The following is a 72,089-nucleotide window of genomic DNA, read 5'->3' on the forward strand; positions in this document are numbered from 1 at the left end:
ATCTCAAAATTCATTTATTAACAGTGTACTACAGAGTAATACAGTAATTATGAGAAATTTGTGGCTTATTAGGGATTGTTAAATCAATCTGATTTTCTCAATTGACTGAAGATAATATCTTTTTAGTGATTGTAGAAGCTTGGGTCAAGAAAATTGGATTACATTTTGTGTTTGGATCTGAGGGTTTGACACAGAAATATAAGAAATGATATGCATTTTCCTTTAAAAGTGATACATTACCACTTTTTAAGTACGGCCGGCAATGTAAAAAAGTTCAAGGGAGTGGATTAGTCGTAAGTATGTTCATCTACCCTGATCTAAACCCACTCTTCTATTACATATCATGATTGGTTAAATTTTAATTTTAATTTTTAAAAATCACATAATATAAATCATAATTTGATAAATTATAGTTTTTTTCCAAACAACCTATTTAAGTTTTTTTTTATTTTGAAGTGTTGTATGTATTTTGTTTTGCATGGAATTTCTCATATATATTCAAAAGAAATTTTAATGATGGTAAATTCAAATTATACATTTATATTTGGGGAATGTTTTACATGATTTTAATGATGGTTCAAAGGTTTTATGGGGGTTTTGGAATTGTGATTTATATTATGATTTATAGTTGAGTGATGGAGTGCGTCCAGACGACACAGAGGATACATCATTGGAGCCGCTCTCGCCGTCATCAGCATCGCCACTGGTTCGTGTCCAGCCCGACCTGCATGCCAAAGCGTCCATGAAGACACCCGGGTTTAAATACCCCAGGTAAAGCACGCCTGCGCACGTGTCCGTGTTTTAATTCTCCATTTTTGTGCGTCAAATTTATGTTTTGTGTTCGTCATGACAAATTCATTGTACTCATTGAGATTTGTTTGTATCATCAAGCTATATCCGTCGTTTTCATTTTTGAGCCGTTTAAAATTTCCTCTTTGTTTATATTATGTGTTGTAAAAGGGGTCCCTTGTTGGGCCCCTTGTCTAGATGTTTGTAATGGGCCCATCATGGCCCTATATAAGGCCATGATGGGGCACAACCATGTTCATATCTTCAAATTGTTTTTTTTTTAGTTACCATCACTTTCAGATCTCACCCAAGACAAGAGATGAAGAAGGAGAATAGGAGGAAGAAGAAGAAGAGGAAGAAGCAAAATAAGGAAGAGAGAGATTAAGGGAAAGAGCAGAGGAAGTAGGGACTATCTTCCACCTTCCACCGTTCTGTTCCCGTTGCCAGTTTCAACCCAAATCCTCATTCGCGCGAAGACTATGGCCCCGTCTGAAGACTGTTGTCGTTTCGCTGTTCCTCCATCATTTTGCACGAAGATTCCTCACACGGTCGTGAGTGTGAATCAATCCCGTCGCGCAACGCATGCGACGGATCTGCTATGAGATCGTGAAGAATTCTCTGTGACGGACCGTAAAGACTGTTATGCTCTGCACACGACAGTCTATGATGGATCTGTTGTACTATGAGATCGTGGTCCTCGTGAAGATTCTCCATTTGCGCCGTGAGAGGTCCCATGAACCTATCACATTAGTAGACTTGTGAGTTGGCTTGCATAGCGCTTGGTCAAACCAGACAAGTCTAGTGATGACGCTCTCTGGTTCTGCTGTGGGAATTTTTGTACCGTGGATACCTAGTATAGGACTGAAATCCTGCTGGACAATTCATCGTCCCTCGCGATCGGATCGCACAATCACGAACATATGTCCGATTATCCTATGGTACAGTAGTCAGACCTCCTCTGTGGGCTGTACCTTGCATATCCCATACATAGGTGGCTCCGCCAATTGCGCACGAGGCCATCTGTTGACGCACACACACAACATTGTGTGCACGTGCCCAGAGGCGCCCCTTGTTCATGTTTGCTACTAAACTCTGCTCGTGCTCTTCTCGCTAATTGTTCGTGCTTGCTGAGCCAGTGAAAGCTTGAACTGCATCGCCACCGTGCCCTCTCTTCCTGATCCTTGACTCTGACTCCGTCTATCATTCCTGCGCTATGACCCTGCTGCTAGTTGAGCCAAAATGCGCCCACCAACGGTACCCCCTCCAATCTCCAGCACAACGATCCATGCCAGTTGTTGCACCGACAAAGATATTGACGGCGAGCACCACCATCACCGAGGTACATCGTTTCTCCTCTCTCGCTCGTTATATTATTTTCTTCAATATATTTTTTGACTTCACTCCACCGTGCTCGAGTTAGAAATAGGTGAGAGATTACTTCAAGAAAACTACGACCGACTATTTCCCTAGGCATGAGATGAGCCCTTCCGTTACGTGCGAGGCCCTACATAATTATTCCGTTGGGCGCCGTAATCACTGTCGTCGCTCCAACGAGGGTCAGAAGGTCACTGTTATCATCTTCGGTTGCCCGTTCCGGAGTTCAGAATTTGGCAAATTCCCACAAGTCAGATCTGCACGCATACTCATCTAGGGCTTCATCGCATTCACATAGTTACATCTCCCTCTTGAATTACCCGTCGGACGATGCCATCGACGACGTTCGACATCATCTTGGTATCTGAGCATTGTCTCAATAACCCATCGGACGATGTCCTTGATGACATCCGACATCAATGAGACTTGTCATGTAAATGTTGCTTTTGGTGGTTCAAAAGGTGTGATGATTTGCTTCCTATGATTTGAGTGATGTGATATGATTGTAGTTGTGATCACAAAAATATCCATGGGCTTCATCAAATATATATATTTGAAGATTATCTAATTTTAGCTTCATTTTAAATCAATAAAAAAGTATACAGGTCATTATGTATTAATAATTACTGATTTGAGACTCTTTTAGCTTATACAATCTGATTTCCAAAATTAAATCTCAGGGAGTCTCAATGACTTTATGACTGTGATATAGCATTTTTCCATAAACGTTTCATTATAGGTAAGACAAATTCATTTGGGTCCATTGGAAACTTGATAACATATTAAGAGATCTACTAATCTTACTGATCAGGTGGAAAATTTATGTAAACTAATACTGGACCACTTTATGACTTTGATAATCATATTGTTTGAGTGATGAAGGGTACACAATATGGTCAAGGGATTTCTAAATGATAATGCAAGAAACAATAAATGACTCAATCTAATAAAAGATCGATCAATTAGGAAACCTAACCTCATAATAATCTCCCCCTAGAAACCCACAGCCCACCCCACCCTTATCCTTCCACTACTGCCCCACCTATGCTGGCCCTCATTAGTAAACTAGAAATTTTGGTTAATTGTGTCATTCAAAGGTTCTATTTTATATAACAATATTGAAAATTTTCTTCGCAAACATAAAATGGGAAAGGGTTAAATACATTAAGACATTGAATAAGAGAATTTCAATTATATTTTTTTCTAGGATTTATATTTATTTTAGTAATTAAATCAAATTCAATGAAATATAACTAGTAAATAAGTATTCAACGTAAATCTAAGAGGAGGGAAAATATTTATCCTTACTTATCCTAATTTATAGCTAAAATTTGATGGTGTGCATGATGGTCAAAACCTAAACCATTGACAATGATGAACGAGGAAAAAGGATGCAGAAGGTGAAATATATGTGGCCAGCAAGTCAATCACACATTGCATATCTTGTTCCATGTTGAATAATAAAACATAATCATTATAGTGGACGTGTGATGCTTATAATGAAGTCCATGAATACATGATCAAAATTATTGAATTATGATGAGATTGCAATACGTAGATCACTAGTCTTTAAACATGTGTTCTAAATATTCCTATTCAAAGGGTACTCGAGAAGGACATCAAAGTATCCGGATAGAATAGCACTATCTAGTCTCACTCATATGATGAGTATGGCCGGTCCCGTAGCCATTAGTATAGAGACTCTAAGGATAGGTAATGGGTGTTCTTTAGTAGAAATAGTTCACTAAATTGATCCGTACGGATTCCTTAACGATATTGTACTAAACTGCCAATCAGGATGATTCACGTCATTATTGTGTAAATGGTCCTTAGACCTGAGATACCAAAGATGTCTTGTGGACAGACATGTGTACTTTGACTATGACCTATGTGACCATAATCATGGGATTATAATTAGTCTTACTTCGGGTGCATCAAGGAGTTCACGAAGAGGATTGAGTGGTCAAGATGGGATCGTCCACCCTATGTTTAAGAGGTGACAACTCAAGGAAGACGATGCGATGAAGCCCTTGGCCAAGGTAGTAAAATATCGGGAGAAGAGTTATCTGATAATTTTTGAATGCATCAATACTAACTCAGATGACCGATTAGGGTTTGACAGTTTACCATACCCTAAGTCATCCAAGGAGTGTCAAGTGGATGGAGGTTTATACGTACACGATAACAAAAGATGAACATGTTCCATGAGTGAGTCGATACAAACTCCTTTGTATCTTCTAGAACACCGCGTGAGGCTTGGCACCCCACATGTTGGAGACTCAACCTATCGATTGGGTTAAATTGATCCAATATTAATTAATCTATATGATGATATAGTTAATTAATTTAGAAGACCAATAAAAGTTATTGGGCTGCTAGACTCGTTCACTAGACTAATACATGAGCCTAGAAGGTCACACGCAAATGGCCTTTTGGACGTTGGAAGATATATTTAAGCTTCGGCGGTTTTTATGAAAAATACACAATAAGTATAAATAGGGAAAGGCCTTGAAAAAAAAACTCACCCAGGCCATAATTTTTCAGGGCCTTTCTCCTTCTTCTCCCTTCTCCTCATGACTCCTCTCCACTCCCGACGTGATCAGGACGGCGTAACGATGGTGACGGAGGTCAAACCAAATCGTCAACGAGAAGGACAGGATCCAACGTGCCGAGGACCGTGTGGATATGTCTAGAGGGTGCACACTTGAGCAGCTCGACTCGACCCACTCTAGAATCAAAGATATCACAGATGTGATTCGTGCAAAGGTACTTCATTTCAATTAATTTATCGGTGTCGTTTTGATTCCATTATGTGTCTTACAATGCATATAATCATTGTATTCATGCATGTCAAGGCCTCTAGAACCCAACAACTTCTTGAGGCTAGGCACGTGAAAGGCTTCAAAATGATCTCAATGTGAGAAGTCCAAGGGTGGAACAAGTTCCCATAAGGTACATGCATTATATGATTTCGTATATCGATTTACAATAAATTAAGTGTTTTCACATTAATGGAGACCATGTATTCCATGATTGAATTAAGGAACATAACCCAACATAAGGGCCAATTACATTACCATGTATGAATTAATTTGATTTCCATTTTGGTATAACACCTTTAAGGAATTCATATGGATCAATTGAGTGAAATCTTTCCACTAAATAACATCTATTATCTATCTTAAGTGTCTACAAACTAATGGATATTGCATCAGCCATACTTATCATATGAGTGATACTAGATAGTGCTATTCTATCTATGTATTTCAATGTCTTTCTTGAGTATCCTTTTAATTAAAATATTTAGAAGACATACTTAAGGACTATTATTCTCCATATTATGATATCATTATTATACACTAAGTCAAATCCTGTATTTATGGGATTTCTAGTTTACTAATGAAGACATACTTAATCCTGCATCGTCTTCCTTGAGTTGTCACCTCTTAAACATAGGGTGGACAATCCCATCTTGACCACTCAATCATCTTCATGAACTCCTTGATGCCCCCGAAGTAAGACTAATTATAATCCCATGATTATGGTCACATAGGTCATAATCAAAGTACACATGTCTGTCCACAAGACATCTTTGGTATCTCAGGTCTAAGGACCATTTACACAATAATGACGTGAATCATCCTGATTGGCAGTTCAGTACAATATCGTTAAGGAATCCGTACGGATCAATTTAGTGAACTATTTCTACTAAAGAACACCCATTACCTATCCTTAGAGTCTCTATACTAATGGCTACGGGACCGGCCATACTCATCATATGAGTGAGACTAGATAGTGCTATTCTATCCGGATACTTTGATGTCCTTCTCGAGTACCCTTTGAATAGGAATATTTAGAACACATGTTTAAAGACTAGTGATCTACGTATTGCAATCTCATCATAATTCAATAATTTTGATCATGTATTCATGGACTTCATTATAAGCATCACACGTCCACTATAATGATTATGTTTTATTATTCAACATGGAACGAGATATGCAATGTGTGATTGACTTGCTGGCCACATATATTTCCATTATTTTCTTGGACCTCAAAAGGATATTGATGGCCCCCAAATTGATATCTTATGATGAACCTTTTGAGCAGTGGTAAGAGATCCATCCTTTGGCTTCCCTGGTCATCTAGGAGTGGTGATAGTTTCTTGGAGGCTTGGGGAGCTTAGGATGGTGCCAACAAAGCTTCAAATCATCTTGGATTCACAAAAATTGAGATGAATGTGGGCATACACACGTACCAACATTAGGGGGGACTGATTGGTGCCGTCATTCTCTACCCGCTTAGGTCAGGGCGATTGAGGTAAGCTTCTGATCGCCATGTGTTAGAGTTAAATGAGTTTATCATAGTCAACTTCATGGATTTATCAAAAATGACCTACCGTATTTGATTTGTTTGATTTATTCATATCTCCATTTGTATTTTCTTCTTTATCTTATGTGTCACTAATATAAAATTCCTTTATTCACTATATAACTAAATATATATTCTTCACTATTATATATCTCTATCTTTCTTACATATAATATTCTATTAATTCAAATAAATATATCTCTTACTACCCATAATATCCTTACTAATAGTTGGTGATCTCATTTCTCTTACGTCTTAATTAAAACGCTGAAGATAATTCTGCTTACACCTAAATTAATATCATCCTTAATTATAATAACATAAATTCATTTCAACACCCGGTTCTTGTACTATCTCTCATATCTATGAAAATATTACCCCTAAAAGTAATATAAATAATGTATTATATTACCTCCCCCTATTCTCTAGTCTCGCCAACACCATCTACTATTACTTATTATTACACATTATATTCTATCTTGTTTTAATTACTTCCACCCACTTACTAATCACTTATCTATTACCTTTTTCACTTAATTTATGATTATCACTAATCTCTCTCTTATATTATTATATAATTAATTCTTCTAGTCACTCATTTCATCCTCTTATAACCCCTAACCCTAACTCAATCATTAGATTCACCTCTAAAGGCCAATCCCTACAAAGATGATGATAACATGCAAACAATTGAAGAAATATCACGCATAATCATAAATATCTGCATCTAAGTATCCATATTTGCATGTTATCATGCTTTAAACTGATTAAAATTTCCTTCAGTGCAAATTTATGATTTTTCAAGATTTTTATGGAATTTCTACAGATTTATTTGACTTTAGATTCATGAAGGAATTAATTTTAGAATGTAAACACTACTTATTTATAATTACTAATTGTATTTCCTACTTTTCCTGGACTTTGTTCCACATTTTATCACATTTTCTAACACCAGATTCGGAGAGAGATTCCTTCCTTCACTTGGAAGGCAAGATGAGTTGGTGACAGGTGGAGGAGAGAGAAAATGAAGAATAGGGGCTAGCCATTATTCAAGAAAATTGAAACCTTGATATCTTAAGATCCGACCGTCAGATCGGAGGAAAGATAGAGATAGTTTTGTCTTTTTCTTCTCTTTCAATCTATTGGAGGGATTTCTAAAATAATATCGGGAAGGGGAAGAAAACCACTTCGAACTTGCCCCAACCCTAGTTGGCCAGGAAGAACACATCAAGATTTTGGAGTTAAATTTTTCTGTAGTTCTTGAATTGATCTGGTGAGTTTCTTCTTCCCCTTTTGTTCTTCTTCTTGTTTGTTGCCAAAACGCCAAGCATGGGCAAAATATTTATGCTCTAGGAGTAGTTATTTAGGTAAGGGCATCACCTTAGTTCAAGAGTGCAATCTAAAATCAAAACAAATTAGATCGGTCATCTACCATTTCTAATATCTCATTTAGATTGAATCTATTAGTAACTACATCTTGTTTAGCACTTACATTCAGTTTCCCTTCAATATTTTGACTCCCTCAAGGGAGAATCAATATCAAGAAGGGGTAGGATTTCTTTCCATCCATTTCTTCACTTGGGTATTTATCCTTTCAAGAGGATCAAACCCTAAACACTGAAATCATTCTCATCAGTCATTCAGCTGATCTAAATCTTCAGTAGAAGGTTCAAATTTATTGATCCCCTTCTCTTATTTTTCATCATCTCCCTATTTATTAGTGTCAAGAGTACGTGTCAGCAGTACGTGACAAAGGAGGTGGAACCTACATCCCAGACCATACCGTTGCCACCCACAGTCAAGTAGAAGCATTAGGACTCATCAACTCATGATGGACCATCATTCCACTGCAACCAGACTTCATTTAGATTTAATTAAATATATTCCATACTCAATAAACATCTATCTCTATAAAAGGCTTTATGGATCAAGGAGTTCAAATACTTTTTCGTTTTCTGAATATCAATTGCTTTCTACTTTGTCTTCAAGATTGTGCGTCGATTTCTCAACAATTAGGCATTCCATTAGTTCATATAAGTTTTGGCTCTTAGAAACATAAAATAGGTTCATATTTTGGGATAGTTGCCTCCCTTTGGATCGATCCCTTTCTCATTCTATACTTTCTACATTTTGAAAAGGGGAATTTTATAAATTCATTGCATAAGCTTAAATCCAGACTACACAATTAAAATTGCATTTAATCACACTATTTTTAGGCTCATCAAAGAACCTTACTCCTACTATGAATATATTTTATTTAGCTTACATAATTAAAAATTTTATTTAATTTAGGCAAATTAAATTTACAATGGTAGTAAAAATGCATGCTTTATTTCCGCTTATCAGCTTGTCATCTCAGATGTTGGAAAATCAATGCATTTATTGGGTAAAATTTATCTAAGATGAATTAATATGTATGTTATATAGATTTAATTACCTATAATTGCATAAATTTATTCAATGTAGTACATGGGTGTAGAGGGATGTACACATAAGTTTCATCATATATGTCAGGATCTACATAAATCATAGGGTTTTTATGGAAACCTCAATATCCATGAACAGCCAATATGTCCTACGTGAGATGAACCCCTATAAATCTCACCTTAAGATTAACCCCTATAAATCTCACCTTAAGATTACTTATGTGACACCTAATTCAAAATAGGATGATAATATATGGCTGGAGGTCAGACATCTATTTGTCTTGATACAACCAAATTCTAAGAAAAAAATACATAATCAATTTAACGTAGGGTGATATGATCATCAATTAGTTTGGTTGTGTTTTTACAAAGGTTCAATTATGTTTGATTTTCATCAACTATTCAAGTCCCATTTTATACATTTTTTGGCGAAACCCATCAATTTGTGCATGGGATTTAAGAACCTAGATAATATCATTGGATTCCAGCATCAAGTCTTCTTTTTTAGTCAAAGACATAGTATCAAGTCACATTACATTTACATCCTAAGGCATTCTTTAATTCAGGGGATATGTTGGGGATGGAAAGGATAGTAATTCTACCTCTGGCTTGTGTACATACTTTTGAGGAGAAATAAGAAAATGTGGTATACTACTTAAACATAGAGGCTTAGTATCAATCTAAGTTTAAAACAAGATATGAGATTATTTGGATAAAGTCAATAATTTGTAAACTTGGATATCAGGTTCCCAGTCCTATGTCTATTTTTTCGATACCCACACAATTATCCTTAATACTAGAAACCCAATCTTTCATGTGCCGACAAATCACATCTAGGTGGATAGTGATGCAGCCTTAGAGAACGAAAAATGTAGAAACATGACTTAAATCAACATCCATTACTCCATTTTAAGAGGCCAAGTCATGAATCCATAGAACTATCTTCTTCAACCCTTGAGTCCACAAGAGAGTTGTGCTTGATTCCACAAGGATAACACTCAACATGGACAAACATGTTTTTTTAATAAATAACATACAGGTATAATAATCCCCCAAGGTTACAATGGGCGTTTATATGGGCTTCGAAAGGTTTATGGTATCCATAATGATAGGACCCTTGAAAAGACAACTTAAAATCTTGGGAAAAATAATCCTCAAAAGAAAACAAAAGATTATAAGCCTAAAAATCCTGACAGTATATATTTTGTAGATTATGAGGCCTATAGAATTTGTTATAAGGTCTTGTGTGGCTCAAGAATATTCTGACAAAACAAAACAAATGACCTACAACTCTGAAAAAAGGTGTATCAGAGATATTCTACATATTCTGGAAAAAGAAGAATCTATTGGAAGATTCATGAAGAGTAATAAGTTTTAAAGGGATTTTTAGGGTTTCTAGGCATCACTAGCCATCTATTAGAGCATTCTATAAATCTTTTGAACTTCTAGAAGAATCTCCAGGTTGGACCACCACTTGGTAATGGGTCTTAAGAAATGGGCTTATATGCTACATCAAACAACCATCATATTCGATACATATTTTTTTAAAAAAAACTAGTCTATAAGCCTTAAAAGTAAAATTAGAGCACTTAATGAATGATTTCATTAAATACCTGTCTTTCAAGAAATATGATAACATATTTAGCAAGTCTAACATGGCTGAATTATATGATCGAACTTGAGGTGGAGGGTTAAATGACATATTTATCAATGAATTGAGGCATCCTATTTGTTTGGCCCAATTTATTGCTTTTCTATCTTATCTTACCTTATCCAAAGAGCACTTACCATCTGTCATTAGTATCTTAACACTAAAGACCACATGATCAGTCATACTTAAAGTAGGATCTGATAGTGCTATTCAATCAGGATAGTTTGATGTCCATCAGGATTATCCATTGAATGTGAATTTGGAATATGTGTCTAAAGACTAGTAATTTGCTAGATCTCATCATAATACATGGACTTCACTACAAACATAATTCAGGAATAATAATGAAGAAATATTTGATTCAACAAACTTAAATAAAAATATGGTGGTGTGATTGGCTTGATGTCTGCATAATACCATCATGAAGGATGTAATGAGCCATCTCAAGGCTCATCCAACCCATGAAATAAAGTCCATCATCCTAGGAAATGAAGAAGTGAGGCCCTAAAGAGAGGGACAAGAAGAAATCTCTATCTCTCTAATTACACCTCCCTCAATTTCTCTCTCTACCTCTCCAATTCAAGATTTCCCTCTCTTTCTCTCTCACTGGATATCTCTCTCTTTTTCCTTTTCCACCACTCTCTCTCTCTGTCTCTCTCTTTCTCAATTCTATCATTCATTCTCTTTCTATTTTACCATCTATTCTCGGTTCTATTGCTATCTGTCATTTCCTCTTCCATTCTCTCTCACATCTCTTTTCTCGTTTTCTTCTTCTCCCCCTCTCTTTACCTCTCCCACTCAATTATGTTCTCTCTCGTTCCGTTCCTTTTTTTCCAGTATTTCCATTTTTCTCTTTCTTTTCATTTTATTATCTCATCCATTCTCTCCACCTCTCTTCTGTTTTCTTCTTTGTCTCTCTCGCACACATTTTCTGATTCTGATTCTGCTTCTTCCCCCTCTCTCTCTTCCAATTATTACTATTCTTTCTCTTCCATTCTCTCTCCCTCTGTTCTGTTTTCAACCTCTCTATCTCTCTATCTCTTTCTCATGTTTTCTGATTCCAATTTTGTTTCCAGTCCATCTCTCTCTTCTGATCATTATTTTTTTAATCTTCCATTCTCTCACCTTAGTTTCCCTTCCCTCCCTCTATCTCTGTGACCCTCTCTTTCCTTTTATCTCTCTCCCTCTCTCCGTTTCTCTACATCCATGGAAATTTTATTATAGACTCCTTCAAATGTATAGTCTTATGGGTGTTTTATGGTTCTATTGAGTTTTGGGCATCTTTTATTCATTTTCTTTCTCTCTCTCTCTCCATATATTCAATTTACATAATTTTTATCTATTAAGAGACTATTTCTTTTACTTCCTCATGTTAATTGATAACCACAACCTAAAATATTTAAGGATCAACATAGAAAGCTATAAAAATTAAATTCTTCTACCAATTTATGATTTTGTAGTTTATAAATTGTTTTTTGGTTTGACCACAATAATTTCGATCCTATCAAAAGCAAGACAAAGAAGTAGTTATGTGTATAAATATTATTTTATTTGATTCTCTCCCTCCTTTTGGATGTGGTCCTAACACTGGAAAATTGTAGGGCACATCTTCCCCATGAGTCCATATTGTTACATCTATCTAGATATGGTTTCTTGAGAATATTTTCTTGATCTTGAAGTGGTTTCTTGATGTGTGAGAAATTCCTGATCTGAATGGCATTGAAAACTCAAAGGAAGATTTTCTTTGATTTGACTCTCAAATTACTAAAGAAATGACCACAATATATCAAAATTTCATCTCTTAATCCTTCAAAACCACTTTTTATGAGCCTTTGCACACCAGCCATATACCACCTTGTGCACACACACCATGTTCAATCTTATGTGAACCAATAATGTCAAAAATATATGTGGCCTGGAAGCCAATAACATGTTCCACGTCTTATTTCATATTCATTGTTACAATATATATTCATTATAAGGAAAATAGGATGCTTATGGTTGCATTCCATGAATATATGAAATGACTAAGTGATTTATAATGAGATCATAATGTGGATATCACTAGTCTGTAAAAAAAATTTCTTAAAATTCTTATTCATAGGATAGTCGAGAAGAAGTTCTAAATATCCAGATAGAAAAACATTGTCTAATTCCACTTTTATGATAAGTATGGACAATCCCCAAGCCATTAGTTTGGAGAAATTGAGGAAAGACAGAGACTGCTCTTTAGGGAAAGAATTCACATAACTGATCCTTATGAATCCCTGAGTGGTATTATATCTATCATCAATTAGGTTGATTCACACCACGATTGTGAAAACAGTCATTAGAGAGGAGACATGAACGACACCTTGTGGATCGAAGATTTTGTTTTGATTATGAGTCTATAACCAGGGGATTCCAAAACTTCCCAATTGATATGAGAAAACAGGTCCAAGAAGGTGATTGTGTGGTCAAGATGGGGTTGTCTAACCTCGATAATAGAGAAGATTGACTCAAGAAAGATAATGTAGTTAAATCCTTAGCCAATGTAGTGGAATTATTAGAGAAGTTACTCTTCGATGACTTCACCCTAACTTCTAAGTAATATGATCGATTAGGATTTGACAATTAAGAATACACTACGTTCGTTTGGGAGTCTCACAGGCATGAGGGATTACACATACACAGTAAGTGCTGACATTAATGGTTCCATGCGGAAGTTGGCATACTCCTTCATGAATTCTATGCCACGAGGCATAGCTTGGAACCCTTGGGGATGCTTACTTATTATATTGATTGGGTTAAATTTATCATTGATTACTTAATATTTATGTGATATAGTTTATTAATAAGGTTGGCCCAATATCTTAGGATTATTAACTAGACTAATACGTGGGCCAAATGGGACGCACGAAAAAGGTTTTATGACATTGTGTGTACACTCTATGTTAAAGGACTTTTGTTCATTGTTTGAGAGGACAATGAATTTTATGAAAATTTCCCAGGCCAATAAATAAAGAGGAGCACCCTCATTTGATAACAGCGCGAGTAAGTTTTGGTGCACCCTCTTCCTTCCCTTCCTCCTTTGTGAGTGTTGCTTCTATTGAAGACTGGATGGAGATGAAATCAGATTTGTGGCAGCTTAATTTGCAAAAATAACAGGAGATCCAAATCTAGAGAGATATCATAAATATGTCTAGAGGTTGTACATATGAACAGTTTTTGGTTTTTCTATATTATTGGTGATGACATACATTTTTATTAGCTTAATATGACCATATTTACATGTTTATTTACAGAAAATTAATTATATTTTCATGTTATCAAGCTTAAAATGATTAAATTCATTTTTGGAATGATATTTTGAATTTACTGTATTTTTATGTATTTTTGGAGATTTTTCTGATAGCAGATTCTGAAAGAATACAATTTTCTGAGTCACAGTACAATTTTTTGGAATTATTTGACATTAAATTTGGAAAGATACAATTTTTCTAACTTGAAATATATATTTATTTGTATTTTTGGGCCTCTATAGTTTAAATATGAATTTTGGAATATATTTTAAGCTTTTATTTCGCAAGGCCATGTGTTGCCGTTCGATTCGTCGAACTACGATGAATCATGATTAAGTCTAATGATTGGCGACAACCAATCATTAAGCTCAGTTAATGATTAGCGCCATTCAATCATTTAACTAAGTCATTATGGCATCACGATTAGCGATGCCATAATGACATTAAATACTAATAAAATCACTTTTTGACTTTTCCTAGCGCAGGTAATGTGGACCAATCAGAAAAAAGAATCTCTTTTTTTTGAAATAAAGGCACTCCCTGGCCTCTGAAAGAGATGGTTAAAATATTATTATTTCTCTTTTCTTTTCTCTCTCTTTGGAATGGTCAACAATGACGGCTAGGCAACTCGTCATGGCCATAAGGCGCCACATGTACATGTGGCGCACACACGTCATATTTCTAGTGGATTAGAGGGAAAATCACTGACGTAATGCATGCTGACCCTGGCCCACGTCAGCTGCGAACTAGATAATAAATATTACATTTAAATACTATTTTATCATACTTCTTTTTGCCTTTTTCTCAAGGGTGACAGGTGGTGCGACGAGAGGCGTTGATTTTGGATGATGAGGAGGAATCTCAGCGAATCATCGCATTTAATGACCAGATGAGGCAACCTAATTGAATGATGTGATGACACTGATGACAATAGGAGAGAGAAATATTTGAATTAAATCGACTAGGAATCATCTGACTTCCAGGCTCGAATACTGACGGTTCTAGAACTCGGATTGAGTTGAAAATTTAAGGGCAGCTTCATCTTTTTGTCCTCTATCCATATATATTTTGGATCTATAAACTGAGCCCCTGATCTTTGTAAAAAATATCTTTAAGCGTACTTCCTCCTAGAGAGACTGATTGAAATAAAGTGAAGTTTTGAAGGTCCATTAAGTGCTCCTTGGTGTCTCTAGTGCTTGGGATAGTCAAGAGGTTTATCTGCAGCAGGAAGATGCCATGATCTCGACGGAATATAATGATCTAAGGTTAGTGATAAACCAGCATTTGGGTCAAATAAGTCATTTAAGACACTGATATATGCGAAAATATTTATAAATTTTTCCTTAGAATAGGGTAAGTAAGCGTCAAATCCTCAAGGAGCAGGTAATGAGAGAGTAAATTTAGTGGGTCTAGGCTATCCTCTGGAATATTTACGTTGACAAAATGGTGAGCAAATTTAAATCAAACATTCAGGAAATCACACGAACCTTATTTTCACTTCCCTCAAGGGCCAATTGGTGCTCTTTCTCCAAGAATCTTCATCACTCTTGAACTCTCTCTCCCACACTCTTGTAGAAAAAGAATGGATCAAATAAATTTGATGCGCTAGGCCTCCAACAAGTTGGGAGCAGACATCCAATATAAGATACAAAGAGAGGGGAGAATAGAATAAATAGAAGTGGCCTAACTCTTCCAGCCATTAGATTTAATTCCAAGGGATTTTAGGGCTAGGATTTCTTGATTTCCAGCCCAGACCCCCGAGCCCTCCTGGGATTTGAAAATAGACCATTCAAATTCAAATTGTGGTTAGTTCAACAATTCTTGTCTTTAGTTGACTCGGGCATTAAGGAGGTTTGAATGGACTTCTAGAATGGGCTTCTTGTGTATTGGGCCTCCTCTCATTATCCATTTAATTTCTAATTTCTTCCCATTTGTATCTCAAATTCACCATTATATTTACCTAAGTCCTATTTATCAAAGAAGATGTGAGAAATCCACTTGACTCTAAATAGTTAAGTGGGGTTAGTCTAAAAAATCAATAGAATATATAAAAATAGAGCTTAGGAAAATAAATCATAAATTTCTCATTTTATCCTTAAATTGATAATATTGCTAATGCAAATCACAGATTATGAGGTAAAAATTAAGTATAAGACCATTGTTTTACTGATATAATTTGACGTTATTAGTTAGCATTTCACCTTACATTGAATCCTCCCCAACACATTTAGTTAGTTTAATTGTCTTCACAATGTATCACCTTCATCCATTCCCATCCTTCATCCTTTTTGTCATCATCCCTTATCATCCACTCTCACCCATTCCACGTCACCTACCTCTATCTTTCTCATTTAAGCTAACATCCCTTTCTCCTTACTCCACTCATCATCCCATCTCAATACCGCTAAATTATTCATTGTATCCACTACCTACCATGCCATCATAATGATCCTATCTCGTACCACCATTACCATCCATCATAATCCCTAATTACTACAACATTAATTAGCCATCTCTTATCATACACTCTACTCTCGTTTCATGCCATTCACTAGCCCGTGCACTATACATAGTCTTCTCATCTTCGTGATTTCACCCAATTGCGATTCTACTTTCCCTAAGAGACGCCCCTTACTCATCACTAGCTAATTAAATTATTTAGGAGTATAGGTTTATAAATTTATTGATTAAAATTGAATTCTAAATAATGTTATTTTTACCCTAATTTTGAGTTTATGAATTCATCTTTGATTTGATATCCTACACACAACTAAATTCAGATCATGTAGATCACTGCCAGAACTTCCCATTAAACCATCCACATGATTGTTGGCCTCATGAGCACCCATGTTCCAGTCGCCTTCTCAGTCACACTCCAAAACATGTACTCCTATGCACCAACAACTTAGGCAGTTTCCCTAATATATTTATGTTCTACATTTTAAAATCCTTAAGAACTTAGTAAATAAATTCAAGTACTATCAGAGATTGATATTTACTTTACCTATATTTGTTATATCATAAATATTTTTCCTTAATCTGATTAAACAAATAGTTAACCCTAAATTTGGACCTACCAACCTACCTCTTGTACCTCAATTTTAATTATGTCCCTTACCTCGTTTCTTTTAATTAAGCCAAATTAATTCAAATATATTGTTTATAGTTTTGGTACTTAGTAACTAGATGATAAAATATGATTAAATCTAATGAAAATCTAAGGTTAAATGGAAGGCATATTACAAAAAAATATTATTATATTTATTTAAACTATTCAACAGTATAAGAATCGTTATTCCAAAGCGAATGATAACATCAAATTAGATCAATAAAATTATGATTTTATACTTATTTTTTACCACATATTTTTTGATTTGCACTAGAATTATTTACCATTTAAGGATAAAATGAGGAAATTTTGAATTTATTTTCCTAATCTATATTTTATTGATTTTTGAGACTAGCCCCACTTGACTCCTTAGATTCAAGTGGATTTCTCACATCTTCTTGGAGTTTTATTTGAAGAGCAGGAGTTAGGTAAATACAATGGTGAATTTAAGATACAAATGTGATGATAGTAAAAACTTAAAGCCATCTAATACATAATAAGATGATGCCCAATACACAAGAAGGCCATTCAAACCTCCTTAAGGATTGGGTCAACTAAATAAACGAATTTTGGAAGTAACCCACAATTTGAAAGGCCTATTTTCAAATCTAGGAAGAAGAGAATGTCGGTCCAAGCTAGAAATCAAGAAATCCTAGCCCTCTAAAATCTTGAAATTAAATCCAATGGCTGGGAGAGTTAGGATATTTATTCTCTTCTCCCCTCTCTTTATACCTCATCTTGAATTTCTGCCCTCAACTTATTGTTGGAGGACAAGTGCATCAGATTTAATTTATCCATTCTTGTTCTACAAGAGTGTGGGAGATATATTTCAAGGTTTACCAAAATTCTTTGAGAAATAACACCACTTGGTCCTTGGGGGAAGTGACAACAAGGTTTGTGTGATCTCTTGAATGTTTGAATTGAATGTCATTCAATTGTATAGCATATATAACAAGCTTTCAAATGCATCATACATCAGTAAAAATTTGCTTTTTTAGCAAAAGTTATTGTGTTTTCAGTCTAGTACCCAACCGGTAGAGCGTTGCCACCAACAAATTACGGCCGAAGGTTTTCTTTACCGTTACATCTTAGTTCTTGCCTTAAAAATTCTTCCAAAATTATAAAAAAATCACATTTATTATTATAACTTATCTAAATCTAAATATATATATATTATTTATTTAAAACAGTTTTGATTAGTTATAGTTTATTTCATTGATTTTGTATTTAGAAAACACTAAAAATGCAGAAAAAAATATAAAATCACCTAATAGAATAATTTAAAAATATATTTAAATGAAATTTACTCTCCCATTACCTTCTCCTTGTGGATTTGACCATTACTTATTCAATTCTAAGTAAGAAAATTTGATACATACTGTTGCATAAATCAGAGCTTTAAAACACCTTATTTAACCCAAAATTTGGTTTGTCAGCAAGGATTGGCTTTTTTCTTTGAATGTATTTCTATTTATTCTTATATTCAGATATTAATCCAAGTTTGAGCAAAAAAATACAACGTTCCTTCAAAAAATTCATTGTAATTTATTAACAAAGCAAACTATCAAATCCATCATAAACCCATTAACATTTGATGACCATTTATGCCAAAAGGTGTCTCAAAAGGTTCATAACGATGAACTAGATACAGATCCAACAATGTGGGCTCCTTGGATTGATACTTAAGGTGACATTGCAGAACTCAGAGTTTGTCAAATATTTTTGGCATATTTCAGTATTGTTGTGTTTAAAAACAAGTTTCATTTGTACAAAATATCTGCAAAAATATGTAAATTATCAAGCTTTACTGTATGAGTATCACACTGGACATTATTTTCTTTCCACCCTAAATGTCCTGAACGAGAGTTTGATGGAGCGCGCCGAAGCGTCATCGACAACATGTCATTGGAGCCGTCTTCACCACCATCAGCATCACCGCCGGTCCGTGTCCAGCCCGACCGACACGCCAAAGCGTCTGTGAAGACGCCTGGGTTTAAATACCCCATGTAGAGCACCTGCGTGTCCGTATCACCATGTTTTAATTATCTGTTTTCAGTTGTTTGATTTCATGTTCTTGTTCATCACGATGAGTTCACCATACTTGTCATGATGCTCCCATATCGTCACATTTCATCCGTCATTTATTTTGAGTCGTTTCGAGTCATTTTATTATTTACCCATGCTTTTCATTTTCAGTGTTGTAAAGGGGTCACTTATTGGGGTCCATCATGGCCCTATATAAGGCCATGATGGACCACGTTCTCGTCAGATCTGGAATTTTTTGTTGTAGTTATCGTGATTTCAGATCTCACTCAAGAGAAGAGAGGAAAAAGAAGGAGAGGAAGAGGAAGAGAGAAGGAAAAGGAGAAGAGAAGAAAGGGCTCCCCCTTGTCGAGAGTAGGGTTTGACATTTTGGACCATGGACCGATCCGACCGGACCGAACCGGGACCAAAAAAAAACCGGACCGGAAGTGGACCGAACTTTAGGTCCATGCCAAAAAACCGGACCGGACCAGACCCTATCCCACATACTATCTATTCCCCTCCCCATCTCCCTTTCAATAACCGCCCCAAAGCTCATTGACACTGCTTCTCATGCACAACGCCTGTGTCTCTCCCCCCCCCCTCCCCTGCTCCTCCGGGTTACTGAACCAGACTGGGACCGAGCAAGACTGGACCGGAACTGGACCGAACTTCAGGTACGATTTAGGTCCATGCCATAAAACCGGACCGTACGGGGACGGTCAAACCCTAGTCGTGAGTGCGTCGCTAACCGATGACCGCGCGTCACCCCAGCACTTTCAGAACGCCGTCTGTCTTATCGTTGCTTGTCTACAGTACACTGCACCAGTTTTTCCGGCGCTCACGGACGAGCCCAACGTGCCAGGACTACTCCGTGGTCGCAACACCCAGCACCCGATCATCTTCTCTGGGATGTCTCGACGATCGCCAGTCGACGATCGGGCGTTGCCCTGCACTGTCAGAGTGCCACGGGTCACCCATAGTTGATTATCGCTGTCCGTCCCGCGGTATACTGCATCGGGATCCCGGCACTCACGAACGAGTGCTGACGTGCCTGGTCCACCCCGCGGACGCGAAGCCCGTCCTAAGCATGTCTTCTCAAGAACGTCCCAATGTTCGCCGAAGTGGCCTTCTATCGTGACACTCTATGATACCGTCCACGTGTGGATTGTGGGCCATCGCGCGAAGACCGATCTTAGCGGGGGTCAGCTCCAGGATTCCGTCTGAGCGTGTCGCAAAAGGCTCTTAATCACTCAGCATTAGCTTTGCAGCGATCAATGCCTTTCGACGCATGCTCGTAGCACGTCACAGAAGGGAAAATCTTAAAGACTCTGAACACGTCGTCTAGCGTCATCGAACCATCTGCTTGGCAGCCGATTGATCCAGTCATCGCGCATCGCTCGGACTGCTACGAACAACCGTGACGACTGTAGCCCGTCCGAACAACCGTGGGGGTGTGATCTTCCTTCACCCTGCCCGAGCAACGCTATTGCACAGCCGATCGTTCGAATAGGTCCTACCGCCGCGTCAGCTGCCGCAGCATAGACTGCTCTGCTGAGCCGTCAATCGCATAGCCGAGTCACACAGCCGTGCTGCCGAACGCCCAGCCGCGCAGCCAGAAAGGGCCGTCGCGCTAACCGAAAGCCACGCCCATAGTGCTACCGAGCTCTGACACCATCCTCCTCGTCTGACGCCACACTCCAGCACACGTATCAGCCATGTGTCGAGCTGCGCCGTGCCCATCTCCGGCAATCCTCCACCACACCTACTTACAACAGCCGTGCATCGACGAAGACATTGATGACGAACGCTGCCCCGACGAGGTACGCCGTTCCCCTTTCTCGTCTTTTATATTACTTCTTTCAATATATTTTTCGACTGCACTCCACCGCGCTCAGGTTAGTTTAGGTGAGAGAAAATTATCAGAAAACTAGTGTTGAGCGTTACGTGCGAGCCCTACGGTACGGGCCGAGCCCGTTCATTAAGTGCGAGCCCTACGGAATTATTCTGTTCGGCGCCATAGTTGCCATCGTCGCTCCGACGAAGTTCAAAAGGTCACCGTCACCATCACCGGATGACCGCTTCGGAGCTTGGAGTTCGGCGAATCACCACGCGTTGGGGCCTACACGTATATTCTCCTAGGTTACATCACATCACGTAGTTACATTCACTTAGTGAATTTTCCCGTCGGACGATGACATCGACGACGTCCAACATCAGAGTTACTTTACGTGACAAGAACAAGAAGTGTCCCTCAAATTATTCATGCTAAAATGGAATCTGGTCAATATTTATTCAGCTTTTTTTACCATATGTACTATTATGTTCATGTAGCACTTTGCAGAATGATTATGACTCCCTGATGGTGGCATTAAATAAATTTCATAATTCATTTTTCAGGTCACGAATCATTGTCTCTATGTTAATTCTATCCCATAAACATAGTAGCATCTTCTCGTTGTGTCTCTACTATCTACTCCCTTTAGTTTTTGCAATCTTTCTCTGTGATTTCCATTTAAATATATCATATTTAAGCATACTTTTAGTTCTCTTTAAGGATATATCTGAAACCAATATACAAATAAACTTGAATTGAGACGATATTTTATTGTATTCTCAAATAGAACTTTACAGATTGAATACGAATAAATATCTCAGTTGAATGGAGTACTGCTATTTTACTATGCCAGGATTGAAATCTTTGTGTGGGAAGACGTTCACCACTATCCGTGAAAGGATTCGAGACACTCTCATTGTATATTCTAATGGTCAGTCACCTGGTCTCTCTAATTTTCAAAGGGTCGTATCACATCATAAATAAGAACGATATAGTACAGAAGAATCACTTCCATCTAAACTCAAGACACGTGGGGAGAGTGAAATTTTCCTCTATCTCTTCTCACAAGATTAATTTATTGTAGCGGGGGCTTCAATAGCGAACGAGAGGGGAATACAGTTGTACTTTTTACTCCAACATGAAGTTCAATAATGGAGAAGCACTTTTATTCAGATAGTGCTGCGTGCCGCTGTCATCTTATGTTAGTGAGAGAGTATCCCTCATGGGCTAATGGGCCCTATTCTATAAGCCCATTAGCCCAACTATCCTTCTCTCCCTCTTAGGGTATACATACCCTTCTATGTACTCTGGTTGAGTTATGTCATTACGTTCTTCCTTCCCTCCTCAACATGGTATCAGAGCACCAGAGCTCGCCTAGGGTTTGACATCACCCGCCCACATCCGCCGCCGCCCACGCAGCAGCAGCACGTCGCCGCGCCGCAGCAAGTCGCCGCACACGCAGCAGCAGCTCGCCGCCGCCGCAGCAGCAGCCCGCCGCGCGCCGCAGCGACCCACCAACGCGCATGCAAGCAGCTGCTGCCGCACCGCAGCGCAGCCGCCGCCGCGCGCCGCAGCAACCAGCTGCCGCGCAGCAGCAGCCGCCGCCGCGACGCAGCAACCCCGCCGCGCGCAGCAGCAAATCAGCACCGCGCGCCGCAGCAAGCCATCGCAGCACGCGGCAGCGCCGCCGCGACACGCAGCAGCAACCCGCCGCCGCGGCACGCAGCAGCAACCGCCGCGCGCATAGCAGCAGCCACCGCCGCCGCGCGGCAGCCCGCCACCGCACGCGCGCGCAACCCACCGCCGCGACGCAGCAGCAGCCACACACGCGCCGCAGCAACCGCCGCCGTGCACGCCGCGGCAACCCGCCGCCTGCGCAGCAGCAGCGCCGCCGCAAGACGCAGCAGCAGCCGCCGCCCGCACCGCAGCAAATCGCTGCCGCAGCACGCCGCAGCAAGCCATCGCAGCACGCGCAGCAGCGCCGCCGCGCATGCGCAGCAGCAGCCGCCGCCGCCGCGCCGCAGAACCCGCCGCCGCCGCGCGGCCGCGCCGCCGCACGCGCCGCAGTAAATCGCTGCCGCGCGCTGCAGCAAGCCGCCGCCGCATAGGCAGCCGCAGCCCGCCGCGACGCCGCAGCAGCGCCCGCCAAGACGCGCAGCAGAGCCCGCCGCGACGCGCCGCAGAGCCTGCCACCGCAGCGCAGCAGCCGCCGCCCGCACGCCGCAGCAAACTCGCCACGCGCGCCACAGCAGCCGCCGCCACACGCGCAGCAGCAGCCGCCGCTGCACGCGCAGCAGCAACCACAGCCGCCCGCGCCGCAGCAAGCCGCCGCTGCACGTGCAGCCACAAGCCGCAGCCGCGCGCGCCGCCGCTAGTCGCAGCCGCAAACGCCGCAAGCGCCGCAGCAGCCACCATGCCGTTCACTGAGCATGATTTCATGGAGAAGCCCCTGTCCTACAAGGTGGCTCATCCACTTCCGTCGGTCCCGGAGGTGACACTCCTACGGGGACCGAATCTTCTCCAGTGGATGCGCATCGTCGAGACCAACTTGAAGGTGCGCCAGCTCTTCAAGCACTGCACTGAAGAACCACTTACAGTCGACCACCCACATCATGCAGCGTGGGACGTTGAGGAACAGTTCATCCTCGGCTGGCTGTATACGTACACCCTATCTCCAGAATTTCGCGACCATTTTCCGCATCAGAAGACGGTGAAAGGCTTCTGGGATCAGGCCCGGTCCTTCTGCGGCAGGGAAAATGACTGGTGCGACTTTACTCTCTTGCGTGTCAGGCCAGTAATCTCCGTCAGGGTTCGATGACGATCTCTGACTATGCACTTGCCCACAAGAATGTGGGATGAAGTGGATTACTACCTACCGCCCGACGACCCGACGTCCAAGACGTATCAGAATGTGCTTCTTCTACGGATCATGGGCTTCCTCAGCGACCTTAATCGCAAGTATGATGACGTACGTCGTCGTGCCTTGCACTGCAAGGAAGGTCCTCCTGCACTCGAGGAGTTGGTGAAGGAGCTCCAAGAGGAGGAAAGCCACTTCCTCCTCCATGGGACTCCCTCCTCCGGCCCTCCGGGTGAGTCGACCGCACTGCTGTCTGCCCCTGCATCTTCTGCACTCTCTTCAGGTGGCAAGCCACCGCCAATCCTCCCTACGCCCACCTCCGCCGCTCCACCAGCTGGGACGACGATTTGCTCGTATTGCGGCAAACCGGGCCACGGGAAGAACAAGTGCAAGAAGCGACTGAATGATTGGAGAAAGAAGAAAGAGGCCGTAGAAAGCAAGGCCATGGTGGCCCAGTTTGATTCGTCCTCCGCCAGCACCTCCTCAGTGACCATGGACCAGCTTCAGGCAGATTTGGCCCGCCTTCGTGATCAGATGGCTACCCTGCAGAACCCATCCACGGCCTACTTCGGCGGTTTTGGTGCGTCTCACACTCCTTCCTCTTCAGATGCACGGTATTGTGGTCATACGGCCTTCCACTCACCTGTCGTCTCCGATACTACTTGGGTACTTGACTCGGGGGCCACCGAACATATGACCCCGAGCAATGCCCGGTTTGTATCCTATGAGCGACATCGTGGTGGCCGTACTGTCCTCACGGCCGGGGATGGACGTCTCTGTGTGGCCGTAATCGGGGCAGTCTATGTGGACGGCCTTGGTGTGGTCCACAACGTTCTGCATGTCCCCGACCTGCGGACGGTTCTTATGTCTCCGCAGCGTTTAGTAGATGCCGTCTCCTGTTCCTTCCACCTCCAGCCTGACGGCATGTTTCTGTCTGACAAGGTGGGCCGGACTACACCGATTAGGCGGGAGAATGGACTGCTGCTGCTGGACGATGAAGGCTGCTCCCAGTGCTTCATGGTGCACCGGACTCTTCTCTCGGTGGCTGAACAGCGTCGGGGACGCCTTCTGATGGAGCATCAGCGACTTGGACACCCACCTTTCTCGACTTTACTGCGTCTTTTTCCGTCATTGTGTTCGGGCGTGGACCTTAAGACTGTGATTTGTGAAGCTTGTCAGTTAGCCAAGCACCGCAGATCCTCTTTTGCTTCATCCCGGTCTCACACCTCGACTCCGCTGTTCCGCGTCCACAGTGATGTTTGGGGGCTGGCACCGCAGACCAGTTTGAAGGGGCACCGCTATTTTCTCCTCTTTGTGGACGAAGCTACCCGCTATACGTGGGTCTACCTCCTGACTGCGAAGTCGGAGGTTGCGCAGAATGTTCGCCATTTTGCGCCATGGTGCAGACGCAGTTTGGTCGAGGCATCCAGCGTTTTTGTTCCGACAATGCTCGGGACTTCTTCAACGCTGACCTCGACTCCTTCTTTGCCGACCGGGGCATCCTACATGAGTCCTCCTGCGTGGCCACGCCAGAGCAGAATGGCATGGCTGAACGTCGGATCGGCTATGTTACCTCGATGGCGCGGACATTGCTGTTGGACTCCAAGGCGCCGTGGCGGTATTGGGGAGATGCGGTTTTGACGAGCACTCATCTCATTAACCGTATTCTCACCCCGCTCCTGGAGTCTCCAGCCCCCTGGACCGGATGACGGTGGCCTTTCCGAATGCTTCCTTGCGGACGGGACTCCTGCCTCGTATCTTTGGCTGCACCACCTACGTCCATGACACCTCTTCAGCACGCACGAAGCTCGATGCCCGAGCCCTTCGGTGTGTGTTCGTGGGGTACCCTTCCCTCCAAAAAGGGTATCGGTGCTATCATCCGCCCTCTCGGCGTTTCTTCATCTCGGCAAACGTCACCTTTGCCGAGCATGAACCCTACTTTGCGGATTACTCTACCTCATCCCGCCTTCCGTTTGGATGAGGCCCCTTCGGCTCCCCCCTTGGGGCCATGCCGGATCATGGAACCCGTTACCTCCACTCCACCCTCCTCCGGTGCTGACAGAATCTTAAGTTTATGCACAAGCATGACGCTGACAGAATCATTGCCTGGATAGCGACATATAACCAGCAGATAAACAGACTATAAATGGCCAATAAATTATGTCCATAACAAGTCGCGCAAGAATCGAAGTGTAGGATTAAAAATTAAGAGTAGGAAGCAAAGAACGAGCACGCGAAGGCGGACCAACATCCCTTTGTCTTGTTGCATCAAACATCCACACTTGCCTAGCTGTGAAACAAAGCGAACACGCAGGAGAGGGAGGGATTACAGGGGGAATGGGGAAGAGAGAGGGGAGGGGAGGCTAGCAGATGTGGATGGGGTGGCCGTCCCAGTGCTTCAAGCAGTCGAAGAGTGGGTCGATGAGCCTGCCCTGGGAGATGGCGGTGAAGACCTTGTCGAACTCCTCCCCGGGGGAGCGGGTCTTCTCGCCGGAGAGCAAGTCGGTGTCGAGCTCTTGGCGGACGAACCTGTAGAGAGGGTAGGAGCGGCAGTCGACGATCCTGTTGGGCAGGGCGGGGCGGCCCTTGTCGAGGGCGTCGCGCGCGGCCTCGAGCTCCTTGGGCAGGAGCGCGCGGAGCTCGTCCTCGAAGGCGGCGATCTTGTGGAAGACGGCGGTGGCGGGGTCGAGCTCGGCGTCGCCGTTGGCCATGGCGTGGTCGACGAGGACCTGGCGCAGGCGCTGCATGAGCGGGTAGGAGGGGCTGCAGGGGTCGTCGGCGTAGGCGAAGACGTGCTCGCGGTCGGCGACCTTGAGCAGGTCCTTCTCGCAGAAGCGCGAGGTGGAGCTCGCCGTTGGCGGCCATGGTGAGCGCGCGCTTGGCGGCCTGGCCGACGGCGTTCTTGGCGGCGGCGCGGAGGTTCTCCTCGAGGTGGCGCAGGTCGACGGCCTGGCAGAGCGCGACGAGGTAGGTGGCGCTCATGAGCTTGAGGATGTGGACGGCCTCGGCGGTCTTGCGCGCGGAGATGAGGCCGAGGGAGTTGACGTCCTGGTTGTGCTGCTCGGCGCTCTGGACGTGGCTGGTGACGGGGTTGGCGAGGAACTGGAGCTCGGAGCAGTAGGAGGCCATGGCGATCTCGGCGCCCTTGAGCCCGTAGTCCAGGCTGGGGTTCCGCCCGCCGGAGAGGTTGGAGGGCAGCCCGTTGTTGTAGAAGTCGTTGACGAGCTCGGACATCTGCGCGAAGACGAGCTTGCCGATGGCCGCCAGCGCGAGGCGGGCGTTGTCCATGGAGACGCCGATGGGGGTTCCCTGGAAGTTGCCGCCGTGGAGGGCCTTGCCGCGCGCCACGTCGATGAGCGGGTTGTCGTTGACGGAGTTGATCTCGCGCTCGATGGACTTGGTGGCGGCGCGGAGCACCTCCACCTGCGGGCCGAGCCACTGCGGGGCGGTGCGCAGCGCGTAGCGGTCCTGCTTGGGCTTCTGCAGCGGGTCCTGCTCGTGCAGGCGGCGCGCCATCTTCACGTAGGAGCTGCCGTCGAGGACGTGGGCCATGATGGCGGCCGCCTCGATCTGGCCCGGGTGGTGCTTCAGGTCGTGGGTCAGCCGGTCCGCGAACTCGGGCTTGCCCTGCATCACCTCGCAGAACACGGCGGAGAGCACCTCCGCCAGCAGCGCCAGCAGGTTGGCCTCGAAGAGCACCACCGAGGCCAGCCCCGAGCCCACGGCCGTGCCGTTCACCAGCGCCAGCCCCTCCTTGGGCTGCAGCTCGAAGAACCCGCCCGGGATGCCGGCCAGCTTGAAGGCCTCCGCGGCCGAGACCCGCGCGCCGCCCGCCGTGGCCGCCCGGGCGTTGGGCCGCCCCGTGAGCAGCCCGGCGATATACGAGAGCGGCACGAGGTCGCCCGAGGCGGTGATGGTGCCGCGCAGGGGCAGGCAGGGGGTCACCCCGTGGTTTAGCAGCGCCGCGATCGCCTCCATCACCTCGAACCGGATCCCCGAGTACCCCTGCAGCAGCGTGTTGATCCGCACCAGCATCGCCGCCCGCGTCGCCGCCGCCGGCAGCGTCGTCGCCGCCGACTCCTCCTCTTCCGTCCCGAATATCCCCGCGTTCAGGAACCTGCATTACCCGTTTTTACCAGTTTGTCAGTTACCCAGTTACCACCCCCTTCTTTTCTCCTCACTTTCCAAGCCCGCAATAATTTACAAGTATTCCAATTTACAAGGAGAGAGTTTTAAGCCAGCAACAACAAGGGCGATAGAGAGAGTAAGGGCGATAGAGAGAGCAAGGGCGATAGAGAGAGTAAGGGCGATAGAGAGAGTAAGGGCGATAGAGAGAGCAAGGGCGATAGAGAGAGCAAGGGCGATAGAGAGAGTAAGGGCGATAGAGAGAGTAAGGGCGATAGAGAGAGCAAGGGCGATAGAGAGAGTAAGGGCGATAGAGAGAGCAAGGGCGATAGAGAGAGTAAGGGCGATAGAGAGAGCAAGGGCGATAGAGAGAGTAAGGGCGATAGAGAGAGCAAGGGCGATAGAGAGTAAGAGAGTAGGATAGAGAGAAGAAGAGAGACTGACCGGATGAGCTCCTTCTGCAGCGCGCCGCCCTGCTTGGTGCGGCGGTGGGAGGTGGCGCCGAAGCCGGTGGTGACGCCGTAGCTGTCGGTGCCCTTGCTCAGGCTGTCCATGATCCAGTCGCTGCTCGCCTTCACCCGCGCGCGCGCCGACTCGGCCAGCTCCACCGCCACCGGCTCGCGCGCGGCCGCCACCGCCGCCACCTGCGCGATGGTCAGGTCCGCGCCGCGCAGCCGGACCACCGGCCTGCGGAACTCCTCCACCATCCTCTTCACCTCCTCCAAGTGGCTTCCCTTCAAAGACTCCGCCGCCGCCGCCGCCGTTCGCCGCCGCCGGCTTCACGCAGAACGGCTCCAGCTTCGCGCTGCCGTTCCCGTTACCGTTACCGTTACCGTTGCAGTACACCTGGGTGGCCGCTTCCATCGCGAGGAGAATTGAAAGAGAAGAAGAGAGATAATGCGACTACCCCGGCTTCTCAAGCGCGATCTCTTCCTCTCTCTCTCTCTCTCTCTCGCCACCCGACTCCTGCACTCCTCTCCAAGGAGGAAACTCGGACTCTGCTCGAATTTTCCTGAGCCGCTTCTGCGACTTTGCTCTGCTTAAATAGACATGATAGATAATCGCTGGCTTGTCTTGGACAGAAGCGGAGAAGAGAGGGTAGGTAACACAGACGACTGAAGAAACGAGCGTTCCTTGTGGATCAATCCTGAGCGTCTGATCTTCGTGGTATCCGACCGCTGCAGCTCAGCTCGACTTAGACGAAGGTTTATTGGCTGTGCATTCAATGTCTTCCAATCGAACGGCATCTACAAGGTTGGCGTGGGCGTATCAGCTCCAATAGGCAATGCCGTTAGGTCATATAATAATCATGAAATTAATGAGTTTAAACCCGGAATTTTAGTTTCTTCAAGTGCCCGGGAGCCACATGTTTTATATCATCTTGTTCTATTATTAATGGGATTTTAATCGACTTTTATGATGATGAGAAATTAGCTAATAGCTATCAATCCTTAGTATATTTCTTGCAACCGAGAAATGTCGTTATTGCAGATGTGATTTGCCCATGTTCTTCCGCCCAACTAGAGAATGTGCTACGTGGTTCCATGCACAGCCTTGCATTCATGCATGCCAGTTCATCTCAGAATGAATGGGATTAGTCGCTGCCACGCTTGAGCATGTTATCCATCCATTTCTTCGTCGTTTATTTTTGGCATTTGTCTGAAATACGACAAAATATAAACCTAACGACAACACCCATCTCTACAATTTTGAAATTAATGAAGGGCGAATATGAGTCGTCCTCAACTATAATTACAGAAAAAACCGTTACAGAAAACCTGTAAATCCGTAGCAACATTGCCATTTTATTTAGGGCAAATACTACGAAACGGCACCAACTCCATGTTTCGTTCAAAAAGTAGCCCGAACTTTTCATTTTGTTCAAAAAATAGGCCGCGCTAATCAGAAGACGCCATTTGGCGTCTTCTTTTTTTTTGCCAGCGATGTTCGAACAGCTGACGTGGAGTCCACCTGGTAGCCAGGTAGACTCCACGATGGCATCCACGCCAGGTGGACTCCACGTCAGCTGTTTGAACATCGCTGGCCGTTGCCGTCGCTGCCCGTCGCCGGCGGCCACCGCGGGCGCCCCTCTCTGGCCGCCACCGCCCGTCGCCGCCCGCTGCCGCCGCCCCTCGCCGGCCGTCCGTCTTTTTCTCGCCCTCGCTCACCCTTCCCGTTTTCTCCTTCTCATCGTCTCTCCCTCTCTCCACTCGTTCTCTCTCTCTCGACCTCTCTCCCCCTCTCCTGCTCCTTCTCTCTCCCTCGCTCTCTCTCCTCTCCGTCTAACCCTCGCTCCCGCGAGTTCTCTCCCTCTCGTTTTCTTTTCCTCTCTGTCTCTGTCTCTCCCTGTCTCTGTCTCTCTGTCTCTCTCTCTCTCTGTTTGTCTCTCTCTTTCTCTCTCTCTCTCTCCCGCTACTGATGTAGCCCTCTCTCTCGCTTGTTATCTTCCTCTCTCTCCCTGTATCTCTCTCCCTCGTTCCGGTCTCACCCTCCCTCTCGTTCTCTCTCCCTCTCGTTCTCTCTCCCTCCTTCTCATTCTCTCTCATACTCTCTCATACTCTCTCATACTCTCTCATACTCTCTCCCTCTAGCCTGCTCCCTCGCCCTCGCGCTCTCTTTCCCTACTGAACTCTCTCCTTCTCGCCTGCTCTCTCACTCTCTATCCCTCTCACTTCTTGTCTCCAGCTCTGACTGAAGATCGATTGTCCATCTCTCCTCAACGCCGCATCGTCTTCCCCCTATTGAAGATCGATTTTCTCTTCCTCACAGTCTCGCTCTATCGAAGATCAAGAGGTGTTCTCAGCCACATTCAGCCAGGTATAGCAGCCTTTTTCTCTCTCTTTCTCTCTTTTCAACGCCGCAATCTCTATTTCCATCCACTTGCAAGCACTTCCAATGTGGATACTCCAGTATCCATATTTGGGTATCGTTATCGATATGGGGACATCCATATCAATATGGGAATATGGACATCGATATTCCCGATATCCATATTTGGATATCAATATTGGGACATCCATTTTTCGGATTTCCATATTTGGATATTGATATCGACACGTTAGATTTTCATATTTGGACTTCGATATGGATATTTTAGTGCAGGCCATAAGAATCCTCCTGTGTCGTCGTGCAACTATAAGATATTCAGCCAAAGCAAAAGAGAATGTAAGTATCATATTGATTACTAAATTGCCTATGTATAACTATTTACATTATTCTTCTGTACCCGTTTGTCAAATAGGGCCAACGACAGAAGTTTTCTTTTTGGTTCGGATTCAAGTGATGAGTGCTCAAGTGACTCCGATGGATATTCAAGTGAAGAATGGAATGAAGAATTTTGTAATGGGCGGAGAAGTAGAAGAGAAGAACGTCAAGCAGAGCTATGTGGTGATGATGACGGTGAAATTATTTTGAGCACACACAGCGGTAGAAGATATGATCCTGGGTGCCCCATCGATAATATTACAATGCAATTGGGCATGACATTTGAATCAGGTTCACAATTTAAAGCGGCCGTGAAGAACTATGCCGTATACAACGGGCTCAATGTTACGTTTAAAAGGTCTACGGAGAATAGAGTAAAAGTTGTATGCCAGGAACATTGTCCATGGAGTATATATGCCAGTTGGGTTCCTATGAGGGAGGCCTTTGTCATAAAGGCAGTAAATGATGAACATAGGTGCAGTAGGGCTCCCATGAACATACAAGCCGATTATCATTGGATCGCAGAACACTTCTTAGATGCTATTCGAAGGGATATGAACTATAAGGTAGATCATATGATGCAAGAATTGCATGGAAAGTATGGAATCATAGTTTCGCGGGGCACGTGTTATAATGCAAGGTCCTGGGCGCACAAGATGCTTCATGGTTCTTTGAATGAGCATTATCACATGCTACCCTGCTATGTCGCTGAGTTACAGAAAGTGGGTAGGAACAATACTTTCCAATTGGAGGTGGAGCATGACATTCATAATTCTTTGTCTAGGTTTAGCAGACTCTATATTTGCTTCGAATCTCTAGCAAGGGGGTTCCTTGAGGGCTGCAGACCAGTGATTGGGCTGGATGGTTGTTTTTTGAAAACCGAAGTGAAGGGGCAGTTGCTGAGCGCCGTGGGGAGGGATGGGAATAACCAGATGTTTCCTATTGCTTGGGCGTTGGTAGAAGGGGAAAATCAAGCTTCTTGGACTTGGTTTATCAGCTTGATGATGACTGATTTAAGAATTATTGATGGCTACGATTGGACTATAATAAGCGATCAGCAGAAGGTATTTAACTTTCTCATTCGTCGTATTCTACTTATTTTAAGACTTACTTGGTTAAGGTAGAACCAATGTTGTGAACTAAAACCCTGATACGCTTTGACATTTCGCAGGGTATCGTGAATGCAGTGGTAGGATTGTTACCTCATGCGGAGCATAGGAATTGCGCAAGACATATTTATTCAAATTGGAAGAAGAAGGGTCATTCCAGTGACATCTTGAGGAACCTATTTTGGAAAGCAGTGAAGTGCACAACCCGTGAAGGATTCCAGTGGGTTATTAGAGAAATGGAGACTTTGAAAGAAGCAGCTGCGCAAGATTTTCTAGAGGTAGGCGTACAAAAGTTTTGCAGGGCTTTCATTTCTGAAAAGCCGAAATGTGAGGTTATTGATAACAACATGTCTGAGTGTTTCAATAGCTTCATCTTGCCGAGTAGGTCTCAACCTATCATCGACATAACAAGAAGTTGAGATAGATGAGAGAGGGATGGAGAGAAGAGACATAACAAGATATGGTTGGAGAGAGAGATGGGGAGCCACGATATAACAAGAGATGGAGGTAGACGAGAGAAAGATGGAGAGACGAGACATAACAAGAGATGGAGATAAATGGGAGAGAGAGATGAGAAGACAAGATATATCACAAACTTGAGATAGATGAGAGGCAGATGAGGGAGAGAGATGGAGAGGAGACATAACAAGAGATGGAGATAGATGGGTAGAGAGATGGGGAGACACGATATAACACGAAATTGAGATAGATGAGAGATAAATGAGAGAGATGGAGAGGAGACATAACAAGAGATGGAGATAAATGGGAGAAAAAGATGGGGGGACACGATATAACTAGAGATGGAGGAAGACAAAAGAAATATGGAGAGACAGTACGCAACGATATATGGAAACGGATATATGTGCGAGAGACAGAGAGAGAGAGAGAGAGAGAGAGAGAGAGAGAGAGAGAGAGAGAGAGAGAGAACTAGCTGGAGCGAGGGTGAGACGGAGAGGAGAGAGAGCGAGGGAGAGAGAAGGAGCAGGAGAGGGGGGGAGAGAGAGAGAGAGAGAGAGAGAGGGGCGGAAAGCGATAGAACTAGAAAGAGAGAGGTGATGAGAGACAGAGAGAACGAGAAAGAGAGAGGGGGCGAAAAGAGAGAGCACGAGAAAGAGAGTGGGGATGAGAGACAGAGAGAACTAGAAAGAGAGAGGGGATGAGAGACAGAGAGGGCGAGAAAGAGAGTGGGGATGAGAGACAGAGAGAACGAGAAAGAGAGAGGGGATGAGAGACAGATGGAGATACGATATAGAGAGTTTTGATGTCCGAGAGCGAAAGAGAGAGAGTAGAGATACAATGGAGAAAGATATAGAGAAAGTTGATATCCGAGAAAGAGATAGAGAGTAGAGATACAAGAGAGAAAGAGACAGAGTTGATAACCGAGAGAGAAAGAGATAGAGAGAGAGTTGATATCCGATAGAAAGTAGAGAGTTTGAGAGAGAAAGAGATAAAGGGAGAGATGATATCAGAGAGAGGGAATAGAGTGTCTGAGAGTGAGAGAGAGGGTAGATATATGAGAGAGAAATTGGAGTTATAATACAGAGAGAGTAGAGATACGAGAGAGAAAGATCCACGGAGAGTTGGAGAGATTCACACCGAGTGAGAGAGAGATAGCCACAGAGAAAGAGAGAGATGTAGAGAGATAGAAAGATTGATAGATAGATAGATAGGTAGATAGGTAGATAGATAGATAGATAGATAGATTGATAGATAGATGGATAGATAGATAGATAGACAGATTAGATAGATGGATAGATGGATAGATAGATAGATTGATAGATAGATAGATTGGTAGGTAGATAGATAGATAGATAGATAGATAGATAGATAGATAGATAGATAGATGGATAGATAGATAGATAGATTAGATAGATGGATAGATGGATAGATGGATAGATAGATAGATAGATAGATAGATACAGAGTTGTAGGAGAGGTATGGGCACGTAAAATGAAATCCGTGCCCCAGCGGATCGCCTTTTGGAGGTTGCTAAGCTCGCCGGCAGCGGAAACAAGAGACCCGTACTCCACGGCCACCATGCCCAATAAGGCCACGCTATACGCCATCGGCCACACGAACTTCACATTGTCCCCCGCGTCGTAGTACCCGCCCACCAAACTCACCTGCGATTCCACAATTATCCATCTTTTTTTAACCAAAAAACCTTCCGCTTATACCATCAGATATTCTCCATCCACTCACCTCTCATCGAGATGCCGCACTCCATCGCATACCCTGTAGGACACAGATCAATGAGAGAGATGCACATCGATACCGTAGATTGATAGACTGATAGATAGAGAGAGAGAGAGATGGGGAGACAAGATATAACAAGAAGTTGAGATAGATGAGAGAGGGATGGAGAGAAGAGACATAACAAGAGATGGAGATAGATGGGAGAGAGAGATGGGGAGCCACGATATAACGAGAGATGGAGGTAGACGAGACGAGACGAGAGGGGATGAGAGACAGAGAGGACGAGAAAGAGAGAGGGGGGGGAAAAGAGAGAGAACGAGAAAGAGAGTGGGGATGAGAGACAGAGAGAACGAGAAAGAGAGAGGGGATGAGAGACAGAGAGGGCGAGAAAGAGTTTGGGGGAGAGAACGACCGCGGGAGACCAAGCGAACGAGAAAGAGAGAGGGGCGAGAGGGGGCGAGAGACAGAGAGCGCGAGAGAGGGATGAGAGAGGGAGAGAACTCGCGGGAGCGAGGGTTAGACGGAGAGGAGAGAGAGCGAGGGAGAGAGAAGGAGCAGGAGAGGGGGAGAGAGGTCGAGAGAGAGAGAGAGAGAGGGGCGGAAAGAGAGAGGACGAGAAAGAGAGAGGTGATGAGAGTCGGGGAGAACGAGAAAGAGAGAGGGCGGAGAGAACGAGAAAGAGAGAGGGCGGCGGCGGCGGGCGGCGACAGGCGGCGGCGGCCAGAGAGGGGCGCCCGCGGTGGCCGCCCGCGACGGGCAGCGACGGCAACGGCCAGCGATGTTCAAACAGCTGACGTGGAGTCCACCTGGCGTGGATGCCATCGTGGAGTCTACCTGGCTACCAGGTGGACTCCACGTCAGCTGTTCGAACATCGCTGGCAAAAAAAAAGAAGACGCCAAATGGCGTCTTCTGATTAGCGCGGCCTATTTTTTGAACAAAATGAAAAGTTCGGGCTACTTTTTGAACGAAACATGGAGTTGGTGCCGTTTCGTAGTATTTGCCCTTTTATTTATTTATTTGTTTTGCAACTGTTTAAATACTCAAGAAAAGATAAATGTTAAAGCTACGAGATTGGTCTAGCTCAATCTTTTACTTTCGTGTACGCATGACACCTACTTAAAAATTGAGTTCAAGCCTAGTTAGAATTTTGGTCAAAGTTGGGCCAAAAAGACCAAGAAAATATGAAGCCGGAAAAACACGGGAGACATTGACAAAAAACAAGGATAGACTTTAACATAAATTTACCCGTTAAATCAGGTCAAACGAATCGCCTAATAAAATTATATACATCTTAAGCTTCGAAGAGACTAAAATCACATAATCTATTGAGGATGGATAAAGATATGGCGAAAGGCTAGAGAGTAATATTGAATCATTCTTACTGAAGAAGAGTGATACTCTCTACCCGTCCCTACTCCCTACAGAAGAGTAGTTGTAAACATATATGAATGGAAACTTCTTAAGGTTTGCTTCTGGTAAACACAACCTTTGAAAAGTCTCAACAATTGTCAAGGTCTAATAAATTGGCCAAGTCTAACAAAGCCACTGGTACTCAACAAGAACTGTTGGAATTATTAGCAAAGCATGTGCTCCAGTGACTGATGAATCCCAGTTCACTTGGTAGTCAAATTCTTTACTTTGCAGTAAGTAACTGTCAAGGACTATGCAGAAGCAAACATTGAAATGGAAAACTGATGATACCTTAAGGATCTCTTCTAGAAAGTGAACTGTTGGGTTTTCGACACTCCACTCATCAATATAAATTTGTCACTCGCAGGAATATGACAATTTGAGATGGTGGTGGCATTTGAATTTTAGATGATTCTAAGATTCTCTAAAGGATTTTTAGAAAATGTTAAAACCTTTGGGATAAGAAAGATGGATCCTGGTTGCAACGGAGGAGCTCAAACATTGAAATAGGGAAAGTGATAGATGATGATAAATAGAAGAAGTGGACCACTAGGTGATGGGATTAGACAGCATAAAGTTATAAAATGCTTGTTTGTACATTAATATCATGATTTTTTATATTTATCCACATTAAATGATCAGGAATGCATGTTATCAAGCTTCAAATGATAAATTCTATTTTCAGATCGATACTCTGATTTTACTGGATTTTTTGACATTTTTATACAACTTTTCAACATCATATTCCTAAAGAAATATAAAATTTTAAGTAGTTGTGCCACGTTCTTAGAGATATGGTTTTATCCATTTAATTTAAATAATTATGAATTTTTAGAAGTTGCGCTACGTGTGCTGTAATTGGATTTTTCCAAACTGTTACCAATCATGACAAAAATAATTAATTATGGCATCTCGATTCGCGATGCCATTATGCACTACTCGTTGACTGATACTGGTCGGTTCTCAATGACAAGGACATGTGACACAAGCATAAAAGTGTCTTTAAAATTGATATTCCAGCGGTACCAAATTTAAGGATTAAAATCACAATTAATTTAGCATTAAGCCTAGAAATGTTGCGTACGTGACCATGCTTCATCGTCTGAATGAGGGAAAAATCTTTGACGTGGTGTCTACAATTTTGATGGCAGTGTTTCACATTAATTGATGGAATATTGACGCGTTATTTTGAATTCCATTTTAGGAACACATATCAAACTATGAAAAGCTGATCAAGGAAGACATGGAGATCAAGACAAATCACTAGAAAGGATTTTGGGAAACCTGCATAAGTTTTGAACACTTTGAAGAATATTCTGAGAGCATAGAGATCTTGCACAAGGATCAATTGAGGAGAAGTAGAAATAGATACCTTATAATCATCTGAATTTAAAATATGATATCCAGCATTACTAAAAGAGTTTCCGGCTATAATTTTGAGGTCAGCTTTGTCTCTTTCTCTCTCTCTCCTCTATCAATGCATACCGTTGAATCTATAATTAGAACACTATATCTAAGTAAAATTATATTAGAATTGCTCACACATAATTAGATTGTGTGAAAGAGGGAATTTCAGGATCCATTAAGATTTCTTGATGTTTTGAACGTTGATTAAAGTTTAAAGACAAAAAGAGAAGTGAAAGGCCCATCTTGTAGAAGCCAAGATTTCCACATCCTTCACAATAAAAACTAATAGACTAGAGATCCTAGCGGGCCCCAAAAGAAAAATGATTCTAAGTATTTATAATACAGAATGGCCCTCCATCAAGCGACAAGACAGTTCCTCAACACACTACAGAGTGAGAGATACTTAGAGGGGGGGAGAGAGATACCTAGAAAGGGAGAGAGATACATATAGGGGGAGAGAAAGATTCCTAGAACGGAAAAGAGATATGTAGAGAGGGAGAGAAAGATACCTAGAAAGACAAAGAGATATACAGAGAGGGAGAAAAAATACCTAGAAGGAGAAATATACGAAGAGATAAAGATGCCTAGAAAGAGAGAGATACATAGAGGGGGAGAGAGAGATACCTAGAATGGAAGAGAGATACATAGAGAGGAAGAGAAAGGTACCTAGAAAGACAGAATTACATGGAGAGGGAGAAAAAATATCTAGAAGGAGAAATATGCAAAGAAATAAAGATGCCTAGAAAGAGAGAGATTCAGGGAGAAAGAGAGAGAGAACATAGGGTAAGAGAAACATACAAAGAGAGAAAGATACCAAGAAAAAGAGACAGTGATTCATAGAATGACAGAAAGATACCTAGAAAGAAAGAGAGATACATCGAATAAGAGAAAGACATCTAGAAAGAGAGAGATACGAAGAGAGAGAGAGAGGAGAGAAAAAATAAACCTAGAAAGAGAGAGAAAAGAATCCTTTAGAGAGAGAGATGCATATAGAGAGAAAGATACCCTAGAGAGATAAATATACTTGGAAAGAGAGAGAGAGAGACACATGCAGAGGAAGACAAATAACTAGAAAAGAGAGAGAGAAAAACACCTAGAAAGAGAGAGATACAGAGGGAGAGAAAGATGCCCAGAGAGAGAGAGATGAAAAGAGAAGAGAGAGATATGAAAAGAGAAGAGAGAGAGAGATGAAAAGAGGAGAGAGAGAGAGATACTGAGGGAGAGAGAAAGATGCCCATAATGAGAGAGAGATACAGAGGGAGAGAGAAAGATGCCCAGAAAGAGAGAGAGAGAGAGAGAGAGAGAGAGAGAGAGAGAGAGAGAGAGAGAGAGAGAGAGAGAGAGAGAGAGAGAGAGAGAGAGAGAGAGAGAGAGAGAGAGAGAGAGAGAGAGAGAGAGAGAGAGAGAGAGAGAGAGAGAGAGAGAGAGAGAGAGAGAGAGAGAGAGAGAGAGAGAGAGAGAGAGAGAGAGAGAGAGAGAGAGAGAGAGAGAGAGATTTACAAGGGGAGAGAGAACGATGCCCAGAAAGAGAGAGAGATACAAAGGGAGAGAAAGACGCCCAGAAAGAGAGAGAGAGAGATACAGAGGGAGAGAGAAAGATGCCCAGAAAGAGAGAGAGAGAGAGATTTACAGAGGGAGAGAGAACGATGCCCAGAAAGAGAGAGAGTTACAGAGGAGAGAGAAAGATGCCCAGAAAAAGAGACAGATACAGAGGGAGAGCGAAAGATGCCTAGAGGGAGAAAGATACACAGAAGAGAAACAGATACCTAGAGAGAGAGAGATATCTAAAAAAGAGAAAGATACACAGAGGGAGAGAGAAAGATGCCTAGAGGGAGAAAGATACACAGAGAAGAGAAACAGATACCTAGAAAGAGAGAGAGATATCTAAAAAAGAGAAAGATACACAGAGGGAGAGAGAAAGATACCTAGCAGAAAGAGAGAGAGAGGGAAAGATATCTAGAGAGAGAGAGAGAGAGAGAGAGAGAGAGAGAGAGAGAGAGAGAGAGAGAGAGAGAGAGAGAGAGAGAGAGAGAGAGAGAGAGAGAGAGAGAGAGAGAGAGAGAGAGAGAGAGAGAGAGAGAGAGAGAGAGAGAGAGAGAGCGGGAGAGAGAGAGAGAGAGAAAGAGGGGGAGAAAGAGAGAGAGGGGAGAGAAAGAGAGAGAGAGAGAGAGAGAGAGAGAGAGAGAGAGAGAGAGAGAGAGAGAGAGGATCAGTTGGTGGGGAAGGAGGGGGGGTCATCTTGCATCAAGGAGAGGGCCTTCTCGAACTGAGCCCACCTCTGCTCCAGGGTGCCGCTGTAGCCGATGGACATGCGCACGAGCCCCGGCGACACCCCCGCGAGCGCCTTCTCCTCGACGCTGAGCTCGCTGCTGGTGCTGCTGCCCGAGCAGGACATGAGCGTCTCGTAGTAGCCGAGGCTGACGGCCATGAGCCCGAACTGCGCCGAGTTCTGGAGGTGGTGCATCATGCGGTTGGCCCGCTCCTCCGAGCCCATGTCCACGCACAGCATCCCCCCGAAGCCGTACCCGGGATTGGCCATCTCCTTGAAGAGCTCGTGCTGGGGGTGGGCCCTGAGCCCCGGGTAGACCACCTTGAGCCCCAGCCTCTCCATCCTCTCCGCGTACGCCCCCGCCCTCCTGCAGTGCTCCTTCATCCTCAGCCCCAGGTGCGGCAGCCTCTCCGCGATCTCGAACGCCACCTTCGCGTTCATCGTCGGCCCCAGCAGCATCAGCGCCCCGCTCTGCAGGTCCATCATCCCGCTCACCAAGCTCGCCGGCCCGCATATCGCCCCTGCCCATCATCATCCATCATCATCCATCATTCATCATCCATCATATATCATTTATCATCCACCATATATCATTTATCATCCATCATCGTCTATCTTCTATCATCCATCATCATCTATCATCCATCATTCATTATCCATCATCATCTATCATCTATCATCCATCATCCATCATCTCCATCATTCATCATTCGTCATTCATCATCCATCATCCATCATTCATTATCCATCATCCATCATCATCCATCATTCTTTATCCATCATCCATCATCTATCATCCATCATCCGTCATCCAACATCATCTATCATCCATCATCATCATCATCATCATCATCTCCATCATCATCTCCATTAGCATCCATCATCAGCATCCATCATCCCCATCATCATCATCCATCATCTCCATCATTCCCATCATCATACATCATCTCCACCATCATCCATCATCTCCATAATCATCCATCATCTCCATCATCATCATCGATCATCCATCATCCTCATCCATCATCATCGATCATCCATCATCATCATCATCATCATTGATGGTCGATAACGAGAGGTGGCATTACCGGCAATGACGTCGGCACCGCCGCTTATGAACTTGGAGACGCTGTGGACGACGACGTCCGCGCCGAGCCTGGCCGGAGAGATGACCATGGGGGAGAAGGTGTTGTCCACCACCACCGTCACTCCCTTATCGTGCGCCAGCGCGCTCAGCCGCGGGATATCCGCCACGGCCAGGGTAGGGTTCGCAACGCTCTCCAAGTACAAGATCTTCGTCTCCCCCTCTCTGATCGCCGCCGCTACCGCCGTCGGATCGTCGATATCGACGAACGTGGTCTCGATCCCGCATTTCGCGGGAAGGAATCGGGACATCAGAGCGTAGGTCCCGCCGTAGAGCCGGCGGGAAGCGACGACGTGGCCGCCGGTGCCGCAGATCTGGAGGACGACGGAGGCGATGGCGGACATGCCGCTGGCCGTGCAGTACGCCGCCTCCGTGCCTTCGATCGCGGCGATCTGGCGCGCGAGATTGAGCACCGTAGGGTTGAAATGTCGACTGTAGATGAAGAAATCGCGATCGGGACCGAGCTCGCCGGAGAACATTCGCCGCATCGTGTCCGGTTCCATCACCGTAAACGTCGCCGAGGCTTCGATCGACATGTTCACGCCGCCGTGTTCGCCGAATTCGTGCCTCGCGCTTGCCAACGATTGAGCCGGATCGCCGCTCCAGCGAGCTCCGGCCATGGCGGATTTCTTCGCCGAGACGAAGACTTCCTCGCCATCTCCGCTGCTGGCCCTCTTCTTCGCCACCGCAACCTCCGCCGAATCCGCCATCTTTCGAAGTTTGAATGCCGATCTCGAGGTGGATCGAAGGGTGGGGGGTTTATATAGTCGTCTCCCGCAAACTGAGGAGCTCCGCGTTGCCGGGGTCCAACATGCAGGAAATCTCAGCCGTTGATCTGTTGCCAAATCGGGAACAGCTATCCAGAAAATGAATCTGACCGCCTTTCCGTCCGCCGGCGCCGTCTGTTCCGTAACTTAACGCCGCGATTCCGTCGTAGATACCGGTTTTCTCTCTCCGTAAGTTAACAGCGACTGACGGCGTGTCCGGGTAATCCCGTGACGGAGGGGGGGGGGGGATAACGTCCGTGATTTGATTTTTACGTAATTTTTTTTATGAAATTAAAATCGTATTCTTAATCCAAGGGAAAAAAGGAAATTACCATGTTCTTTACCGAATTGATACTACCACGTGTCGTGGTTCTTTCTCTCTGAATTCTCCTCCTTTGAGGAAGAGGGGGAAAATCCTGCGCGCCGTAACAATCACTGATCCTGCGAGGTATATTCAATTTCGAATCCGCTATTTTTCGTGATTACTTCCGGATGAACTTTTATCGATCGCGAATCTACTTCGACTCCTTTGTTCCTTGGTTTTACTTGGTGACCTAGGGTTCGATTTCTTTCGTAAAGCATCGTTTATCAGGGAACTCGGCGACATCATTATTTTCTGCGATTCAACTCTGGACATGACTGATTAATTGTGGTCTTGATGTTTTTGCTGCGTATTGATCTCTGCTCCCGGGCTTCCGATGAGTCTGAAGGCTATTTTTATACACTCAGCTGAAGATCTTTGAAGATTTTTGAAAATATCTGAAGTGATCTTTATGAAAATATTTATATAATCTCTGTAACTTGTGTTTTATTTCAAGATATCTGGTTTGCCGCACTTATGACGAGTAATTTGCCGAAGACATCCACGAACAAAACGAATCCATCGTCTCCATCCGTTAGAATCACGAATTCAGCTTCGAAATTCACCAAATGGAGCAGAAAAGGGCCCTTTTTTCGATACGGCCTGCCTCTAGTCTCGCTGACTGTCCTCGGATCAGTTGGTCTAGCTCATCTCATCACTGGCAGGCAAGTGATTGCTCATCTCTACGCATTCGATTTATGAAACCATCCTTTTTTTTTTGAAAATTAGCTACATTTTGTTCTTTTTCTAGCAAGGAAGTTACCAAAGAGAAGGACAACATCGAGTGGGAAGTCCTTGAGAATATGAAGGCTCTGTCCAGAACTGGACCCATGGAGGGGTACAAGCGGAAGAAATTCTCCTTGGAAGAGGAACTCAAGGCAACGAACCTACTCTGATTTTTTATATATATATTATTACCATTTTCGCGTTTTATCTTGGTTTTTAATTGTATTATATAATTTTGCAGATGCTGCAAGAAAGAATCGACATCTACAACTACGAGTATAGAAAAATTCCGAGACCCCAAGAAGGGAAATCGAAGGAACATTGATCAGAGTGGGGCCTCTTCTCCCTGCTGCATTTTTCTATACATTTTGACTCTGCTGCTTGAGCCGGGCCGATTTTGTTCTCATGGTTCGAGCGTTTTCTGAGTTCAATTTGGACAAGGTAATGAATTGCCTACTTAATTATAGACTTAATGATGTGAACTCGCCGTGTGTATGGTGTATTTTCACTGGTTCTCTATTTTTTTGGCTTTCATATAGCCTTTTTAACCAGTCGACAAATTATCCAACAAAAGTGGAGGGAAGTAAAACCTTAGAAAATAGGCTTATTAGATTCATTTGCTGAACTCGAAGCTTAATCTTGGAGAGAGTACGGCATAATGTTGTATTTTTCTCATATTAATGTACAACTTTACAAAAGCAGAATTACCCAACACCAACAGTAATCACTGTCAGCATGGTTCCACGATACAAGAATGGGTAATTTGAAACTATACTTCAGTGTAAGCGGGAAGAAATGTATTATTTACTGTCCAGGTGCTCGTCAGCTTCATCGCCAATCACACCCTGATACAAATTAAAGATAATTCATTGAAGTCTTTAGTTTAAATTTCATACTTGTTCTAATATCCGATTACCTTGCTCTATGAGAAGTGAACTTGTTTGAGCTGCTCCAGCTTTGGATATTGGAACCCCACTGAAACAAAGATTAGGGAGGGTTTTTCAAAATCATCAATTTTCTTTTCTTTTTGAAAATCAGGATTCAAGGGATATTAAATTTCACTACCTCCGTTCATGACTGGCCACTGGTGATCATCTTTCCTTGCAAGACAAGCACAGACCGACGATCATGATCGGCGCTGAAAGCTTGACGCAGGGTGAGGAACAGCACCCGGTCCGGACGAATCCCAGCCCGCCACATCATCCTCAGGAAGCTCTTGACCTCCTTCAGGTGGCGCCGCCTCGCCAGCCGGCGAATCACCGCCGTGTAATCCTCCACCGTGGCATCAAATCCGGCGGCTATCATCTTCTGAAAGAAGGCCATGGCCTTGGCCGGGCTGCCCATCACGCAATGCGCCTTGATCACCGCCGTGAAGGCGAACTTCCTCAGCCGCACGCCGCCGCCCGCCGCCAGCTCCGCCACCAGAATCTCCGCCGCCCGGAGATTCCCCCGCACGCACAGCGCGTTGACCAGGATATTATACGTGACCGGCCCGGGCCGGGCGTGGTTGACCATCTCGTCGTAGACCCGGAACGCCTGCGCGACCTCCCCTGCCTCGCAGAGCCCTTGGATCAGGGTGTTGAACGCGATCTCGTCCGTCGGAATCCCCTTGGCGATCATATCCCGGAGCAACGCCGCAGATCTCGCCACGTGGCCGGCCCGGCATAAGCCCTTCATGATGACGCTGTAGGTGACGGCATTGGGCGCCACCCCTCTGTTGACCATCTCCTCGAAGAGCTTGACCATGGTTGACAGGTCCCAGCGTTGGCAGCAGGCGTGGAGGAGAATGGTGTAGGAGACGGTATTTGGGCCGGGGTCGCGGCCCATTAAGTATTCCTTGACGGCCCGGCCCTCTTCGAGCCGGCCGGTCCGGCACAGCCCGTGGATGACGGTGTTGAAGGTGACGACGGTGGGGGACACCCCACGCTTGAGCATCTCGGCCAGCAACCCGAGCGCGGCGTCGGCGCCGCCGGCGGCGCCGTGGCCGTGCATGGCGGCGTTGTAGAGCGCCGCCTCCGCCGGGCGCAGGCGCCGGACCAGCCCGCTCGCCTCCTCCGGCCGGCCCAGCCCGCACAGCGCCTGGACCAGCGAGAGGTGGTTGTACGAGTTGGGCTGCATCCCTCGAGCCACCAAGGCTCGGTACAGCCGGACCGCGGTCCGGGCCTGCCCCAGTTTGCAGAACCCGTGGATCAACGTCGAGAACGCCAGGTGGTCCAGCTCCGGTCCGTGGCGCCGGACCCACCGCACCACCCGCTCCAGCTCTCGCCCCCGGCCCGACTCGCTCAGCGCTCGGAAGACCACGGTCCAGGTCACGATCCCCGGCCTGTACCCCAGGCTCAGCACCGAGTCCAGCAGCTGCAGCCCCCGGTCCACGTCCCCGGCTCGGAACCGGCTCACCAGCATGACGTGGCACTCCGATACCAGCCCCGCCATGGATCTCCGATCGGACGGCCGCCCGCCGCCTCAGACCATCTCGAAAAATTCAGACGCCGCGGCATCTACCAAAACCCTAGCCCGGAGGTTGAAGACGGAGACGAGCATAAACCCTAAACGGGTTCTTGGGCCGGCCCATTATGAAACGCTTATCTGGCAGGTGCCCAGGTCAGCATGGGGTCTGCTATGATTACTCCAGGTGGCGGTCGAGGTCTGCCAGCTCAGAGGGGGCGGCTCTGCCACGTGTCGCGCTGGCGTCGCCGGATTGTACCTACCAGAGGCGTTCGAGCTGGCATGTGTGACCACTGACCACACACACGGAAGGGACTGGTTTGGAGACAAACTTCTCCATTAACTGGGCCGTCGAAGACCTGGGTAGGTGCGTCTTGTGGCCAGCTACCCGCCACCTGTCTCTCTCTCTCTCTCCTCAACCCTCTCTTTTTCTCTCTCTAGATCCGGTGGGCGCCCTCGGAGTCTTGCTCTTCTCTCTATCTCTCTCTCTCTTTCTCTCTCTAAGGAGTGTGATGTTGTCGGCAGAAAGGCAGGAAGATGAACCCGTCTTTAAAAAATTTAGTTGGGGTCATGGGATCTCTCTTTCTCTCTAGAATGCAATCTCTCTCGGCTTATCTCCTTGTGTCTCTCCAGAAGTGCGTCTGGGAACCCATCATTATCATAGTTATGGAGATGGGTCTTATGGCTAGGGTTGCGCTTCTTCTTATTTTATTCAGATCTAGACGATCAAAGATGGCGATGATGAACGGATAATGCCCTCCGGCGGCGGGTTCCCATATGTTCAGAGATGAACAGTGTGCATGAATGCAAGGCTCCGCATGCAACCACGTAGCTCGTTCTCCACTTGATTAATTCATATCAACGATTGCTGCATTATTCAATTCATACACGACCGATGTAAAAACTATATTTCGCAGTTTAACAGCGGTACTTGCATGATTATAAAATGACCCAGGTTGATCGCTTCCTGGAGCTGCAGAGACCACGTCGTAGTTTATTTCCGTCTGCCTTGACGGGGAAATAAAGAGCTCCAAGTTGTGCACCCTGAAGGCGTCGTCTGATTTGACGATCATCGAGAGCAGGAAAGTTCGTGCTAAAGATTATGGTAATACAGCAAAATACTGGTCAAGCGGATGCCACTAAGATCGGACGCTTAAGATTGATCCACAGCTAACACCCGTTCCGTCACTCGTTTGCACCACCTACCGCATCGCCGGCTTCTCTATCATGTCTATTTAAGCAGAGCAAAGTCGCAGAAGCGGCTCAGGAAAATTCGAGCAGAGTCCGAGTTTCCTCCTTGGAGAGGAGTGCAGGAGTCGGGTGGCGAGAGAGAGAGAGAGAGAGGAAGAGATCGCGCTTGAGAAGCCGGGGTAGTCGCATTATCTCTCTTCTTCTCTTTCAATTCTCCTCGCGATGGAAGCGGCCACCCAGGTGTACTGCAACGGTAACGGTAACGGTAACGGGAACGGCAGCGCGAAGCTGGAGCCGTTCTGCGTGAAGCCGGCGGCGGCGAACGGCGGCGGCGCCGCCGTGGCGGCGGCGGCGGCGGCGCGGGAGGCGGACCCGCTGAACTGGGGGGCGGCGGCGGAGTCTTTGAAGGGGAGCCACTTGGAGGAGGTGAAGAGGATGGTGGAGGAGTTCCGCAGGCCGGTGGTCCGGCTGCGCGGCGCGGACCTGACCATCGCGCAGGTGGCGGCGGTGGCGGCCGCGCGCGAGCCGGTGGCGGTGGAGCTGGCCGAGTCGGCGCGCGCGCGGGTGAAGGCGAGCAGCGACTGGATCATGGACAGCCTGAGCAAGGGCACCGACAGCTACGGCGTCACCACCGGCTTCGGCGCCACCTCCCACCGCCGCACCAAGCAGGGCGGCGCGCTGCAGAAGGAGCTCATCCGGTCAGTCTCTCTTCTTCTCTCTATCCTACTCTCTTACTCTCTATCGCCCTTGCTCTCTCTATCGCCCTTACTCTCTCTATCGCCCTTGCTCTCTCTATCGCCCTTACTCTCTCTATCGCCCTTGCTCTCTCTATCGCCCTTACTCTCTCTATCGCCCTTGCTCTCTCTATCGCCCTTACTCTCTCTATCGCCCTTGTTGTTGCTGGCTTAAAACTCTCTCCTTGTAAATTGGAATACTTGTAAATTATTGCGGGCTTGGAAAGTGAGGAGAAAAGAAGGGGGTGGTAACTGGGTAACTGACAAACTGGTAAAAACGGGTAATGCAGGTTCCTGAACGCGGGGATATTCGGGACGGAAGAGGAGGAGTCGGCGGCGACGACGCTGCCGGCGGCGGCGACGCGGGCGGCGATGCTGGTGCGGATCAACACGCTGCTGCAGGGGTACTCGGGGATCCGGTTCGAGGTGATGGAGGCGATCGCGGCGCTGCTAAACCACGGGGTGACCCCCTGCCTGCCCCTGCGCGGCACCATCACCGCCTCGGGCGACCTCGTGCCGCTCTCGTATATCGCCGGGCTGCTCACGGGGCGGCCCAACGCCCGGGCGGCCACGGCGGGCGGCGCGCGGGTCTCGGCCGCGGAGGCCTTCAAGCTGGCCGGCATCCCGGGCGGGTTCTTCGAGCTGCAGCCCAAGGAGGGGCTGGCGCTGGTGAACGGCACGGCCGTGGGCTCGGGGCTGGCCTCGGTGGTGCTCTTCGAGGCCAACCTGCTGGCGCTGCTGGCGGAGGTGCTCTCCGCCGTGTTCTGCGAGGTGATGCAGGGCAAGCCCGAGTTCGCGGACCGGCTGACCCACGACCTGAAGCACCACCCGGGCCAGATCGAGGCGGCCGCCATCATGGCCCACGTCCTCGACGGCAGCTCCTACGTGAAGATGGCGCGCCGCCTGCACGAGCAGGACCCGCTGCAGAAGCCCAAGCAGGACCGCTACGCGCTGCGCACCGCCCCGCAGTGGCTCGGCCCGCAGGTGGAGGTGCTCCGCGCCGCCACCAAGTCCATCGAGCGCGAGATCAACTCCGTCAACGACAACCCGCTCATCGACGTGGCGCGCGGCAAGGCCCTCCACGGCGGCAACTTCCAGGGAACCCCCATCGGCGTCTCCATGGACAACGCCCGCCTCGCGCTGGCGGCCATCGGCAAGCTCGTCTTCGCGCAGATGTCCGAGCTCGTCAACGACTTCTACAACAACGGGCTGCCCTCCAACCTCTCCGGCGGGCGGAACCCCAGCCTGGACTACGGGCTCAAGGGCGCCGAGATCGCCATGGCCTCCTACTGCTCCGAGCTCCAGTTCCTCGCCAACCCCGTCACCAGCCACGTCCAGAGCGCCGAGCAGCACAACCAGGACGTCAACTCCCTCGGCCTCATCTCCGCGCGCAAGACCGCCGAGGCCGTCCACATCCTCAAGCTCATGAGCGCCACCTACCTCGTCGCGCTCTGCCAGGCCGTCGACCTGCGCCACCTCGAGGAGAACCTCCGCGCCGCCGCCAAGAACGCCGTCGGCCAGGCCGCCAAGCGCGCGCTCACCATGGCCGCCAACGGCGAGCTCCACCCCTCGCGCTTCTGCGAGAAGGACCTGCTCAAGGTCGTCGACCGCGAGCACGTCTTCGCCTACGCCGACGACCCCTGCAGCCCCTCCTACCCGCTCATGCAGCGCCTGCGCCAGGTCCTCGTCGACCACGCCATGGCCAACGGCGACGCCGAGCGCGACCCCGCCACCGCCGTCTTCCACAAGATCGCCGCCTTCGAGGACGAGCTCCGCGCGCTCCTGCCCAAGGAGCTCGAGGCCGCGCGCGACGCCCTCGACAAGGGCCGCCCCGCCCTGCCCAACAGGATCGTCGACTGCCGCTCCTACCCTCTCTACAGGTTCGTCCGCCAAGAGCTCGACACCGACTTGCTCTCCGGCGAGAAGACCCGCTCCCCCGGGGAGGAGTTCGACAAGGTCTTCACCGCCATCTCCCAGGGCAGGCTCATCGACCCACTCTTCGACTGCTTGAAGCACTGGGACGGCCACCCCATCCACATCTGCTAGCCTCCCCTCCCCTCTCTCTTCCCCATTCCCCCTGTAATCCCTCCCTCTCCTGCGTGTTCGCTTTGTTTCACAGCTATGCAAGTGTGGATGTTTGATGCAACAAGACAAAGGGATGTTGGTCCGCCATCGCGTGCTCGTTCTTTGCTTCCTACTCTTAATTTTTAATCCTACAGTACAACACTTCTAACGCGACTCTTTATGTGGGGTTCCACTCTGGGATCGGGCGTTTCCATTGGTCCAGACGTGAGGACATGCGGTTTTGATACTGTGTTCTTGAATATTAATTCTCTCGTCCATCTGTTACGCGACGTTATATTTCTTTATTCTGTCATTGTCTTGCAACGAACATGGGATATTTTTGGACAGACTGATAGATAGATTTATTGATACAATTTAGTTTGTTACAATTGTCAAGCTAATGCCATCCATTGGTCCGCATGTGACGACGCGAGGTTTGTACGGTGGCTATTTTTTATTTGATTGACAACCAAGGTGACGATTCCTTAAGTAGTACCAACGAAACCATATTTTTTTCTCCATTACTTTGCTTCGCATAGGGTACGGCTATAATTTTTGACCCCTATTATGCGCAAGGGCGCGAACTAGTGTTTGCCCGGATAACCATATAGGATATCAATTGTGCAATGGTTTGTACAAAATTTTTTAACTATCTTATTAGCTCGTTTAATATATACAATTAAAAATTTTTGTTTTCTTCCATGTGGGAGAATCTGATTCGGAGGCAAGAAGAGAAAATTTAGGTTAATTATTACCTCGTTTTATATATACGGTTCAGAATTTTTGTTTTTTTCCATATGGGATAATAGAACTCGATGTTTTAACTCCAAGTCCTATAATCCCATATAAAAGAAAACAAATTTTGAAGCATATATGTGAAATGAGGTAATAATATTACTAAAAGATTTGGGCATTGTTAACTTTAAACATCTAAAATCATGTTCATTATTAATTATTTCTCTTGATATCAGCTTTCGATGTCCAGGTATCGGTTTCGATATCTGGATATCGAAAGTCGATATCTGATATTCGATATCTGCCTCATGCTTACCTATTTGATATCCGTCCACATATCCATTTTACACATGAATGTCGATGTCTGTTCGATATCCAATATTTGGTATTAGAATCCGTATTGATTCTTTCAGGATATCGGATATCGGTTTTCCGATAACGGATATTGAACAGATACCGGACGACCATTTACTAGCGAGGACATGCCGAGCTACACTGAAGTGGTCATGTCAAAAGAGATGCGTTCAACGAAATGAACTTCACCCTGTCTTCAAAGAGAATGAAGAAAGCATGTAGGAGGATGATGATACTGTCAACATCATCGTGTGCCAGGAGAATGATACGTCCATGATGGCATGTGGACTAGGACAGTGATAGGGACAAAATCTTCATCCAAGGGTGAATAACGCTGAAATCGACCAGATAGGGCCAAATGATGATGATATGAGGACTGGATGAAAATTAAGTAAATTATGTATTACAAATTATTGTTGAAATTATGTAAACCACATCTACCAATTTTTAATCATTTCAGAGGTTTTATGAAAGTAAAAAAAATTGTCATCATAATAGTCATCATCCATTTCTCTCTATTTCTTTCTTCAACTCCCTCTACATGTCTCCTTATAGATGTATCTATCTATCCCAATCCCCTTCTATCTTTTTTCCATTTCTCTTTCATGCTTTCCCTACTTCTGTCTTTCTTCTTATATCTATATGTTTTTTCTTCAACGAATTATATTGACAGCTGCAACGAGTTGTATTATTTTGAGCACCACAACAGTCTGCTGGCGACAAGATTTATGATACAACGACTTAGCTCCAACACTTTGTGTTCATTATGTTCTGACAACAAATGGTGAGGCAGTTGACAAACATTTTTATGGTATACTAATACCAAAGAGTCTTGAGTGTGAATATTCATTCATTTTCCTCTGGTCTTAACTATTGGGTTCGGTGCCTTGGTTCGTCAATGGAAAACACATTTCCATGGATGCGGAAGCATGTCAATCGATTCACAATCAATCTTTAAAATAAAACATTTAAAGTACCTTTTGGGGAACTCACTTCACCCTTGACTTTGCTGCTCCAAGATCGCTTTGAAATCTTTCACACGTCCGGCCTCTAGAAGTATCCACATGATCAGTCGACGCTTGGATCTCCAAGTCTTCTTCTTTAACTCTTCTTGAAAATCTTGAAGATCTCCTCATCATGAAGACACTCTTCCCTGAATGAGTGGAGAAGGGGAGAGGCTCTCAAATCAGGCTTGCATGGGTGCTTAAAATGAGACCCATTTCCCTCTTTATATTTCACTTAAGGTTTTTCTCAAAAACCCTCTAAAGTAAAATATATCCACCAATGCCCTTATGACCTTGTGCGTGTGACCCTCTAGGCCCATGTATCATTCTAGTTAATAACTTTAATGGCCCGATAACATTATTAATTAACTATATCAACATATAGATTAATTAAATAAGGATCGATTTAACCCAATCAATAGGTTAAGTTTCCAGCAAGTGGGTTGCCAAGCTACACCTCGTACTCTAGAAGATACCGAGTAGTCTCGAACTCTCCCATGGAACCTTTACCGTCATCGGTTACCATATATGTATAATCCATCATCCACGCAAGACTCTCGAACGACTTATGGTATGGTTTATCGTCAAACCCTAATCCGTTATTCGATTACTACTAATGCGTTATGGGGATCATTGGAGAATGCCTTCTCCAATAACCTCACTACCCTGGCCAGGGATTTTTCTGCATCGTCTCCGTCGAGTCAATCTCCTCTTATACTGAGGGCGGATGATCCCATCTTGGCCATTCAGTTATCTTTGTGAGCTTCTTACTACATCCAATCTATAACTAATTTGAATACCTTAATTAGAGGCTCGTAAGTCATAGTCAAAACGTAGTCGTCCACTCATGAGATGTCCTTAGTGTCTCAGGACAGTGGATCAATTATACAACAGTGACTTGAATCAACGTGATTGATGTTTAGGTATAATACCATTCAGGGATTCGTACGGATCAATTCAGTGAACTCTTTCTCCAAAGAGCACCCACTATTTGTCCTTAGTGTTGCCACGCTAATAGCTACACGATCAGCTATACTTATCGCATAAGTAGGATCAGCTAGTGCTATTCTATCTGGATAATTCAATGTTTGTCTCGACTATCCATCGAATAGGAATATTTGGAATACATGTTTAAAAACTAGTGATCACTGTATTATGATCTCATCATAATTCACTAAGTCATTGCACGTATTCATGGATTTCATTATAAACATCACACGGAATAATAATGAAAGCAAATATTTTACTCAATTAACTTAAATAAACATGCTAGTGTGATTGGCTTGATGGCCAAATAATATCCATCATTACCCTTGCTCTTTGTCCTTTGATGGCCATGGCATCACTCTCCATAGATGGCCGAATTATTATCATCATCTCTTAATTGGTTCTTCCAAAGAGCACTGGATGTTGAAATGATTTTTGAATCTTTTTTTAATTGATCTGCATCAATTCAACTCAAGGCATACATTGGCTATAATATTATTTAGGTAGAAATAGGGACATTACATTATGCTATTGAAAACAAGAAAGGAAGAAGAAAACATACTGAAATATGCACCAATGGGTATGTATGTACTTGCCTGATTATTTTCATGTGCATATATTAGGTAAATCACTTAATGAGGCCCTTGTTATTTCTGTTATCGCAAAATATGGAAAGGAGATGACTACAACACTTCATGGCCATTGTGGGAATAACCTGAATTTCGATGTCTAGGCACTTAAACAAGCTGTGTATCGAGTATCATCTCCTAGTATCCTCATCTTCCCTTGGATCTTGTCCTATACAAATGAACATTGAACAAAGTTATCGTTAACCTTCCCTTGGGAAACAAAGAATCTTGATTCTGCATAAACCTATCTATTTATCTATCATGTCCAGGTCTATACATTTATGTGTTCTCAATCTAAATGTAGATCTCTATCCCTTCATAATTGGAAGTATATATGGCATGAAAGTCATTTCCACACTCCACATCTTATTCAATATTCATGATAAAATTTATTCATAATAATGCACACGCAATGCTTTTTATTGAAGTCCATGAATATATGCAATGACTAAGTGAAGTATGATGATATAAGAATTTGATGATCATTAATCTTAAACTTTTTACATGAAATATTCCTATTTGAAGAATTGTTGAGAATGGTCTCAAAATCTTTGAAAAGAGTAATATTGTCAAGTACTACGCATATGATGAGTATGGCCGAGAGAGTCTCCACGAGTATGGAGATATTTTGGACATATAGGGGGTGAAAATGTTAATTAATGAATGGTATTATACCTAACATCAATCAGATTGATCTGCATCAATTCCTGAATGAAATCATACCTAATTTCAATCAGGTTGATTCATGTCACATTTGTATAAGTCGTTCTTAGACCTGAGACACCAAAGTTTTCTTGTAGCTGAAATGTTGTACTTTGACTATGGCCTATGAGTAACTATTCTTGGAATTCTATACCATCTAAGCTCGGATGCAGCAAGAAGTTTACGAAGATGATTGAGAGATTATTAATCCCTTGTATTAGAGGATATAGTCTCAATGAGGAAGATAAAATTACATACCTGGCTAAGGTGGTGGAAATATTACATAAGTGCCCTAAGATGATTTTTCCATGCATTAGTACTAACTATAATGATCAATTATGGTTTCACTATTAAGCATACATTTTGTAATTTGAGATTCTCATGTGAATGAAGGATAAAAAGTAAAAACTAACCAATTTTGGTAAAATTAACATGACAGAGTTGAAATGCTCCTTTACATCTTCTAGAGAATAAGATGTAGCTTCACACCTAGTAGGCACATAACTTAACGTATGAATTGGGTAGAGGAATTTGTGATTGATTAATCTGGATGTTGATATATTTAATTAATAATGTGAGTCAATAAAATTTTTTTGGGACATTGAAGTGATTAAATAGACTAATATATGGGTCTATAAGGACACACCCAAGAATGAGTTCTTATGTTGGAAAATGTAAGAACTTTATTCCAGAATCTTTGCCATGTTCTAGGTAGAAAAAGTGCATTTAAAATATAGATGAATACATGAGGAAATGAATAAGTTGGGTTAATTTTACTCTCTAGATGACTTATAAACTAAATACAGATATGTCTGATTACCTTTAGCAAAATTAGACTACAAGTCTGCTTTTAATTTGTTTAAATTTTGATGATGTCTCTTAACGATGACACATCATTTCTAATATATTCTTAAAGCATGGACGCTTTGGAAACATGGTCATTATGCAAAAATTACATATTCTTCTCATCTTTCATCAACTTCTCTAGACCATGGTGAAGTTCTTTTCTTTGATTAAAAATATAATTTTAATGTTCACTCGGAACAAATTAAATTTAAAAGCAATAAATTTTTTTTTTCAAATATAATTAAATGAGGGGAGGGGAATACTTGGAAGTTTATTTGGGCATTCTAAGCTCATTAAAAAATGGATATGTGGAAACCTCCAGCTTAAAAGATAAATAAATTATACCGAACTATCAATCAGGTTGATTCACGTCACGGTTGTGTAAGTGGTCCTTAGACCTGAGACACCAAAGTCGTCTTGTGGATGGACGATTGTACTTTGACTATGGCCAACGAGTCTCTAATCATGTGATTCTGAACAATCTTAGTTCGGGTCCATGAAGAAGTTCACGAAGACAATTGAGTGGTCAAGATGGGTTCGTCGACCCTCGGTATACGAGGTGACAACTCAATGAAGACGATGCGATGAAGTCCTTGTCCAAGGCAGTGAAATATCAGAGAAGTGTTCTCTGATGATTTCTGAATGCATCAATACTAACTCGGATGACCGATTATGGTTTGACAGTTGACCGTATCGTGAGAGCGTCAAGTGGGTAAGAGATTATACATACACGGTAACTAGTGACGAGCATGTTTCATGAGTGAGTCGATACACACTCCTTTGTATCTTCTAGAGCACGAGGTGTAGCTTGGCACCTCACACGTTGGAAACTCCACCTATCGATTGGGTTAAGGTTATCGGACATTAATTAAACTATATGATAATATAGTTAATTAATTTGGAAGGCCAATAAAGGTTATTGGGCCGTTGGAGTCATTAACTAGATTGATACATGGGCCTTGAGGGTCACACGCAAATGGTCTTTTGGATGCCAGAAGATATACTTAAGTTTTGGGGATTTTTATGAAAAATATCCACTTAGTATAATTAGGGGAAGGCCCTGAACAAAATTCACTAGGCCAGAATTTTTCATGGGCCTTCCCCTTTTTCTCCCCTCTCCCGACACCCCCTCTCCATGCCCGATGCGGTAAGGATGGTGTAACAACGACGATGGAGGTAGAACGGGGGTCGTCAAGAGAAGGAGAAGATCCAACGTGTCGAGGACCGCATGGATACATCTAGAGGCTGCACACTTGAGTAGAACGACTTGTCTCGCTCTTGAATCCAAGAAATTACGGATGCGATTCGTGCAAAGTCACTTCATTTCAATGATTTTAACAATGTAGTTTGATTTCACAAAAGTCTTATGTTGTGGATTGTCTTGATTTCTTCATCCAGATCTAGGATTCTAGAAACCCAACAATATCTACCAAGTGGTTGGTTATACCTATTAGGGAAAATAATTCTTTGTGGTACATGTATCTATGACGATAGAAACCTCATTTATTTGGGCAAACAAATATATATGCTTCTCTTTTACTAAGAGGTTGTTACATAAAAAGCTTTAGGCTATTGTTAGTGACACCGCCAAGAAGCTTCAAAGACATAGGGATTAACATATCTCAAGTGGAATTTACACTATAACGGTGATAATCAATAATATGAGACATTCATGCCAACCACACTCCCATGTCATGTTTAATTTTATTGAAGTATTTTTTTCATTTGTATTCTTGTGTGATGTTTATAATGAAATCTTTGAATACTTTTAGTGACTTTGTCAATTATGATGTATAGTAAGTGATGAAGGCAAATGACATACGGGTTTTATTATTTTGGTAAATTACTTTTCTCAAATCAAATAAAATTCATAAATATGTTAACTCACTGAAATGAATTTATTGTCAGAGTGTGTTCATCTCCACAGAAAGTGGCATTTAGAGTTGAATCTAATGATTAAGTTAGGGTTCATAAAGATAAGATGATGAAAAAATTATTTAAAATAATATAATATCACAGATCAGCACTAATAATAAATGTAGTAAGATAGTAGTAGATAAACGATGAATGAGTGGGAGAAAACTTTAAAACATTATGGAATAGTAAGTGATGTTATTTGATATTAGGTAGTGATGTTGGATGTCGATAGTGTCATCGTTCGGACGGGTATCGAGATGATGCTTTGATACCAAGATGATGTTGGACGTCTTCGATGGCATCGTTTGACAAGCAATTCACTAGGTGATGTAACTATGTGATGCAATAAAACCCTAGATGAGTGTACGTGCAGGTCTGACTTGTGGGAATTTGCCGAATTCTGAGCTTTGGGCAAGCGACCAATGACAATGAAGGTGACCTTCTAACCCTCGTTAGAGCGACAACGGATATAACAGATGGACTCAGACATAATTCTGTAGGGGCTCGAACATAACAGACGTACTCGGCCTGTGTCTAGGTAAGCACTCAATTTGTAGTTTTCTCGATAATTTTCTCTCAACTAATCTAACCCGAGCGCGCTGGATTGCAACTGCAAATATACTGTAGAAAGTAATGTAAGTGATGAACAAAGGGGAATGACGTACCTCATCGGTGGCAATGTTCTTCGTAAGAGAATTTGTTGGTGCATGCGCTGGGACGGGCAGGTAAGCGAAGGCGTGCTGATGACGGCCGCGGCTTGGCTCGACCAATGGTGGTGTTGCGGCGTAGGAGCATAATGTTGGAGAGCGAAGACAAGGAGAGATAGAAATGCAATGACGTACGGCACAAGCGAACGAAGGACATTGGAAGGCGTGTCCAAATTAATGGATCCATGCAGCTTGAGTAGACGATATGTGTTCGTCTTGACAGGAGCAGTCGTTGCGTAGGACGAGATTACTACAATGGCAACGACGAAGGCGAGGAATGCAAATAGTGCATGATGCCGCGGATCGACGGATCGACACATCGGCACTCACGACAGCAGAGTCGACCTATGCAATGGTTGTGTAGTGCTGGAGTGAGGAGGAGTTTGCAAACCTGGCCAAGCAGCCTGTAAACTCCTTTGCTCATCGTATTCATCGTGATGCGTCCGTATCGTAGTGTTTTATTTGTTTTTTCATTTCAAATTGTTTGAAGATTTCTCCTATGTTTTTCATTTTAAATGTTGTAAAAGGGGTCCCTTATTGGGCTCCTCATGTGAACTTTGTAATGGGTCCATCATGGCCCTATATAAGGCCATGATGGACATGTTCTATTCAGATATGGGAATTTCTATTTGGTAGTTACCTTCATTCTAGATCTCACCTCAAGGAGGAAGAAGGAAGAGGGGAGGAGGAAGGTGAAGAGGAAGGAGGAGGAGGAGAAAAGAGAGAGGGAAAGAGATCACTGCTCCTCACTCCACCTTCCTGCTACACTGCTTCTCCCTCCTACATTGGTAACTTCCCATGACCGATGCGACACAACTATACCCCGACAACAACTATGAAAGGCTTGGGTCAGTCAGGCCCTTAACAACGAACAATATGCAAGATTAACGTCACCAGCTTCCCCTTTGGAGGAATTGGAGACATTTCTACGTACAACACACCAAGGAGGGGGAGATTCTGCACATGCTTCGTGGGGTACTAAAGGTGTTCTTGTGTACCCAACATTATCAAAAATTGCACGTGAATTTCTATCAGTGTTTGCTACAAGTGCTCCCTCAAAACAGTTGTTCTCCGCTAGTAGAGCAGTTATCACTTGCGAGAGATCCTGTCTAGAGGGGATAAGTATTGAGGCTCTTGTCTGTGTAAAGTGATGGTGTCGAGGTAGAAAAACTAAATGGTAGGACATTAGTCTTGACGGTGACATTGATGTTGACCCATATATATCAGGTATGATTCAATTTATCTTTATTTTATGTCTCACATATGGATGATAAGGTGACATGGCATTTGTTTCAGATGTCACGATAGCTTTGGAGCGGTAGGCCATCGGTGATGCCGCATCACATGGTATTTAGTATGAAGTCCGTGCAGCATTGCGATGATGAATCTATCCTTTATTCCAAACACGGAGAAATAATTTTTTTCAGAAGTACATTTATATTCCATAAGTACATTGTGTGCAGCTTGTTTGACGTAAAGCTTTTCACTTTATATTTGAGTATTACACCTAGTATGACCTAATCCATGTAGTCCATGACAGGTGCCATGACGTCAGTTGATGAACCAACAACACAACATCAAAATTTACCATGTTGAGTATGAGATTACTCCTTCAATGCCTGCGAGGAAACCACATGACTCAACGATGCACATCATCAGCTCCGACTCTAAAGATGACGGCGATAGTGATGAGAGGCCTGGCATAAATTACAAAGACAATACTATCAATGCCCTCAATTCTCGGTGGAACAAATTAAATTGATAGATGCTAGTTTGATACGAATCCATGTAAGCCTTTAGTTCACTCTAATGAGGCCAATACCAGAGCCACACATACTCGTGAGCCGTGATCCATTTTATGAGCCATGGGCTGACCACACCTATTGGACCCGCTACAACTTCACCCCCCCAATGATCAACTTTGTCGAGTTCCAGGTCACCCGAAGCCTCTATGAAAGGCAACATCCATCACCGAAAAGCGACGTCGGGGGAAACAAATGGCTTGTGGAATGAAAGCCTATGATCTTTGTAATGTTTACGGACCTTACTATTTCAATGTACATTTTGTTGAATTCCCAACCTTATTTTTGCTTATTTATGGTGGCTTCTTGGAGAATAAAATCCGAGCATACAAGTATCAAAATATTACAAAGTGTAAGGAGTAAAAGTAACATAAATCAGATATAAAACATGTCATAAATCCTCTGAAACTCCTGAACAACATTGATGGCTAACCTAATGGGCAACAAATTGTGAGTCTTTAAACTCAAGGAAGTTACTGGGGGTATTGCAGACAAGTTCATATAATAAGTATTATCCAAAATTGAAACTCTATAAGGTGCTGGATCTGAACTCTAAGCCAGGTAGGTTTCTATCGCCATGAGAGGAGAAGACAAAAAATGAGAGTGCATTATTCCATATTAGTTATCGATTATCCGTTCCAATATCGTAATCGACGTCTGACATCGTTATCACACTAACAATATCTGAAACCGTTATCCGTTGGGTAATTGATAGCAATATCCGTTATCTGTTTCCGATACCGATGTTGGCAGCGTTTTCCATTTTTTTGAGAACGGATAACGTGTTATCAGATTATGGATAATGCATACTGATATTGTTAGTCATTTCCTAATATATTTATATATCTAATTACTATTTTTAAATATTTTTATAAGGTAAAACCATCAGAAAAATGTTGAAAAATCGGGGGAAATCCCTTGGTATAGGGTAGTTGTTAGATAAAATGCCTCACATAATCTACATTATGAAATCTTTATGAAATCAAACTTGATTCGTGACTTAACTAAACTCGCCGTAATCTATCTTTTCCTTCTATGAATTATAATCCAAATCGAGTAGTGGGAGGTACCAGATCTGTCCTGACTCTAGGGAGGAGGGGTAGGGGCGTCGATTGCAGCCCCTTAATGTCAAAGTGTGTCCTTGCTTGTCTTCCTTTGTGCTGGTGCAGATCTTGGTCTTCCTCTACTCGCTCTGGTGTCATCATGAGCAGTTGAAACTATCAGAATAGTGTCACACTCCTCGTCTTATTTTTCCGCTGATAGAATGGTCTTGCCTGATCCTCTTTCTTTGTGCAAGCAAGGATGCTTAAGTTTACTCACAAAAACTCATTTTAAAGGGTGAATAGAACTTCTATTGACCCATCCATAGGCTTGACCTGATCCAACAGCTCTTTCAAGGTCATTGGATTAGTCTGCAGTCCCTTCTATTGCAGGCCTCCACTAGTTGAGTGATGGGGACGATATTAGAGGGGTAGTGAAGGATAGGTCTATCCCTTGGCTGTTTGATCTCTGGGAAGATGTGTCAACATATGTGATTAAATCACAACCGTAGACCCTATTGCTATCGTGCACCCATCTTTGCCACATCATTGGCCTCGTCAACTACCATGTCAGTGCTTCTCACTTTTGATTCATCCATCGTGTGGCCCCCCTGTCTACGTCAATGACGCAACCAATCAAATTCCTAATAAAAAAAAATATATTTAATTGTATGAGATAGAACTCCCTGTCCGATCTTCCTTAAGAAGATCAGGCATTTGAGATTATATCCACTCACTTAAAGTGGCCTGATAGGACATGGCTGGAAGCTTGATCATAATCTCCTTAATTTCATAAGTTCACGGCCCAAAGGGTCAAGATCTTTTCTTTCTTTCTTTGTTTTCCCAACCCAATATGGCATTGAAAAAAAGGAATTACAAATTATCCCATATGAATAATCTTTAAAATCAAGGCAGGTATTTAAAATTTGATTGTAATATAAATTGAATAAATAAATTACTTCCCCTCTTGTACGCTTGCGTGGGTCATTACTTCCTGCACAACGGGGCTAGTGAATGTGGGCTTTTGGTTGTTACTTGTGCAGCCTTTGAGACCTTATCGGGTTGCTTTATGTATGGCATCATCAATAAATTGCAGGATGGCTTGAGCTATCTGCACTCGCCCGCTCGCGGTTGGCTTGACCTCTGCCATCACCTTGCTCAGCTGCTAGCTCATGGCCTCTTCAATCCACTTTTTAAATTTTACTTTTACCAATTTTTTAGCTTGAAAAATGTACAATATACACTTGTGTGAGAACAAATTCCATGAAAGATGGTGATTTTGAAACGTGTTCTTTACGAGAAATGTGTGGCTTAAAAAAATCAGTAAAAATTTCATTAAAAAGGGATATTTTAAGCTTACTCCAAAATAAACAAAATGATGCATGGAATGAATCTTAGATAAATATGTTTTATTGACTCAAAATCAGTTTATGAGTGACCCATGATTACTAAGGTCTCAATATTAAGTGTAATTAACCTAGTGACATTAGACTAGAGACACCAAGTACAGATTGTGGGTGCTCTTTAAACAAATATTTGACTGAATTGATTTCTAGGAATCCCTGAATGACATTATACCTAACTGTTAATTAAGTTGATTCACATCACAGTTGTATAAGAGGTCCTTTGATTTGAGACAATAAAGACATATTGTGAGGGATGACTATGGCTCAACTATGACTTATGAGCTCATAACCATGTGAAGGTGATTGAGTGTTCATAATAGAATTGTTCACCTTTCGTATGTAAGGAGATTGATTAGAGGAAGAAAATACATATGATTTATGGGTAGGGTAATGGCTATATTATATCAGGCATTCTCTGATGATCTCCCCTTCTAAGAATCCAATTTTTTCTTTTGAGACTTGATGTGTGGGAAGATCAACTAGATCATCAAGGTGTTGGATCTTCATGAGAATAAAACTTTGATCAGGTAAGTTTTATGGTTTATCAATATTTTGAGTTTAATGAGTACTTAATCCTTTTTTATGCAGGTTAGTAAAGTAGTTAAAAGAGTATTATTATTTGATCTTATAAAAAATAACATTTTTTCTCAATATAAAATTGGTTTAAAAATATTAAATATATACGTAGGATTGTTTGGGTGTTAAGCCCAAGACCTCAAGAATTTTAAAAAGGGCCTTTGACCATTCCTCCTACTCTATGTTTTTGATATTAAAGAAAAAGAAACCAATATAATACCTTTTTCAGCCCATTAAAGTAAAAGGTACTATAAAAGCATCTTTTTTAAAAAGGTACTTCACTTTTTGGGTGCCCACTCTCTCTCCTAAAATTTCTGTGCTCATCGAGGGATCTGAGATCTGTTCTTGATTGAGAGCTTCAAGCTTCAAAGAAATTGGGGTTTCTCGTGGATTGATTCAGCATTCACTCCTTGGATATGTATTCATAAAGATTGGTGAGATTGTTTCATAATAACTGTTCTTAATATTTATATCAAGAAATTGGTTAATTGATTCAATCCTGATAATATTTTTGTGAATGTAGTAATAGCTTCAATCTGAGATCTGTATCTTGAATTGAAATTTGGGCATTAGTGATTCAGATTAGTCATCACTCGTTTTATAGTTCTTGATTCTTCAATCTGAAGGTCATAATTGAATATTCAAATCTGAGTTTACTATTACGATATCTGAAATTGACAATTCTAATTCGATTCTTCATTCATTAATCTGTAATTTATAATTGGCTATTTGAATTTGTTTTGGATAACTAAATCTGAAATTTGAAGTTGCCTTTTCTATTTTTATCCCTGAAACCTTCTAAGTGAAAGTTGAAATTGATCTTCCAAATTCGATTCTTAAATTCTTGATTCAATATCTTGAAGACTGAGCTGATTATCCAGATTTAATCCTTGGTTATCTACTCTGAAATTCATTCTTGTTAAATCCCCTTTGTGATAATCAATCTGTTGTTAATCAGTCATCTTATCCATATCATATTTGTTGACTTGATCAAGTCTGTTTCTTCATCTAATTTGATCATAACATATAATTTGATTTGATATTACCTGTTAATTGAATTTGATAATTTCAGATCAATTAAATTAATCTTTTTGTGACCATACTCTTCAACTGATTCTGATTATATTTGCTAATTTCAGTTCAAACATAAATACTTCATCTTATCCAGTTATACCTGATTTTGACTTGATCACGTCTCATTAATTAATTAATACATTGAATCATAACCTTGATCGAAATCGACCAACATTATTTTTCTCTCATTAAGTAAATCAAAATTGACTATATCCATTATTCTAAATTGATCACATTTAATTCTAATGATAGATTTCAATTGATGATATTTGATGTTATCATTGATTTAATCATAACTGATCACTTCGAGTATATCTAGTTTGATTTGATCACATTTGGTCTAAATTTAATCAATCAGTAAAATCAGCTTGATTTTGACTTGATCACTTACTTTTGACCATTCATAACTGATTGAATATGATTAACATGATTGAAGTAAATTGATATTGTTATTAGATTTTATTTGAGCACCCTGATCATATCGGCTTTGACTTGAAGTATTGAATTGAATTTGAATTTCCAACATATTTCATTCTACGTTTCTGATTTGATTGAAATTGATAATTAAGATTCTGTATTTGATCCATATTTCGTTAGATAATATGAACCTGAACTTGATAGTAAGTGACTTATGAAGCTGATAGTCTAGTTTGTTTTATTGATTTAGTTAGGAAATATATTTGGAATGAACTTGGTGAACCTAAGAAGTTAGTGTGTTGACCAAGGGTAAATTAGGAAAGATTGGGCATTGTAGTATTGCAGGTAGATGGTCACTGAGGCTGAGAAGATTAGCTTGGGTCAGGACAAGGAGGGTGGATGTTAGGAGCTCCATGGTGCTGTGGATGAGATGTCTCTAGTTTCTTTATTCTTGACTTAAGTGTAATTGTAAGGCAAGAGTGACGCTCGCCCCAAATATATTGAATTGCGGTTTTTACAGGACTTTGACTGGGCACTTGAGACTTTGACTGTCCTGAGATCTATGCGATCTCCCGCAGCTGCATTAAGGGCACTTTTGTGCCCCCAAGCAGGGTAAAATACTGTGTTAAGGTGAGAAGAGTGGTTGAGAGATAGTATTACATAACGAATCTTACAAAGACAATTAGATAACACAAATACAAAAGTACACTAATTCGCCCCCCTCTTAGTAATCGTAAGGATGATCGAAGAATATAAATAGGAGATATATCAACATCTATCATTTGGATACATCTAGGGGCCAATCACATCAATTTTTGGATTCTCAAGCTTTGACTAAGTGCATGAAACCAGTTTTATACATCAGAAGATGGAAATTCAATACACAATCAATTTGTAAAAACATGGACTATCATATCACCTTATGTGGAACTAATTCCACCTTTGGCTTGCTTATTGCAAGAGTTACTTGTAGTCATTCAAGTGTTCAAACCTCTATAGTTATCCATGTAATTAATGTGACAATGGACCTCCTCATCTTCTTCTGCATCTCTTCTAAAAGATCTAGTAAATTTGTCAATCATTTCTCACTAGTAGAGTGAGTGGAACCACATGGTTATTGTCTCAAGTCTCACAAGATGGATTTGTACATTCATTCATATCACCGTCCAATATATTTAATGCCTAAGTCTCATTATTATTATACATATTATCATTATTTTATGAAATTTTTACCATTAACATGCCATTCAACTAAGTAATAATTTTTATATTATTGAAGGTAAATTATGTATTTTATTCTTGGTTGACCTTTGTCATTCAAACCATTTAAAATTAACCACATTAATTGAGTTGAGTTCTTTCATGACTTAAGTAGATGAATAAGGAAGCAAGAGATGAACGTGATGATCATAAGAATCAAAGTTGTCCTAGTTTGTCTTTTCTAGTCAAACTATTTATTATTTTAATCTAATCATTTTCCTATCAAATTATTTGTTTCAGGTGGCATGTGTTAAAATTATTGGGTTCTAGAGTCCTTGACATGGATGAATAAATTGAAATGATTTGCAGCGGAAGACTTGAACGGATCGGGACGACATCAACAAGAACATTGAACGAAACACCTTTCCACGGATTGCATCCGTGATTTCTTGGATCCCGGAGTAAGCCGAGTTGAGCTGCTCACGTGTGCAGCCTCTAGACGTATCCACGCGATCCTTGGCATGTCAGATCTCCTCCTCGTTAACAAGCCCCATTCAATCTCTGTCGTCGTCGTTACGTCGTCCCAATTGCATCGGGGATGGAGAGGGGGTGTGGGTAGAAGGGAGAAGAAGGGGAAAGGCCCCTAAAAAATTCTGGCATGGGTGAATTTCGTTTAGGGCCTTCCCCTATTTATACTAAGTGGGTATTTTTCATAAAACCCCCAAAACTTATGTATATCTTCCGATGTCCAAAAGGCCCATTGCGTGTGACCCCCTAGGCCCATATAACCTTTATTGGCCTTCCAAATTAATTAACTATATCATCATATAGATTAATTAATATCAGATCAATTTAACCCAATTGATAGGTTGAGACTCCGACACATGGGGTGCCAAGCTACACCTCATGTCCTAGAAGATAGAAAGGAGTGTGTATCGACTCACTCATGGAACCTGTTTGTCATTGGTTGTTGTGTATGTATAATCCCTCATCCTCTTGACGGTCCTTGGACGACTTAGGGTATGGTCAAATGTCAAACCCTAATCGATCATCCGAGTTAGTATTGATGCATTCGGAAATCATCGGAGAACTCTTCTCCGATATTTCACTACCTTGGCCAAGGAATTCATCGCATCATCTTCCTTGAGCTGTCACCTCTTGTACCGAGGGTGGACGATTCCCAACTTGACCACGCAATCGTCTTCGTGAACTTCTTGATGTACCCGAACTAAGACCATTCAGAATTCCATGATTAGAGACTCGTTGGCCATCACCAAAGTACAACCCTCCGTCCACAAAACGTCTTTGGTGTCTCAGGTCTAAGGTCCACTTACACAACCATGACGTGAATCAACCTGATTGGCAGTTCGGTATAATACCATTTAGGGATTCATACGGATCAATTTAGTAAACTCTTTCCACTAAAGAGCACCCACAATGTATCCTTAGTGTCGCCATACTAATGGCTACGGGACCGGCCATACTCATCATATGAGTGAGGCTAGATAGTGCTATTCTATCCGGATACTTCAATGTCCTTCTCACGTATCCTTTGAATAGGAATGTTTAGAACACATGCTTAAAGACTAGTGATCTCTGTATTATGATCGCATCATAATTCACTAAGTCCGATCATGTATTCATGAACTTCATTATACACATTATACGTGCACTATAATAAATATGTTCTCTTAATGAACATGGAACAAGATGTGGAATGTGTGATTGGCTTGTCGGCCACATTTATTTCAGAAGTTTCATGATTTTTTGGGGCTAATGTAAAATAAAAGCTATAAGCTCATGCCAATGGTTACAACTGACATGGATGCACCAAAGTGAAGATGTTCCAACCAGTTAGCACATCCACATAGGCCATGCGCCTCACCTGTGGTACAATGTGACCCAAAAGAGCCTAATATGATTTAATTCACACTAACATTCAATAGAAACATTTTATACTCTTTAAAGATTTTTCATATTTCCATATGAGATTACTATTTTAAAGTTCTATGCATGTACATGTTGAAGAATAAGAGTCATTGGGTGATAAATGCAGGATCAAGACTTGTCCCCACTATGGACCTAACAATGCACACGATGTGTCCTCTCCCGTGATGCCATGTCACATCATCTCTATTGTACAAGTTTACTAAAAGCAATTGATGGCTGACATATCTCACATTTATATGAGTTTATTTAAGTTTTTTTTTTCTCTTTGCAAGAGAGAGACCTCAGAAATCCTCAATTGATCAAGTGTAATGTTGTGTTTCTTTGGTAAACAATAGAGTTACTTGCATTTTTGACTTGATGACACTCGTATTTGTGTAAAATCTCATCAATTCACCAAAATAAGGAGAATATCACTAACTCGTCGGAGTACTCGAAAAGCAAAGAATGGGTTGAGTTGTTCGACTGACACAACTTTTATTCTCCAAACATTATCAAAGGAAGAAAAACATACATGTGTGAAAATATCCAACTTTGATAGACCCATCATGTAAGAGGATCATTATAAATATGAGTAGGAAAGAGGAAGTGGATTTTTTTATAGATATTATGTGGTCATCATGCTAAATCACACCACCATGTTTTAAGTGAGTTCATTGAATACATATTAGTTCATACTATTTTAGTGTGATGTTTATAATGAATTCCATGAATACTTGCAATGACCTAACGATGATAAGATCATAATACAATGATTGTTAGTTTTTTAACCATGCAGTCTAAATATTCTTATTCAATATATATTTAAGATGAACATTGACTTATCTGGATAGAATAACACTAACTGATCCTACTTATACGATAAGTATAGATGATCTTATGGCTATTAGTGTAGCAACGATAAAGACATATACTAGGTGCTATATGGAGAAAGATGGCATCAAAATGATCCAAAAAATCCCTGATTGGAATTATGGCTAAATCCCAATTAGAATGATTCATGTGATGATTTTATAAGAGGTTAATTCACCTGAGACACTAATGACATCTCGTGGATGGACAACTATATTTAGACTATAAATGAACAGTTTTGAACCACAAGATTCAAACAAGTCACCACTCAGATGCTGTACGAAGCTCATAGAGATGATTGAGTTGTTAAGATGAGATAGTTTGCCCTCGGTATAAGAGGAGATTGACTCAATAGAATGATGTTGGAGAAGTTGTTATCCAATAATTCTAAATACACATTAGTACTAATGACATATTAGGGTTTGACGATCAACCATACCTTAGTCATTTGAGAGTCTTACGTAGATGAAGGATAATACATATACGGCAATCGATGGTGGTCAAAGTTCCATGAGAGAGTTCAAATACTGCTTGGTATCTTCTAGAGCATGAAATCCAGCTTGGAACCCCACGGGTTAGAAACTTAACCTATCGATTAGGTTAAACTGATCCTTAGTTAATCAATCTACATGTCAATATAATTAATTACTAAGTTTGGAAAATAATTATTACTGGGTACTAAAGTTATTATTTAGACTGATACATGTGCCTAGAGGGTCGCACGCATAAGATCATAGGGCATTGTTGAATATATTTTACTTTATGGGGTTGATAAAATTTTTTAATAAAATATAAATAGGGGATGAGGCACCCATTTAGGCACCTCGGCTAGTCAGAATTACGCCCCTTTTCCCACTTTGATCCCTTTTTCATTCAACCAAGGAGAGAGTCTTCATGGTGGGTACTCATAAGTCGTAGTCGAAGTATAATTGTCCATCAACGAGATGTCCTTGGTGTCTCTAATCAATGAATCACTTATACAACCTTGACATGAATCAACGTGATTCATGTTCAGGTATAATACCATTCAGGAATTTTTCAGATCATTTTAGTGAACTCTTTCTCCAAAAAGTAGCCACTATTTGTCCGTATTGTCACCACACTAATAGCCATATGACCAACTATACTTATAGTATAAGTAGGATCAATTAGTGATATTCTATCCTGATAATTCAATGTCAACTACCCGCCAAATAGGAATATTTAGAACAAATGTTTAAAGATTAAAATCACTATATTATGATATTATTATAATTCACTATGTCATTACATGTATTCATGGACTCCATTATTAACATCACACCAAAATAATTATGAACTAATATTTTATTCAATTAACTTGAATAAAAGCATGGTGGTGTGATTTGGCTTGACAGCCACATAATATTCATCACATTGTGGAGATATCTAGAGGCTACATAATTGATCATCTCAACATGTCTCCCTTAAGGATTCAAGAAATCATAGATTCAATCAATGCTATGGTGATTCTATCAATCATTTTGTAGATGGTGTTTCAATTCCATTCAAAATCTTTCACTACAGGAATCTCTTGTGTCTCATATAGATCAAGGCTGTAGAACCTAACATGCCTCCCTCTTCTCATGCAAATGTCGACTTGTCAAAAGCATATTTTATCTCTTCAAACAATACAAGGAAGGTCAATGATGTTGAAAGACCTATGTTTTGAAAATTTAGTGATACTTCTTGCCTCATAGGTTACATTTGTGGATAAATTTGATTAATTACCTGTGCAAGCCATGACCAGCCCAAGCAATACCATGTTATGAGAGGGCAATCCAAGTAGAGTGTCAATCAGGTCGCCCAATAAATCTTATTTGGTGTCTTCAAAGTGAATACATATTTTTACATGTTGGCTGATGTGAGCATATTGGAAAACTAGATTCATGATATAATGAAGTAGAAAAATGTGATATTGGATGGTTAAGATTGGATTTATCTTCCCATTTCTATAGGCATTATTTGTGATTATATTTCAAACTTGACACCAATATATTGATTCTTTATTGACACCACAGAAAAGTAATAATTAAGTCATCTCATACCTTTGAGATGAGGCTGAATTGTTCAAGAACATTTATGAAGACAACAGTTATACTCCCCCATGTGTGTCCGTCAATAAATTTTAAAAGACTTAATATTTTGTCACCCAATGGTCAGTCCTCCTCTACCTTTAGGATGGTGACACCTTGGAGGTGAACAGTGATATTCACAGTCCATCCTTTCACAATGCTTTTGAATTCATATTTTTGTGGTGCATACATGCTTTGACAATGGAATGGGACCATTTGATGCCTTTCTCATTGTTTAAAATTCAATGAAAAATCACTCACACATGTGACGTTAGTAAGTTTATGTTTTTTCATTGCATGTGAGATATCCATGAGCAATGGGATGTTTGAACATATCAAGGAGTTGTTGGTCATGTCCAAAACAAAATGTTCATTTTTTGAACCCTTTATTTCAACAAGTACTTTTAAATGATACTTCTTCAGGGTTCTCCATAAAGTTTTAGTGACGATCTGTATTTTTTCCTGAAATGCATCTCTATTCACCAAATTTAAGTAGCCACATAAATCACAAGCATATTAATCACCACCAAGATTCATCAAATATTCCATCATCTAACAGTTTGGGGCCATAACCACCTTGATGGGTGACCACTAGAAATTTTTTTTATAAATTTTACCCTTGTAGGATCACCATGATGACCCCTAATCTATATTATCTCCTAAATGTAATTAGATTGTGCATTTGGAATAAAATTAAACAAAACAGAGGACAAAAATACATGTGGTGCATGCATAGGATGAACCATAAATGAGTCACATACTAACCTTTGAGCTATGTATATTGTCCACATGCCTAAACAACTGCATGGCTAGCTGACTTCCTGGTTGGAGACCTGGTTTGGTGGTTGGTATACCTGATTCTAGCTGGCAGTGAGATGGATGATTAGTAGTCCGAATGGCTGGCCATTCAAACGGTTACCATATTGTTAATAACATCATTCAAATAATTCCACAATATATGTGAGTACATAACATGATGAACAACATATATCATGATAAAAAATTAAGTTTCATGACGACAGGTTACTATATTGATAATTTTTCATTGACATTCTTGATTAAATTCTTTTACTTGCACTTGAATTATGTAAGCAATATTCTCCAACTCAATCCAATTGCCAGTAACTGAATTTAAAGTAAAATTTCAATACATTTATATAATAAAAAACAAAAAAATAATACAGCAATAATTTCAAAATATATAGAGAAGGAAGGCAGAATAAATAACAGAGAAGAAGGGTTCCCCTGACATTTTACACTTCAATATTTTGGTGCCCTCGATCAAATTATTGATATGGTACACTTTGGGCCCTCCTGATTGAATTGAGGTACATGACAGGATCACCATATGTAATTGATTATTCCTGTATGATTGATCCAATTTTCAAGTGATCCTCTTGGCGACATATCAGATCATCCTCCCAATGAGACAGATCTGTATGAACCACAATGATCCCATATAAGATTAGTTCACCCTAATTCTAATTTCTAGGACGATTAACATTTATTTGTTTCCTCAATCTTTAGGTTCCAGAGTATTCAAAAGGTCTTCCAGTTAATCACACAACAATATAATTTTACTAGATAAAACGTATTTATCAAATGCAAAGGTCAATGTTACATTAGTAGAGTAAAACATCTATGCACAAAATTTAGAAGAATAAATGATAAATTGAATAATTGCTTGATTTTATCCATTTCTTTCATATAAATATTTCCATGCATATATTATGACACATTTAGCTCATCCTCAAAATTTTCAGACTTCAAGAATAACGGAAATCCAACTATGCAAAGTTCTAGACGCCGAAAGGAACAAATTCCGTGTTGATTGACTCTCTATGAGAGGATTTTGTATCATCCTTTGTGACAACCTTTTTGCATGGAAAAGTTGGAATCTGCAGACGATTTCCAATCTAAAAGGATCATATGCCACTGTTTTAGGACATATGCCGAAACTGTCTTACGAAACTAAAATATAACTAATGTGGATGAGTTACAAGCTTGAATATTTTCATTTATGCTCTCTTGTATGACAAGGGTTTTCAGCCTGTCATATATTACAACTGTATTAAGGATGGAATCGTCTTTACTATAACTAAGTCTAGCTCATTAGTATTAGCATTTTGACTTTATTTTTTAGATTATTATATTTCCTGAAGCATAAATCAAAGTCTCTTGAACGTTATCTTTTGAACTGATACAGAAGCATAAGGATTATAGAAAAAATAAAAAGGGATATGGGTATTATGATCAAATCATTTGCCCACAAGGGCGGATATAGCATGACAAACCATCCTGCCAAGCAACTAACTTTGATGCTGCCTCGAGTGTGCCACTTGATTATGCCACTAAAAATTACCGCGCGAATGAAAAAAAATTAACAGAAGCTTTTCTCTCTATTTAGACACCCTTTAATGACGTAGAGAAGGCACCAAATTCATGAAGCATAGTTAATGCCAGTAATCTATTAAGTCAAATGGTATCTTGATTATCTATACCTAGATTATCTGATAACCTGTGTTGGGGATTTGTCAGCCCCCCCACGGCGGGAATGCGGGAGAAAGGGGGCTTGACAAATCACTCTGAGAGAGGGGGCACGTGAATCGAGGTGCCCCCTTTCCATCTTGTCCTTTGTGAGGAAATGGCCCACTTGGGGGCTCATTTCTCTCTTATTTAAAGGGGTGTTCATCCCCCTTGAACCCTAATCCGTTTTAGCAGCCGTCAAGTACTTTTTGTTCATTCTTCTTGTATCTTCCTCTCTTCTCCTCTCCATCTCCATTGTTTTGTCTTCATCCCTCCTTGGTGGCTACTCCTTGGCTTGGGAGTTGAAGGAGTTGCTCTACTGCACCACACGAGAAGCCATTGCCCTGCATCGAGAGGCTTGCACGTTGACGTCACGCCGGTGACGTAAAGAGGTTATTGTTATCT

The 72,089-nt window shown here is 42.8% G+C and overlaps 5 protein-coding genes across 6 annotated transcripts; 2 read left to right on the forward strand and 3 right to left on the reverse strand.

Moving 5' to 3' along the window:
* Positions 1-25,955: 25,955 nt before the first annotated feature.
* LOC144712427 (phenylalanine ammonia-lyase 3-like) lies at positions 25,956-28,598 on the reverse strand. The gene is given in 3 exon segments (XM_078586691.1): positions 25,956-26,558; positions 26,560-27,834; positions 28,287-28,598. Coding segments are annotated over 3 exon segments (2,016 nt in total). The 5' UTR covers positions 28,550-28,598; the 3' UTR covers positions 25,956-26,080.
* A 10,717-nt stretch (positions 28,599-39,315) lies between these two features.
* MGL (methionine gamma-lyase) lies at positions 39,316-41,334 on the reverse strand. The gene is made up of 2 exons (XM_078586497.1): positions 40,527-41,334; positions 39,316-39,959 (listed from the first exon to the last, which is right to left on the reverse strand). Exons 1-2 carry the CDS (start codon positions 41,290-41,292, stop codon positions 39,379-39,381), a joined length of 1,347 nt encoding a protein of 448 aa, XP_078442623.1. The 5' UTR covers positions 41,293-41,334; the 3' UTR covers positions 39,316-39,378.
* Positions 41,335-41,677: 343 nt separating this feature from the next.
* Positions 41,678-46,325, forward strand: LOC144711738 (cytochrome C oxidase assembly protein). Of its 2 annotated transcripts, XR_013583645.1 has the most exons (5): positions 41,678-41,797; positions 42,168-42,379; positions 42,466-42,588; positions 42,678-42,877; positions 43,475-46,325. XR_013583645.1 is itself a non-coding variant. In XM_078585758.1 (4 exons), the coding sequence occupies exons 2-4, from the start codon at positions 42,188-42,190 to the stop codon at positions 42,759-42,761; spliced, it is 399 nt and encodes a 132-aa protein (XP_078441884.1). In that variant the 5' UTR covers positions 41,678-41,797; positions 42,168-42,187; the 3' UTR covers positions 42,762-42,984. The 2 variants fall into 2 exon arrangements, 1 of the variants encoding a protein (XP_078441884.1); XM_078585758.1 differs by lacking the exon at positions 43,475-46,325 and having other exon boundaries at positions 42,678-42,984.
* LOC144711737 (uncharacterized) lies at positions 43,085-44,869 on the reverse strand. Its single transcript, XM_078585757.1, has 3 exons — positions 43,502-44,869; positions 43,353-43,411; positions 43,085-43,281 (listed from the first exon to the last, which is right to left on the reverse strand). Exon 1 carries the CDS (start codon positions 44,867-44,869, stop codon positions 43,508-43,510), a length of 1,362 nt encoding a protein of 453 aa, XP_078441883.1. The 3' UTR covers positions 43,085-43,281; positions 43,353-43,411; positions 43,502-43,507.
* LOC144711735 (phenylalanine ammonia-lyase-like) lies at positions 46,295-48,976 on the forward strand. Its single transcript, XM_078585756.1, has 2 exons — positions 46,295-46,770; positions 47,097-48,976. The coding sequence occupies exons 1-2, from the start codon at positions 46,295-46,297 to the stop codon at positions 48,850-48,852; spliced, it is 2,232 nt and encodes a 743-aa protein (XP_078441882.1). The 3' UTR covers positions 48,853-48,976.
* The last annotated feature ends 23,113 nt before the right edge of the window (positions 48,977-72,089 follow it).

The sequence above is a fragment of the Wolffia australiana genome, chromosome 14 (assembly GCF_029677425.1).
Source record: "Wolffia australiana isolate 7733 chromosome 14, ASM2967742v1".
Lineage (NCBI taxonomy): Eukaryota > Viridiplantae > Streptophyta > Magnoliopsida > Alismatales > Araceae > Wolffia > Wolffia australiana.

Excerpts from the sequence above, each read along its gene's own strand:
- MGL (XM_078586497.1), bottom strand. The coding sequence starts at position 41,292 with ATGGCGGATTCGGCGGAGGTTGCGGTGGCGAAGAAGAGGGCCAGCAGC. Across the intron at positions 39,960-40,526 it reads CGGTGCCGACGTCATTGCCG|GGGCGATATGCGGGCCGGCG; the intron begins GTAATGCCACCT and ends GATGATGGGCAG.
- LOC144711738 (XM_078585758.1), top strand. The coding sequence starts at position 42,188 with ATGACGAGTAATTTGCCGAAGACATCCACGAACAAAACGAATCCATCG. Across the intron at positions 42,380-42,465 it reads ATCTCATCACTGGCAGGCAA|GAAGTTACCAAAGAGAAGGA; the intron begins GTGATTGCTCAT and ends TTTTCTAGCAAG. Across the intron at positions 42,589-42,677 it reads CCTTGGAAGAGGAACTCAAG|ATGCTGCAAGAAAGAATCGA; the intron begins GCAACGAACCTA and ends ATAATTTTGCAG.
- LOC144711737 (XM_078585757.1), bottom strand. The coding sequence starts at position 44,869 with ATGGCGGGGCTGGTATCGGAGTGCCACGTCATGCTGGTGAGCCGGTTC.
- LOC144711735 (XM_078585756.1), top strand. The coding sequence starts at position 46,295 with ATGGAAGCGGCCACCCAGGTGTACTGCAACGGTAACGGTAACGGTAAC. Across the intron at positions 46,771-47,096 it reads CTGCAGAAGGAGCTCATCCG|GTTCCTGAACGCGGGGATAT; the intron begins GTCAGTCTCTCT and ends CGGGTAATGCAG.